At 42.4% G+C, this 72,089-nt stretch overlaps 1 protein-coding gene and 2 long non-coding RNA genes across 4 annotated transcripts; 1 reads left to right on the top strand and 2 right to left on the bottom strand.

The window, feature by feature from the left end:
* Positions 1-12,426: 12,426 nt before the first annotated feature.
* On the bottom strand, positions 12,427-28,907 carry LOC308399944. Its single transcript, XR_013972275.1, has 6 exons — positions 28,622-28,907; positions 17,557-17,617; positions 17,395-17,443; positions 15,662-15,817; positions 15,366-15,458; positions 12,427-12,865 (listed from the first exon to the last, which is right to left on the bottom strand). It is a non-coding gene; the product is annotated as an uncharacterized lncRNA (long non-coding RNA).
* Positions 28,908-45,932: 17,025 nt separating this feature from the next.
* LOC308409305 (polyunsaturated fatty acid lipoxygenase ALOX15B-like) lies at positions 45,933-54,213 on the top strand. The gene is made up of 13 exons (XM_080901942.1): positions 45,933-46,212; positions 46,358-46,436; positions 46,959-47,075; positions 47,165-47,268; positions 47,873-48,039; positions 48,212-48,352; positions 50,586-50,789; positions 50,986-51,072; positions 51,157-51,326; positions 51,793-51,914; positions 52,043-52,143; positions 53,510-53,680; positions 53,909-54,213. The coding sequence occupies exons 1-13, from the start codon at positions 45,957-45,959 to the stop codon at positions 54,128-54,130; spliced, it is 1,941 nt and encodes a 646-aa protein (XP_080758068.1). The 5' UTR covers positions 45,933-45,956; the 3' UTR covers positions 54,131-54,213.
* A 6,142-nt stretch (positions 54,214-60,355) lies between these two features.
* On the bottom strand, positions 60,356-66,199 carry LOC308392512. Of its 2 annotated transcripts, none has more exons than XR_013970825.1 (3): positions 64,816-66,199; positions 61,269-64,684; positions 60,356-61,041 (listed from the first exon to the last, which is right to left on the bottom strand). It is a non-coding gene; the product is annotated as an uncharacterized lncRNA (long non-coding RNA). The 2 variants fall into 2 exon arrangements; XR_013970826.1 differs by having other exon boundaries at positions 60,356-64,684; positions 64,816-64,933; positions 65,020-66,199.
* Between the last annotated feature and the right edge of the window lie 5,890 nt (positions 66,200-72,089).

Genomic DNA, 72,089 nt, shown 5'->3' with positions numbered 1-72,089 from the left:
AGGGCATGGAGCTACCTGCCAGAGAGCAGCAGGTAAGCGCATAGGCCCTCCTGCTAGCCCTCAATGTCTACGTGTATTTAAAATTGAGAGGTCGCTTCTTGCGACCCTGTTGACTATTTTGAATGAAACGCTTGATTGTTCGATGATCACGCTTCAGAAGCTTTGCAATTTTGAGACTGCTGCATCCCTCTGCAAGATATCTCACTATTTTTGACTTTTCTGAGCCTGTCAAGTCCTTCTTTTGACCCATTTTGCCAAAGGAAAGGACGTTGCCTAATAATTATGCACACCTGATGTAGGGTGTTGATGTCATTAGACCACACCCCTTCTCATTACAGAGATGAACATCACCTAATATGCTTAATTGGTAGTAGGCTTTCAAGCCTATACAGCTTGGAGTAAGACAACATGCATGAAGAGGATGATGTGGACAAAATACTCATTTGCCTAATAATTCTGCACTCCCTGTAAATACAGAGACAAATATAAATAAAATATACGAAGGGGATAAATAGAATAAATAGGAATAAAAATAAAAATACAGGTCTATTGCACCATTGACTATTAACAAAAGTATTGCACAAAAGGTATTGCACAGTGAGGTGAAGAGGCACTACAGCTTAGTTGTTCCCCCCTCCTTTGTCCTCCTGTTTCCCCTCCCTCTCCCCTCCAGAGAGGAGTTAAACAGTCTGATGGCATGTGGGACAAAGGAGTTTTTAAGTCTGTTAGTTCTTGTCTTGGGGAGAAGCAACCTGTCACTGAACAGACTCTTCTGGTTGTTAATGGTCGTGTGCAGAGGATGCCCAGCATTGTCCATAATGTCCAGCAGTTTTTTTAGTGTCCTTTTCTCTGCCACTGTCACCAGAGTGTCCAGCTTCATGCTGACCACAGAGCTAGCCTTCCTGATCAGTTTCTCCAGCCTGGATGAGTCCTTCTTTGCTGTGCTGCTCCCCCAGCACACCACAGCATAGAAAAGTACTCCAGCAACCACCGACTGGTAAAACATCCTCAGGAGCCTCCTGCAGATGTTAAAAGACCTCAGCCTCCTGAGGAAGTACAGTCGGCTTTGGGCTTTTTTATACAGGTGCTCTGTGTTGCATGACCAGTCCAGTTTATTGTCCACCCACAGCCCGAGGTACTTGTTGACCACCTCCACCTCCTCCCCCTCTATCTGAACCGGCAGTGGACCTTCTCTGGACCTCCCGAAGTCCACAACCAGTTCCTTAGTCTTTGAGGTGTTGAGTTGCAGGTGGTTTGTGTGACTCCATGTGACAAAGTTCCTCACCAGACTTCTGTACTCCTCTTCCTGATCATCCCAGATACACCCCATGATGGCTGTGTAATCTGCAAACTTCTGAATGTGGCATAATTCAGAGTTGTAGCAGAAGTCAGAGGTGTACAGGGTGAAGAGAAGAGGGGACAGCACAGTTCCCTGTGGTGCTCCTGTGCTGCTGACCACAGCGTTTTGACCTCTCATAATAGGACTAGGGTCTTATGGGGCTAGATTTCACAATGAGCTCACCTGAAACCTTGGCTGATGTTGACCTACACCTGTTTTTACACCTTAGCTATTGTGATTAGGTAGAGGATCATTAGGGGGTCCATGTCCCTTTTGGGGGGACACTCTTCTCGGTTGAGAGGTGAAATGTCTTCAAGCAACTTAACCCTTGGATGCACAACCTACCAATACCTACACTCTTCCACAAGTGGGGTCAAAAATGACCCCAAATAGAAACAATGCATTTTGCTATAAACTCGGTTGTTATTCTTCAAAATCTTTAAAACGAAGAGTTGTTATATTTTCATATTTGAGGTATTCCTCATAAAACATGTTTGTGACATGTGGCCCTTTGCATTTTTATTTATTTTTTCATTAATTTTAAGAAATTGCAGTTTTTGTATCACTTGTATCACTTTTGTATGCTTGCTCTGCATATACTGCAGAAGCTGGGTCTTCCCTCTGAAAGTCACAAGTTGTTCATCCACTGTAACACAATCACTAGGGATGAATTTCTGCCTGCAGTTGACCAGGAACAGGCCCCATATGTAGCAGAAAGCTGCTATGTGGTTTGTTTTCAGTCGGTAGGCTCTGGTCCTCTTGTCATCAAAGTGCAAGAAACAGCGAATATCTTTAAATCTTTGAATTGACATAGTGACCTTGTACAATGGGTTATGCAGAGGACTCCCAAAAAACACACCGACTGGTACATCCCAGTTCTTCTCACTTCCTGCAAGAGAGGTCAATCAAATGAAGGCCAGGAGCTAATGTTTGATTACATTTTTCCACTCTTTTCCCCTGTCTATGGCTACTCTTTGTGCCTCCATGTCAGCACCTCTTCTATTATATTATCAGACATGAACTGTTATGGAACGGCTGCGTGCAGACAGGAATAGGACCCAAGGTGCAGACACTCGGAGACAAAACTTGAACTCAAAACAGCTTTAATGTTAAACTCAAATATAACATAACTGGAAATATCAAAATAAACTTACACTGGAAGACTGACAGAACACACAGCTAGATAAACGGTAGATCGCGACAATGACAAACTGAAACACAGGGCTTAAATACATATCAGGGAATGGACAACAGGAGGGAAACACAGCTGGGGCAAATCAGAACTGACGAGACCAGGAAGCGTAAACTGAACACACTGAGATAAGACAGAGACCTTCAAAGTAAAACAGGAAACACATAACACAGACTGGACAAAGACACAGACTCACATGCAAGCACTACAACAGAGGGAACAGAGACGTGGGACCAGGGCAGACACAGACACTGACTGGACACGGGGATATAGCAGACAGGGGAGACAGCAACTAAGGATTACACAGAGACAAACCATAAGACATGACTCTAACAAAAACCCAAAGACTAGAAATTATAAATAATGTAATAAACTCAAAAACCCTGGGTCAACGACCCAGACATCCTAACACAGTGGTTCTTAACCTTGTTGGCGGTACCGAACCCCACCAGTTTCATATGCGCATTCACTGAACCCCTCTTTAGTGAAAAATAAAGTATGATTTTTTTTTTGAAATTCAAGACATAGATATGTTTTTTAATGGTGCACAAAAGGAGCCATGCATGTCACGGCGGAGGCTCTGCCGAACCCCTGAGACCGACTCACCGAACCCCTAGGGTTCGATCGAACCCAGAAACCACTGTCCTAACAGTATCCCCCTCTAAAGGGCTGGCTCCCAGACAGCCCAAACCAACACGCCAAAAAAACCCCAAAAAAAACCAAAACAACCCAACCAGGGTGGATGGTAGGGGAAACAGGACGGAGGGCTCGAAACAAACCAAACCAAACACAAGGAGCCAGAAACAAAAAAACAAAAAAAAAAAACAAAAACAAAGGTGCGAACACTGGAGCCCGGAAAGCAACAGAACAAAAACAGGCTCACGACAGGCGCAGGCGGGAGGAACCGGCAGCGACGTAGTTCAGGGGGCCGTCCATGACGGCAATGATGTCCAGTCATCGGCCTGGAAAGCGGCCGAACAGGACGAGCAGGACAGACAGGACGAGCAGGTCGGACAGGACGTGCAGGACGAGCCAAGGCAGAACCAGGTGAAGCTGAAGCCGTAGCTGGACCAGACGAGGAGGAAGGCGCAGCAGGCGACGGCGTGGGAGCCGCAGGTCGTGGCGCTGTAGACGACAAAGGCTGGACGGGCCCCTCGGACCCTCCAGCGGAGGCAGAAGGCTGGACGGGCCCCTCGGACCCTCCAGCAGAGAAAGACAAAGGCTGGTGCGGTTCTCCAGAACCCCCAGCTGGAACAGGGGACTGGACGGGCCCCTCGGACCCTCCAGCAGGAACAGGTGGCTGAGTAAATGACTGAGGAGGTAACTGAGCAGGTGACTGAGCCAATAGGTGAGCTAATGTTTGAGCTATGGAGAGAAGTTTAATATGTATTGACTGTTGTAACGATGGAAGTAATGGTGGATGAGGTGGTGGATGAGCAGACGGCTGAGCTAGGTTTTCCGAGCCTACCGAACCTGAGGAAAACTGCTGGACGGGCTCACCTGAGCCTCCAGCAAGGACAAAAACAGGTGCGGGGGCCTGCTGGGCAGTAGCCGCTCCCACCCGCGGAGTAGGTACGGGCGCAGAGACTAGCGGAGCCTCAGCTGGCTGGGCCCTGGCCCCCCTCACCCGAGGAACAGATACAGGTGTACGAGACGGCTGTACTACTGCTGCCCACGGAGGTTGCTCAGAAGTGTCCATATGACGGCGAAGTGAGCGCCGTTTCCTTTGGGCAGAGGTAGCTGGCGGCGTGAGCAACTGAGCCTCTGGTGCAGAGAACCGTGACGCTGAGGCTGGAATGTGAGCACCTGAAGGCACATGGAGGACTCCCAACTGAAGCGGCCGCATCTTGAGTGCCAGCGGAGCAACAGGTGGAGACTTCTGGCAGCTCCAGGGACCGCCGAGAGTCAGCCAAGTGCCATGGAAAATGCGCCCAACGTCAGGGGTGAGCCATGGCTTCCAGCGGAGTTCCTCCTCCAGCTGGGCAAAGGCTGCTCGGCGTCGCTCCTGAAGTTCAATGTCTGCTGGGTCCATAGTATGGTCGCAATCTTCTGTTATGGAACGGCTGCGTGCAGACAGGAATAGGACCCAAGGTGCAGACACTCGGAGGCAAAACTTGAACTCAAAACAGCTTTAATGTTAAACTCAAATATAACATACCTGGAAATATCAAAATAAACTTACACCGGAAGACTGACAGAACACACAGCTAGATAAACGGTAGATCTCAACAATGACAAACTGAAACACAGGGCTTAAATACATAGAGGGAGCAATCAGGAAATGGACAACAGGAGGAAAACACAGCTGGGGCAAATCAGAACTGACGAGACCAGGAAGCGTAAATTGAACACACTGAGATAAGACAGAGACCTTCAAAGTAAAACAGGAAACACATAACACAGACTGAACAAAGACACAGACTCACATGCAGGCACTACAACAGAAGGAACAGAGACGTGGGACCAGGGCAGACACAGACACTGACTGGACACGGGGATATAGCGGACAGGGGAGACAGCAACTAAGAATTACACAGAGACAAACCATAAGACATGAGTCTAACAAAAACCCAAAGACTAGAAATGATAAATAATATAATAAACTCAAAAACCCTGGGTCAACGACCCAGGCATCCTAACATGAACATCTTCCATGCATCTATTGGGGAGACAGTACTAGACCCAGGTGCGAGCCCTGGCTGAGTAATTCAGAATATTGTGGCTAGAGCAGTAAGAGGGGCTCATTCTGTTAGACTTAATATCCATTTCCTCTTCAGAGGGCTCATCCGAGGACTCCTCTGTATCTGACTGGCCTTGTTCAGTGGGGGGGGGGGGGGGGGATCCTAGCTGGCCTCATAGCAGCCATGTTACTTTAAATATTTAAAAAAAAAATCAGAAAGGACAATGTTTGAAATGCATAGCAAACTATAAACAGGGCTGCACATAAATAGTCCTCAGGTGCGCATTTGCTGTCAACATAAAAGATGCATACCAGATAAGAAGTTGGAATGCTTGTTTGCATACATTAGATGTTCTGGAAGAGGACAGATATTTGTTCAGAACTCTTAAAGATGTCGAAGAAGCAAGCTCCGTAAGCAATTACTTAGGTGTTCCTCCACCGCAAAAGAAGCGTGTATTCTCTAAATTTCCGGGAATACTTTTATTTTGACAGCGAATACACATTTGCGGACCACTTATGTGCAGCACTGACTATAAATCATGTATGTTACTGTGTAAAAAGTAATTCTTGATCCATCAGAAGTGTAAGTTAGGACAGTCAGAGTTGCTAAGAATTAACGCTTCATAGAAGATTCCATAGGAACTGCTTGGGGTCATATTTGCCAAGACTGGCAATAGGGACATGGAATGTCACCTCTCTGGTGGGGAAGGAGCCTGAGTTAGTGCGTGAGGTTGAGAGGTACCAGCTATATATAGTCGGGCTCACCTCTATGCACGGCTTGGGCTCTGGAACCAGTCTCCTGGAGAGGGGCTGGACTCAGTCTGGAGTTGCCCCTGGTGAGAGGCGGCGGGCTGGGGTGGATATTCTAATATCCCCTCGGCTTGCTGCCGGTACGTTGGGGTTTTTCCCGGTGGATGAGAGGGTTTGTTCCCTGCTCCTTAGGGTCGGGAAACGGGTCCTGACTGTCATCTGTGCAAATCACAGTTTGGCCATAACGAACACCTTGTTCGAACATAAGAGTGTCCATAAGTGCACGTGGCACCAGGACGCTCTAGGCCGTAGGTCGATGATCGATTTTGTAATCGTATCACCAGACCTGCGACCATATGTTCTGGACACTCGGGTAAAGAGAGGGGCTGAGCTGTTTAGGTGCACCTAAACGCGTAGTGAGGGTGTGCTGGGAACGTCTAGCAGAGGCCCCAGTCTGTGAGATCTTCAACGCACACCTCCGGCAGAGCTTCAACAGCATTCCGAGGGAGACTGGGGACATTGAGTCCGAATAGACCATGTTCAGCGTCTCCATTGCCGAAGCTGCTGCATTGAGCTGCGGCCGCAAGGTGGTTGGTGCCTTCCGCGGTGGTAATCCCCGAACCAAATGGTGGACACCAGAGGTGAAGGGAGCCACCAGGCTGAAGAAGGAGTCCTATCGGGCTTGGTTAGCCTGTGGGACTCCGGAGGCAGCCGACAGGTATCGACAGGCCAAGCGGAATGCGGCTCGGGCAGTGGCTGAAGCAAAAACTCGGGTGTGGGAGGAGTTCGGAGAGGCCATGGAAAAAGACTTTCGGACTGCCTCGAAGAGATTCTGGCAAACCGTCAGGCGTCTCAGGAGGGGAAAGCGGTGCTCTACCTGCACTGTGTATAGTGCTGGCAGAGCGCTACTGACGTCGACTGAGAAAATTGTCAGGCGGTGGAAGGAATACTTCGAGGACCTCCTTAATCCTACTGACACGTCTTCCGAGGAGGAAGCAGAGTCTGGGGATGAGGGGAATGACCCGCCAATTTCCGGGGGCGAGGTCACTGAGGCAGTTAAACAACTCCTTGGTGGCAGATCCCCTGGTGTTGATGAGGTCCGCCCCGAGTTCCTGAAGGCCCTGGACGTTGTAGGGCTGTCCTGGTTGACACGCCTCTGCAATGTTGCGTGGAGATCAGGGGCAGTACCTGTGGACTGGCAGACCGGGGTGGTGGTCCCTATCTTTAAGAAGGGGGACCGGAGGGTGTGTTCCAACTACAGGGGGATCACACTCCTCAGCCTCCCTGGGAAAGTCTATGCCAGGGTGCTGGAAAGGAGAGTTCGTCCGCTAGTCGAACCTCGGATACAGGAGGAACAATGCGGTTTTCGTCCTGGTCGCGGAACACTGGACCAGCTCTTTATCCTCTCCAGGATACTTGAGGGTGCATGGGAGTTTGCCCAACCAGTCTACATGTGTTTTGTGGACTTGGAGAAGGCATTCGACCATGTCCCTCGGGGTGTCCTGTGGGAGGTGTTGCGGGAGTATGGGGTGTCTGGCCCATTGCTACGGGCCATTCGATCCCTATACAACCATTGCAAGAGCTTGGTTAGCATTGCCGGCAATAAGTCGGACTCGTTCCCGGTGGGTGATGGTCTCCGCCAGGGCTGCCCTTTGTCACTGGTTCTGTTCATAATTTTTATGGACAGGATTTCTAGGCGCAGCCAAGTGGCGGAGGGCTTTTGCTTTGGTGGCCTCAGAATCTCATCTCTGCTTTTTGCGGATGATGTGGTTCTGTTGGCTTCATCGGGTGAGGGCCTCCAGCTCGCACTGGAACGGTTCGCAGCCGAGTGTGAAGCAGCGGGAATGAGGATCAGCACCTCCAAATCTGAGGCCATGGTTCTCAGCCGGAAAAGGGTGAAGTGACCACTCTGGGTCGGGGATGAGTTCCTGCCCCAAGTGGAGGAGTTCAAGTATCTCGGGGTCTTGTTCGCGAGTGATGGGAGAAGGGAGCCGGAGATCGACAGACGGATTGGAGCTTCAGTTGCAGTAATGCGGACGCTGCACCGATCCGTCGTGGTGAAGAGGAAGCTGAGTGTAAAAGCGAAGCTCTCTCACCGGTCGATCTACGTCCCTACCCTCACCTATGGCCACGAGCTGTGGGTAGTGACCGAAAGAACGAGATCGCGGATACAAGCGGCAGAAATGAGCTTCCTCCGAAGGGTGGCTGGCCTCTCCCTTAGAGATAGGGTGAGAGGTTCGGCCATCCGGGAGGGGCTCAGAGTAGAGCAGCTGCTGCTCCACATCGAAAGGAGCCAGCTGAGGTGGTTCGGGCATCTGACAAGGATGCCCCCTGGGCGCCTCCTGGGTGAGGTGTTCCAGGCGTGTCCCACCGGGAGGAGGCCACGGGGCAGACCCAGGACACGCTGGAGAGATTATATCTCTCGGCTGGCCTGGGAACGCCTTGGTGTTCCCCCGGATAAGCTGGAGGAGGTGGCTGGGGAGAGGGAGGTCTGGGCCTCTTTGCTTAGGCTGCTGCCCCCGCGACCCGGCCCAGGATAAAGCGGAAGAAGATGGATGGATGGATTTGTTATTGCTACAGAAGAATATTTATTTTATTATTTTACATATACATTTTTTTTCCTGGGGACCCTGTGACACCCCATTGAAGAGGCTGGATCTCTTAAGATCTCACTGCTGGGTTTGTAAGGCCATGTTACTCCTAAATTTCTATCTTGTTCAAAGAGAAGATATAAAACACAGTTCTAAGCTAATCGACTTTAGTGTTCTCCTTTTTTAAAAAAAAAGAATCGATAAGAGAATCGATAAGGAATCGAATCGTTAAACAGAATCGAAAATGGAATCGGAATCGTTAAAATCTTATCAATACCCATCCCTAAAAGCAAGTGTGTAAATTCATCTCTGAATGTTTGTAGAGCATTCCCACGTTAAGCTTAACAACCGATATATGGAGCGACTGCCTCTTCTTCCTGCTACTTTAATCGTGAAGCTGCTTAATGATCAGCTGATCGGCTTTTCTGTCGCAAGTCTGTTTCTCTTCTTTGTTTTTGGCCCACTTTGCATCAGAAAGAGGAAACCAGCGGCTAAACAACAGCAGCACGTTTAACCTTGATAAGCTGTTGTTAGAATTTATTTAATATTACTTTCTACACCAGGATCCTTTTCTACGTAGCTGACGGCTGGTAACTGTGCAGGGGCGGATCTAGCAAAGTTTAGCCAGGGGGGCCGATAGGGCATGAACAGGGAAAAGGGGGGCACAAAGACATACTTTTCTTTCTTATTCTCATTTAAAATGTCGAGCTTTTAACAAATAATTATCTGAATCTTACACCCAAAGTTTAATCTGATGTAAAATGTATAGAAGTCATTCCTGTATATAGTAACTGTTAAGTCTAATACTCCCTAGTAAGCTATACTACTTTTTCCTTTGGGAAAGTACCATTTGTGAATTCTGCAATTCTGTTGAAGAAAGATGTTGAATCTATTTAATTTTCACCCTGCATCAAATTAAAGTTGATTACATCGATTAAGCATAATGAGGTGGAGGGTGGGTGGTTGCCTTTTTTTTTTTGCTGGGAGTTTACAACACTATTAGTTAGGTTGCTTAATATTTCTGCTAAGTACTCTTTAAAATACCAGAATAGGGAGGATGGAGTAGGTTTAAGTTTATTAGATTGATCAGTGTTGCTGAACTATGAAATATTTTGGGTGTAGTGTATTTTTTACGTACAGGTATAACAGAATAGCTTTAGTGTTGTTGTTTATTTAAACTTGAGTATGAACTTATAGAAAATGCAGCAAGATATTAAAAAACAGTTTTATTGATTAAAAAACACACTATATCGGATTCATATCGGTATCGGCCGATATCCAAATTTATGATATCGGTATCGGACATAAAAAAGTGGTATCGTGCCATCTCTAATTGATATATTGATATATTGATAGAATTATCAATATACTGGTTGCAGATCAAACAATAAATCAACCACTGTTAGAGCGGTTTCTGCTCTGCAGGGAGCTGCTCTCCTTTGCTTTGAGTTTGTTCCATCATATCCTGCTGAAATCTCTGTAGCCTGTCACTGAGAAGATGGTGACAGGTTAACCTGATGATGTTAGACTCACAGAGTCCTCCAAAGGAAAACAGGCTGTGAACACATTCATGTTCAGACATGCACAGACACCAAGTCCCAGAGAAGCTCCTCCCAGAGGGAGGTGACCTTCACTCATGTTGTTTCCTGTGAAATTAACACCTGAACCTGTGGTTTTTACCAAAGAAACAAACACAAACATGAAGCTGTCACTCATTAACCTGGAAACTCCCACTCACAGAGAACACAGTGAGCTCTGTCAGTGTGAACACTGAGCTCCACCATGGAGGACCACAGCTGACCGCACCTGCTCCACTAAAGCTTTAGACCTTCCTCACACCTAATTCCAAGAGAAACTTCAAATTATCCACTTAAACAATGTGATCATTGACAGAAAACATCCTGCTAACACTGACAGCTTTTCTAAAGTTTTTATTCGCTGGACATTTACTATAATTTTATTTTGATCTTTCTCGCATATTTTCTTAACAAGGAGCTTTGTGAGTTTGTTTTAAAGGGGTGGATGTAAATCATTTTCACACCATTTCTTATTTTTTTTAATCTCCCATATTTTATTATCAGAGGTTGAATGAGAGGTTTATTGAGCTTCTATCTGACCATTATCAGTTTTTATCTTATAAATCAGCAATAATCACATGTGGAACATTGTTTTCAATGACAGCCATATGAATAGTTTTTAACAGGGAGAGGGGGGCACAAAGAAATACTTTTCTTTCTTATTCTCATTTAAAATGTCTAGCTTTTAAAAAATAATTATCTGAATCTTACAACAAACGATTGATAGATTGATGCATATATACCATCAAAACAGTGTACATCACTGTCACAACAGTGTTTATTTTCATTCAAAGGGTTTATGATTTTTCCTATAATGGTGGGCCGGTCTCTAGTCAAAATGCCCGGGACGATTTTCTGTATACCGAACCGAACCGAACCGAACCGTGAATTTTGTGTATCGTTGCACCCCTAATATATATATATATGTGTATATATATATATATGTGTATATATATATATATATATATATATATATATGGATTCTTCGATACCCAACATCCACAATGACGGCTCAGAGAAGAGCTCGAGAGGATGTGGAGGGTGAAGGTAATGGTGGTCCCCGTGGTAATCGGAGCACTAGGTGCGGTGACTCCCAAGCTAGGCGAGTGGCTCCAGCAGATCCCGGGAATAACATCGGAGATCTCTGTCCAGAAGAGCGCAGTCCTGGGAAAAGCTAAGATACTGCGCAGGACCCTCAAGCTCCCACACTCAAAAAAATCTGTTGTTGGATGAACACAATTTAATCATGGCACCCTTTTTGCACACAATTTAACCAAGTACAATAAACCCTTTTCGATCATGTCAAACCAACACATTTAGCATTTGGTGGTTTAATGTAATCAGATTACGTTGGATCAACATACTATACTTACATTGATTTGAAGTGATTTATTTAAGTATGTAGAGTGAAATTTGTTTTAATTCATTCTACACAATTTAAAAAGTTTAGGAAAACAGAATTAAATCTTGTTGTTTCAACAACTACTTCGTTAATCAAGGCAATGATTTCACTCATTTCAACCAAATTATTTCAATTAGATTTGTTTACATTTGTTACACATTTAGAAACCCACTACTTTACAAAAAAAGTCACAATCAGATTATGATAACATTATCTTTATTAACTGGATTTAGTGGACAATATAAAAGCTTACCATTTTTGTACACCTGCAAGCATTATGCCACTTCAAAAGGTAAACGTTAGAATACTTATTTACATAGGTAATATGTTGGAACCAAAGCTTCGACAACTAAAAACAGATGCAAAATTTGCTCAATATATCGACTGCATTTTAAAAAAATTAAACTAAAAGATAAAAATACATCTCCCACTTGGCAAGTTAAAACATGTGACAAAATAGAATTACTATTGTGTGAATTTGGAAAAATAAAATAATTAGAAATAATTTGGGGGCAATACAACAACAAAAAAATCCATAGGTGATGAAAATCTATATTTGTTTGGTGTATCTCATTGAAATAATTATTAGTTTGACCAATTTTTATATTTCTGTATTTATTTTTTTAATTTTGGTTGCAGGGTTGCAGTCCTCCACAGCTAACAATATAGTTTTTGCTGTGTTTTAAAACATGCTAGCAAGCAAAATGGACACAATAATACAGTGAACTTAACAGGTGGCAGTGGTCTTAAATTTTACAGGCCCTTGACACATAAACACAACATAGTACTTCTGTCAGTACTTCTGATCCATTTTGAGCCATCTATATAAGGACAAACAAAAATCATCGGCAGTGCTGTATAAAAGGTGAATTGCCCAACAGAGAGAATCCAAAAACTTAAAAAAATATTTTTTAAATGAAAGAAAAAAATATAAACAACTCAAATATTAACATTATATACTGGAAATCACCATTGCACCAATGAACCATTCAAGACCTATCAGTCATTTTCAAGTGCTCTCACCCCATAAGCTTGTTTTTCAGAAACTGTACCTTTGAAGACAGCTTTTGTCCATCAAGATTTAAAAGTATCTTCTGGAGGACTTCAAAGGTGCATTTAAGTTCTGGTGGGTAGCTCAGGTTCAAACAGTATATGAGTCCAAACAACAGAGCACATGCTTGTGCAATGTTACCCAAATCAGTGTTAGCCTCCACACCCTCAATCAGGACACCAACGTCCTCTGGGTCATCTTCAGGTTCAGCACCCTCCTTCTGGATGACGTACACCCCCATCACAGTTTGCTCCATGCAGCTTTTTGCCTCGCTGTCCGTATCCTACATGAAAAAATATAAGACAACAAAGTAAAATTTAAGAGATTGTTTAAACAACTGTTTCTATGCTGTTCATAAAATCCAAGTAGTCAAAGTAATAAACAGAAAATTACACCACTAAAGTAGTTGTTAGTAATTACTCCAATACATAAATTATAAAATACACCTCTCATGTCAAAAGAGGTGGCATAATTGACCTCTCACCGGCCCCTCCCCCGAAAGGGCCATTGTCCAATTACACATTATAGCAACCGTTACTGTGTCTGACAAACATTAACCTCAAGCAAGATGGAGAAGCGGTGTGCCCACCGATACGCCGAGAGATTGTGTCTGGAGGAGTTGTGTTCTTTCCATTCACAAAGTCAAAAACAACGTGAATGGATTAAACAGTGTGTATGGCCCCACTCCCAGGTAAATGTACCGAACATTATGAAGCATGTCTGCTCGCACATTCGGGTACCCATTGGTGCGCAGAGGAAACCATTTGTTTGTCGGACGTAGCAAGAGTAACTTAGGGGGACAGGACTCGAGAAAAGGCTAACTCAGCTGCTAAAATAAAACAGGTATAGAAGTGTTAGTACTAAACAGCTCAAAGTTCATAGACATTTCTATTTACAAATACTGATGACCATAGCAATGAAAAAACAACAGGGGCCCGTTCTTCGTACGTCGCTTACTACATCCAAGATCAAATGACGCATCCAAGACCAAATCATCGCGCTAACCGTGAGCTCGCTAATCCGGTTCTCCGAACACACCTGCTGTTGACGATCAGTACAGCTGGATGAAGTAATGTGAGATCACTGGGTGTCGTAAAAGGGGCTACGCATCGATAGTAGAAACATTGATCGGCAACCCTCTGATTGGTCGGCGAAAATGTCGAAGGAGCGCGCTCGGTATTTTTCGGCAGCAGAGCAAGAACTCTTGAGTGAGGGATTTCAGGAGTTTCAGAGTTTAATTAAAACGCAAGGGAACACTGCAAAGGCTGCAAAAGCAAGGAGAGAGGGCTGGCAGAAAGTTGCTGACAAATTAAACTCGTAAGTAATTTAATAATAACAATAATAATGGAGTGGATTTATATAGCGCTTTTCAAGGCACCCAAAGCGCATGACAATGCCACTATTCATTCACTCTCACATTCACACACTGGTGGAGGCAGCTACGGTTGTAGCCACAGCTGCCCTGGGGCAGACTGACAGAAGCCAGGCTGCCATATCGCGCCATCGGCCCCTCTGGCCAACACCAGTAGGCGGTAGGGTAAATTTATTATATTACACTATATTATCCAATATTATATTACATTATATTATATTATGTTATATTATATCCCCTTTCACATTAGAGCCACAACAGGACCCACTAGAACATGGGAACAAGTAAAAGTGAAATATAAGAATATTCTACAGAATGGTAATATTTATCACTTATATTGCTTTTAGTCTCTTGGAATGAGACCCTGGAATAATCTGTTTGTTTGTTCATAACAGCAACCAAGAAAAGGGCAGAGCAAAAAAAGAAAGGTGGTGGTCCTGCACCCCCTCGTCAACAAGTTGGTTAAGTGAATAATACCCTCACGGGAATATCGATATCTCTCAATGAGCACACTGTCGCGCTGAGCTAAAGGATCCTGTCTATCCCGCAATATACGCTGAATTCTGAGGACTCTCCTTATCAATCTTGCACCTTCCGCAATGGGTTGGTCGCGTATACGGACAGGACACGGCTGCGACAGACTTCCCAAATCCACCTTCGCTGTTATAGCCGTGGTCATCTTGATTGCACAAAGTAATTTGCAATTACTACTCTGAAATATGAATTACATCTGTAATAATCACATACATGTAATAGAATGTTAATAGTACATTTCCCTTTTTTAGGAAATGACCTGTATGTATCTGTGTGAAATCAATAAATGGATCAAGTGCTGCATTATCTTTAGTTACATTGATGTTATTTATTTATGGTGAAACAGTGGTGGAATATCGCTGTTGCTTTCGTATAAATGAAGCGGACATACCTGCGTGGCCGCGATCTAATCCTGTTTACATAAAGTGAACCTGCTCCCGAGCAGGTTTACGCTTACGGCTCTGTTGCTATGGCAGCAAGTCCCGGATGAGCTTCGGGGAACCGAACGATCCAGGATCACACGAAATCGTCAACAATCAAATCCAGCTAACTTACTTAGCGAGGTACGAAGAACGGGCCCCAGGACTTGTTTTAATCCAAGTACAGATTCAAAAGCAATATTGTCTTGATGCATGTTAAATGCATTGTATGTTTGTGTATCAAGTTTAAGTATGCATAAATTTCTTTCCTTCCAATACCAAATTCCAGAAATTCTTTATTGCAACGCTTAATACTGTTTGGTATTCAAGACATGCTTTCCCCAATACCAGGTGTCTTGTTGCTAATCTCAAAATTTTAATTTTAACGATTTGCATTTGAGGCAACGTTACAATTTGTATGAGAATGTTACGGTCAACATGCTGTCACAGTGACTCACCAAGTACTCCTTTATTAACTTCTCATAGTCTTCGTTTAGGTAGATGCACAAAGACTTCAAGATGCATGCTCGTCTGGTATGGATGTTGTCATGCTGGAGAGGAGGAGGAGATAATATGAGCCAAAACCAGTCTGTTTTTCTTAAAGCTAGGGTAATCAGTTAACTTGCATAATTATTCTTTAGGTTAGAACCTGGCATGTACCATTTGTTAAGCCGAAACAAAATTGACAACTTCATCTCCAAATAAAAGTTATTTTTGCTGCCTATGACAAAGTCTACTCAATCCTAATACAAACCTTGGAGATGGCAAGCATGAGACCTCTTATTTTCTTTCCACGTGTCCCTCCTTTGGTCAGAAAGATTTCCATTAAGCGTGGCGCGTATTGGTCAAGCTCGGCAAAGAAAGTAGATAGCAGAGGCTTTGTGGTGATTCGCAGAAACTCCTTGTCAATCTGCAATAGAGAACAAATACATTGATTAAAAACTCAACTGTATATTTCACTCACTTCACATCTAAGCTGACTAAAGCTGCTTTTAGAAGACCATGCAGACATCAGTGCTGTCTGTGTAGAACATGAATCAGTCTGTGTCAGATCCTGAATTTGAAATTTCCACTAAAGTCACAAGTAAGAGGCAAGTGGAACCAAGATCTAGGCCATTTGCTTTTTGAAGTTTGCAAAGACTGCTAAATTGCACCAGTGGTAGTTCACTCTTTGCAACATAGTACGGTGTTCTAAACTGATTTTCAGGTTTATTTTTAGTATGTTATTTGCAATTGGTGTTTGTTCTGGGAAAGATATTGCAGACTGAGCAATAATCCATTTCTAATGGGGGCCTTTCTTAAAATTACTGGTCCCAGTAACAAAGGCGCTTGTCGACTCAGAAATCGAGGGAAAATCAACAACACACCCGGCAGAACATTATGTTATTTACACGGGTACACATAAGTGGTCCGCATGTGCGCATTCGCTGTCAAAATAAAAGACACGCAACAGATAAGAAGTTGCAACGCGCGTTTGCGTCCATATAAAAGGCTGTTTTTGTCCGCTAGAGTGGGATTTTCACGACACATTCTGCACCACATCTGTGCGTTCATCATTTGTTTGAAGCCAGCTCACCTTCTGCAACCACTTTTCCGAGAATACGCGCTTATTTTGTGGTTTGGACTCCTTCTGACATTTCTTTGGAGGTGGAGGAAAACCAAAGTAATTGCTTAAAGGAGCTTCTTCGACATATTTAAGAGTTCTAAACAAATGTCTGTCCTCCTCCAGAAAATCTTATGTATGCAAACACGCGTTGCAACTTCTTATCTTGTGCGCGTTTTTTATTTTGACAGCAAATACGCACCTGCGGACCACTTATGTGCAGCCCTGGTTATTTAGCTCGTCATATTGCAGCCACAGAAATTATTTTGTCTATGAAACCATAAAGCTGCACTTTCTTTTTGCCTTAGTCTGATTTGTCATAACTTTTCCGTTTTGTGGTAAGCTTTTCTTTGGCTGTCACTTCTTCACCCTGACCTGTCTTAGTTGGCTCAGCAGAACTGAAATATATATCCTGCTGCTTTTACACACGCACTCACATAAGCTCAGCGATTCTCTGCGCGATCAACCTCTCACATGTTTAAGCTGCGGGAGATTTCACTTGTCATGTTTGCATAGTAAGCTAACGATTGATAAGACGATGTCAGAGGAATTGGTGCGCAAATTATCATCACTCACCAATCAGTACTATCACTCTCTATACACAGTTCGCGCGCGATTGCAAAGTGAAAGCAAAAAACAAGCGCGAATTCAAACGCGATTTCAATATGTCACATATTGACAGTGGCTCACCGATGCCAATGACATAATTACCCAGCTACATTTCCGAAAGAATGCAGAAGCATTGACATATATTTTTCCTTCCTATGACAGCCCGACGGGCAGGGCAGAGATAGATTTTGGTAGCCCGACTGGAAAAATCGCTAGCCCCGGGACGTCGGGCTAGCGATTTGGCGAGCCCTGTACAGTGTTTCAATAATTTGTACCTACTACTCTCCCTGATGGAACAACGCTTGCACTGCCACATACAAGTCACTGAAAGAAAAAAAGAAAAGCAGTTTTAAGGATGGTTTTATTGGCACCTTTTTTTTCCACTTTGATTAAATCATAAAACTATCATAATAAATATATGATGGTAAAAGGCTTACCATGTATTAAAGAGGAGGCACAAACAATCAGAAAAAGGGGTCAGCTTTCTTTGTGGTGTTACTATGGTAAAGAAAACAGACAAAATTATTTTATAAAAATTCCACAGTGGATTTTTTTTTACTTTGTTGCAAATGTATAAAAAAAAATATACAAATACATATAAATACCTCTTGCAATATAAAATTCACAGATAAATATCCAATCTGTTGCCAAATGTAATAGCAGTGTTTCACACTATGCAATAAAGATGCTGGTAGTTGCGGTAAAGGTCCGACAGGCAATTTTCATAACTATCCGCCATTGCCTTTTCCTCTGACCTCGTGTTTATGCTCTTTTTCCCATGCACTAGCGTTCAAGTCAATTTGAAACTGCGGTAAAGTGAGCCGTCATTTGTGAGCCGCGGTCAAGCCAGCCGCCTCCTATCCGCCGCATGAATTCCCTTGCGCTTTTACACCAGTCTTTACGGTAGCGTCTTTTCGCTTTATATCCTGATTGAAAGCCTAGACTCGCGCGCACACGCACGCGCGTGAACAGTCACACGCACGCGCGTGAACAGTCACACGCGCGCGCGCACACAAATTACAATGGAACAGCTCAATACAGCCATCGTGACAGTCTGGTTGCATATTCAAAAATTCATTAAAAATCATTCTTAAAAGTTGATGCCAAGCTTTCAACACAATCCTCTTCTCGGACACCTACTTTACCTCTGGGCCAGTTTTTACCCAGATTTACTGTAATATTACTCAGAAATCACAGTAAACTCATATTCAGTGCAATACAGTCAATGCACTACAATTATGTTTATTTCAAAAATTCATTAAAAGTCATCCTGAATAGTTGAGGTCCAACGTTCAACACATCCCTCCTCTGGGACACCTACTGTACCTGTGTGCCAATTTTCATCCAGATTTACTGTAGAATTCCTCAGAAATTAAAGGGTACTTGTATTCAATGCAATACAGTCAATACAATAGAATTATGTCAATTTTCAAAAATTCATTAAAAATCATCCTGAGTAGTTGATGTACAACTTTCAACACATCCCTCCTCTGGGACACCTACTGTACCTGTGTGCCAAGTTTCATCCAGATTTACTGTAGAATTCCTCAGAAATTAAAGGGTACTTGTATTCAATGCAATACAGTCAATACAATAGAATTATGTCAATTTTCAAAAATTCATTAAAAATCATCCTGAGTAGTTGATGTACAACTTTCAACACATCCCCCCTCTGGGACACCTACTGTACCTGTGTGCCAAGTTTCATCCAGATTTACTGTAGAATTCCTCAGAAATTAATGGAAACATTTATTCAATCTAATACAGTCAGTACAATAGAATTATGTCAATTTTCAGAAATTCATTAAAAATCATCCTGAGTAGTTGATGTACAACTTTCAACAGATTCCTTCTCTGGGACACCTACTGTACCTGTGTGCCAAGTTTCATCCAGATTTACTGTAGAATTCCTCAGAAATTAAAGGGTACTTGTATTCAATGCAATACAGCCAATACACTATAATTATGTCAATTTTCAAAAATTCATTAAAAATCATCCTGAGTAGTTGATGTCCAACTTTCAACACATCCCTCCTCTAGGACACCTACTGTACCTGTGTGCCAAGTTTCATCCAGATTTACTGTAGAATTCCTCAGAAATTAAAGGGTACTTGTATTCAATGCAATACAGCCAATACACTATAATTATGTCAATTTTCAAAAATTCATTAAAAATCATCCTGAGTAGTTGATGTACAACTTTCAACACATCCCCCCTCTGGGACACCTACTGTACCTGTGTGCCAAGTTTCAGCCAGATTTACTGTAGAATTCCTCAGAAATTAAAGGAAACTTATATTCAATTCAATACAGTCAATACAATAGAATTATGTCAATTTTCAAAAATTCATTAAAAATCATCCTGAGTAGTTGATGTACAACTTTCAACACATCCCTCCTCTAGGACACCTACTGTACCTGTGTGCCAGGTTTCAGCCAGATTTACTGTAAAATTCCTCAGAAATTGAAGGGTACTTCTATCCAATGCAGTCGGCCAATACAGTAGAATTATGTCAATTTTCAAAAATTCATTAAAAATCATCCTGAGTAGTTGATGTACAACTTTCAACACATCCCCCCTCTGGGACACCTACTGTACCTGTGTGCCAATTTTCATCCAGATTTACTGTAAAATTCCTCATAAATTAAAGGACATTTATATGCAATTCAATACAGCCAATACACTACAATTATGGAAATTTCAAAAATTCATTAAAAATCATCCATAATAGTTGAGGTCCAACTTTCAACACTTTCTTACTCTGGGCGTCCTACCGTACCTCTGGGCCAAGTTACATCTCAATTCACTGTAATCTTTATCAAAAATTGAAAGAACAATTATATGTCAATGCTGGATGTGTGTCCTTTCAAAGTGACACTAAATAACAGAACTCAGGCACATCAGGGAATAATCCAAAAGGCGGATTTATTAAACAAAAACAACATACAAAATATCTCTAACCCATACTACATAACCTAAAAAGAAACAAAGGGACACTTAGAAGCACAAGAAAACAATACTGAAAGGGCAAGAGACACAGTCCAAACATAATCCACAACTAAAATGCCAAAAGAACAAGTCATCCCACATAGCAGACGGGTCTTGCCTGGATCTGGTGTCAAGCCGGCACTGCTGGCTGACTTCTGGCATGGTAAGATGGCACTGTTTATGTGATGGCATGCCACATTTGGCCTGATTGGGTGAATGTGACATGTTGTATAGAGCACTTTGAGTAATATGGGTGAGTAAAAAAGTGCTGTATAAGAATCAGTCCATTCACTGTCTGAACAGAGTTTCGTCATGTTACTTTTGCACTATTATGTTCCAGCACATGTTGTTATTACATGGCTTACATGGCTAAGGTGCACATTAGGCTGACATCTGGGGCCAGAGCTGAAACTGTTCTGGGCCAGCACAGGGCCAGCAGTGTGTCTGCAACTGGCCTTGTGCTGGCTCATGTGTGGGCCACCTCTGGTAAACCAGATCTGAGCCACCATAGGGCCGTCATTCTTTGCGGTACGCAGGCCATGTGTAAGCACATTGTGTGGGACAGATCCAGGCCATACCAATTTTGCTATGTGGGAGGAATTATGTAAAAATAGAAACATCATAAAAATGAAAATGAACATAAAGTAAAATGTACTGAAAAGAACATCAGTATGGCCATCATTATTTGCTTGGAAAGTCTAAAGTTCCATGGCTTTGAACAGCCAGAGAACGCAATGCCCAGCTTAGAGCGACTAAAAGTAACTTCTTTTAACATTCTGTCATTCTGCTTCTATATCAAAAATCCACTAAAAATAGTCATTTGAAAAAAAATATTCGCCACTTTTCATCAGTTTGGGTTCCTCTGTTTATAGCAATTTTTAGAAAAGAACCCAATACCTTTGTCACTATACAGTTGTACAGTGAGATACAGAGCATATCCTACTCATTGCAAACATGCTGGGAGGGTGGCTCTATCCGCCTTAGTGCAGCTGCTGTACCATACTGTGATGCAGTAAGTTAGTAGGCTCTCAATGGGCGAGTGGTGGAAGGGTGAGCTGTAGTCCACAAAGAGCATTCTGGCGTAGCTCTGCCGCTGTTCTAGGTGACTCAGCACCGAGTGGAGGGTGATGGCATCTTCTGTGAATCTGTTTGCACGGTATGCAAACTGGTGGGGGTCGAATTCTGGGGGGAGGTAATCCTTGGTGTGCTGAAGGACTAGTCTCTCAAAGCATTTCATGATTACCGGTGTGAGGGCCACAGGGCAATAATAGTTCAGGCTGGTGATGGGAGACTTCTTTGGTACTGGGATGATTGTGGCTGATTTTAGACAGGATGGGATGGCTGCTTCATCCAGTGAGAGGTTGAAGATTCTGGTGGAGATGAGGGTGAGCTGGTGGGCACATGGTCTTAGCACTTTACCACGTATTCCGTCTGGACCGGCTGCCTTCCTGGGGTTCACTGCTAGGAACACGCATCTGACATCGTGCTCCGTTACAGTGAATGGAGCGGTGCAGGAACCAGGTGAGGATGAGGATGGGAGCAGGGCTGAGGCAGATGAATGCTGCTGTTGTGGTGTTTCAAAGCGGGCAAAGAAGCTGTTTATGTCCTCTGCTAGCTGCACACTCAGGTTTTCTGTTTTCACAGTTCTGCCTCTGTGGTTTATGATGTCTATTATTCCATGCCATGTGTTGTTGCTGGACAGGTGGGACCCCTTTTCAGGTCAGCTCGAGCAGACCTGTACAGAGCTCTGTCAACAGACCTACAGGGAGTACAGAATTATTAGGCAAGTTGTATTTTTGAGGAATAATTTTATTATTGAACAACAACCATGTTCTCAATGAACCCAAAAAACTCATTAATATCAAAGCTGAATGTTTTTGGAAGTAGTTTTTAGTTTGTTTTTAGTTTTAGTTATTTTAGGGGGGTATCTGTGTGTGCAGGTGACTATTACTGTGCATAATTATTAGGCAACTTAACAAAAAACAAATATATACCCATTTCAATTATTTATTTTTTACCAGTGAAACCAATATAACATCTCCACATTCACAAATATACATCTCAGAATCAGAATCAGAATCGTGTTTATTGGCCAAGTATATGTGCAGACACATACAGGGAATTTGGTTCCGGTAGATGGTGGCTCTCAAGCACAGCAATGTAAATCTCACACACACACACACACACACACACACACACACACACACACACACACACACACACACACAAGTGTCTATATATACACATTACACATACATACACAAAGCTGTGTAAACCAACTATAAATAACGAATCTAAACTTATATACATAAAATACAGAAATGAATGAGGTGGAATGAATACTACAAAATGTACATAAGGTGCAGCTGCAGTCTGGCAGTGGGAGCAGTGTGACAGGTCAACTGTTAAGAAGGGAGATGGCGAGGGGAAAGAAACTGTTCCTGTGTCGGGTGGTCCTGGTCTGCAGGCTTCTGTACCGTCTGCCAGAGGGCAGCAGATCAAAAAGTCTGTGTGCAGGGTGTGAGGGGTCTGCGATGATTTTCCCTGCCCGTTTCCTGGTTCTTGAGAGGTACAGATCCTGGATGGAGGGCAGGGGGGCGCTGATGATCCTTTCTGCTGCCCGTACAGTCCGCTGCAGTCTGCTCCTGTCCTGTTTAGTGGCTGCTCCATACCAGACTGTGATGGAGGAGCACAGGACAGACTCAATGACCGCAGTGTAGAACTGGATCAGCAGCTCCTGTGGGAGACTGTACTTCCCCAGTTGTCTCAGGAAGTACATCCTCTGCTGGGTCTTTTTGAGGATGGAGTTGATGTTGGTCTCCCACTTCAGGTCCTGGGAGATGGTTGTACCCAGGAACTTGAAGATCTTCACAGTCGACACAGGGCTGTCTGATATGGTGAGGGGGAGCAGAGTTGAGGGATGTCTCCTGAAGTCCACTGTCATCTCTACAGTCTTAAGAGTGTTCAGCTCCAGATTGTGCTGACTGCACCAGAGTACCAGCCGCTCAACTTCCTGCCGGTATGCAGACTCATCACCATCTTGAATGAGGCCAATGACAGTGGTGTCATCTGCAAACTTTAGGAGTTTGACAGCCGAGTTCTTGGAGGTGCAGTCGTTAGTGTAGAGGGAGAACAGTAGTGGTGAGAGGACACATCCTTGAGGGGCACCAATACTGAGGGACCGAGTTTCAGAGGTGATCTCCCCCAGCCTCACTTGTTGCTTTCTGTCTGTCAGGAAGCTGGTGATCCACTGACAGGTAGCTGGTGACACACTGAGCTGGGAGAGTTTGGAGGAGAGAAGTTCAGGCACAATGGTGTTAAAAGCCGAACTAAAGTCCACAAACAGGACCCTGGCATAAGTTCCCGGGCGGTCAAGGTGTTGCAGGATGTAATGCAGCCCCATGTTCACTGCATCATCCACCAAACTGTTTGCCCGGTAGGCAAACTGCAGAGGGTCCAGCTGGTGGCCTGTAATGTCTTTCAGATGGGCTAACACCAGTCGTTCGAAGGATTTCATGACCACAGACGTCAAGGCGACAGGTCTGTAGTCATCCAGTCCTGTGATGGTGGGTTTCTTGGGAACAGGGACGATGGTGGAGCGTTTGAAGCAGGAGGGAACTTCACACAGCTCCAGGGATCTGTTGAAGATGCGAGTAAAGATGGGAGCCAGCTGTTCAGCACAGGTTTTGAGGCAGGAGGGTGAGACGCCATCTGGTCCGGGGGCTTTCCTGGGCTTCTGTTTCTGGAATAGTCGGCTCACATCCTGAGTGTGTATTCTTAGTTTCAGGGAGGAGGAAAGGGGGGTGAGAGGTGTGGTGGAGGTCGTTGAGTCTGGGTTGGAGAGGGTGGTGGTGGTCGTTGAGTCTGGATTGGGGAGGGTGGGGGTGGTCGTTGAGTCTTGATTGGGGAGGGGCAGGGTGAAGGGGGGAGAGGTGGAAGGTGTGTTGGGGGTCAATGTCTGAAGCAATGTCCCTGGGGAGGGGAGGGTGGGGCGTGGGAGTCTGTCCGTCTCAAACCTGCAGTAGAAAGTGTTTAACTCGTTGGCCAGGTCTTTGTTTGCTTCAATAGTGGGTGGGGGGCGTCTGTAGCTGGTGATTTCCTGCAGGCCCCTCCACACTGACGCAGGGTCGTTGGCTGAGAGCCGTTCTTCCAGCTTCTAGGAGTAGATCCTTTTAGCTGCTTTGATCTCCTTGGTCAGTGTGTTCCTGGCTTGCTTGTACAGGACCCTGTCACCACTTCTGTAGGCGTCCTCCTTGGCCTTACGAAGATGTTGGAGTTTAGGAGTGAACCATGGTTTATTGTTGTTGTATGTGCAAAAGGTCTTTGTTGGCACACACACGTCTTCACAGAAACTGATGTATGATGTCACAGTGTCCGTGAGCTCATCTAGGTTCTTAGATGCAGCTTCAAAAACAGTCCAATCAGTGGAGTCAAAACAGTCCTGCAGTTCCTGCTTTGCTGCGTTAGTCCACTTCTTCACAGTTTTGACTACAGGCTTCGCACGTTTGAGTTTTTGCCTATAAACTGGAATAAGATGGACCATGCAGTGATCAGAATGTCCCAAAGCTGCCCGGGGCACAGAGCGATAGGCATCTTTTAGAGTGGTGTAGCAGTGATCCAGTATGATGTTGTCCCTGGTGGGGCAGTCTATATGCTGTCTGTATTTAGGGAGTTCGTAGTTTAGGTTTACTCTGTTAAAATCCCCAAGAATAATTGTAAAGGAATCCGGGAATTTCCTCTCCAGGGTAGTAATCTGGTCAGCCAGCTCGCACAGTGCGTTGTTCGCGTTGGCCTGTGGAGGGATGTAAACTCTGACCAGCATGAAGGAAGAAAACTCCCGCGGTGAATAAAAAGGTTTACAGTTGATGAGAAAACTTTCCAAGTGTGGGCTGCAGTGTTTCTGTAACACTGTGACATCAGTACACCAACCTTCATTAATGTAGAAGCAGACTCCACCACCCTTTGTTTTCCCTGAGAGCTCTGTTTCGCGGTCCGCCCGGTGAAGCTGGAAGCCCGGCAGATTTAAGACAGCGTCTGGGACTCGCTCACTGAGCCAGGTTTCAGTGAAGCAGAGGGCAGCAGAGCGTGCAAAGTCCTTGTTAGTCCGGTTTAAGAGCAGTAATTCGTCGACTTTGTTTGGAAGAGAGCGGAGATTCGCGAGGTGAATGGAGGGGAGTGCCGTGCGGAATCCTCGCCGACATTCAAAAACAAAACAACAACAAATCAGTGACCAATATAGCCACCTTTCTTTGCAAGGACACTCAAAAGCCTGCCATCCATGGATTCTGTCAGTGTTTTGATCTGTTCACCATCAACATTGCGTGCAGCAGCAACCACAGCCTCCCAGACACTGTTCAGAGAGGTGTACTGTTTTCCCTCCTTGTAAATCTCATATTTGATGATGGACCACAGGTTCTCAATGGGGTTCAGATCAGGTGAACAAGGAGGCCATGTCATTAGTTTTTCTTCTTTTATACCCTTTCTTGCCAGCCACGCTGTGGAGTACTTGGACGCGTGTGATGGAGCATTGTCCTGCATGAAAATCATGTTTTTCTTGAAGGATGCAGACTTCTTCCTGTACCACTGCTTGAAGAAGGTGTCTTCCAGAAACTGGCAGTAGGACTGGGAGTTGAGCTTGACTCCATCCTCAACCCGAAAAGGCCCCACAAGCTCATCTTTAATGATACCAGCCCAAACCAGTACTCCACCTCCACCTTGCTGGCGTCTGAGTCAGACTGGAGCTATCTGCCCTTTACCAATCCAGCCACGGGCCCATCCATCTGGCCCATCAAGACTCACTCTCATTTCATCAGTCCATAAAACCTTAGAAAAACCAGTCTTGAGATATTTCTTGGCCCAGTCTTGACGTTTCAGCTTGTGTGTCTTGTTCAGTGGTGGTCGTCTTTCAGCCTTTCTTGCACTGAACATAAGTTCCCTGCAATTTCTGAAGAATATTACAGTAAATCTGGCTGAAACTTGGCCCAGACGTACAGCAGGTTTCCCGGAGGAGGGATGTGTTGAAAGTTGGACCTCAACTACTCAGGATGATTTTTAATGAATTTCTGAAATTTCCATAATTGTAGTGTATTGGCTGTATTGAATTGCATATAAATGTCCATTAATTTCTGAGTAATTTTACAGTGAATCTGGCTGAAACTTGGCACACAGGTACAGTAGGTGTCCCAGAGGAGGGATGTGTTGAAAGTTGGACATCAACTACTCAGGAGGATTTTTCATGAATTTTTGAAAATTGACATAATTATATTGTATTGGCTGACTGCATTGGATACAAGTACCCTTTAATTTCTGAGGAATTCTACAGTAAATCTTGGTGAAACCTGGCACACAGGTACAGTAGGTTTCCCGGAGGAGGGATGTGTTGAAAGTTGGACATCAACTACTCAGGATGATTTTTAATGAATTTTTGAAAATTGACATAATTATAGTGTATTGGCTGTATTGCATTGAATACAAGTACCCTTTAATTTCTGAGGAATTCTACAGTAAATCTGGATGAAACTTGGCACACAGGTACAGTAGGTGTCCCAGAGGGGGGATGTGTTGAAAGTTGGACATCAACTACTCAGGATGATTTTTAATGAATTTTTGAAAATTGACATAATTCTACTGTATTGGCCGACTGCATTGGATACAAGTACCCTTTAATTTCTGAGGAATTCTACAGTAAATCTGGCTTAAACTTGGCACACAGGTACAGTAGGTGTCCCAGAGGAGGGATGTGTTGAAAGTTGTACATCAACTACTCAGGATGATTTTTAATGAATTTCTGAAAATTGACATAATTCTATTGTATTGATTGTATTGAATTGAATATAAGTTTCCTTTAATTTCTGAGGAATTCTACAGTAAATCTGGATGAAAATTGGCACACAGGTACAGTAGGTGTCCCAGAGAAGGGATGTGTTGAAAGTTGTACATCAACTACTCAGGATGATTTTTAATGAATTTTTGAAAATTGACATAATTCTACTGTATTGGCCGACTGCATTGGATACAAGTACCCTTTAATTTCTGAGGAATTCTACAGTAAATCTGGCTGAAACCTGGCACACAGGTACAGTAGGTGTCCTAGAGGAGGGATGTGTTGAAAGTTGGACATCAACTACTCAGGATGATTTTTAATGAATTTTTGAAAATTGACATAATTCTACTGTATTGGCCGACTGCATTGGATACAAGTACCCTTTAATTTCTGAGGAATTCTACAGTAAATCTGGATGAAAATTGGCACACAGGTACAGTAGGTGTCCTAGAGGGGGGATGTGTTGAAAGTTGTACATCAACTACTCAGGATGATTTTTAATGAATTTTTGAAAATTGACACAATTGTAGTGCACTGGCTGTATTAGATTGAATAAATGTTTCCATTAATTTCTGAGGAATTCTACAGTAAATCTGGATGAAACTTGGCACACAGGTACAGTAGGTGTCCCAGAGGGGGAATGTGTTGAAAGTTGTACATCAACTACTCAGGATGATTTTTTAATGAATTTCTGAAAATTGACATAATTCTATTGTATTGACTGTATTGCATTGAATACAAGTACCCTTTAATTTCTGAGGAATTCTACAGTAAATCTTGGTGAAACCTGGCACACAGGTACAGTAGGTGTCCCAGAGGAGGGATGTGTTGAAAGTTGGACCTCAACTATTCAGGATGATTTTTAATGAATTTTTGACATTTCCATAATTGTATTGACTGTATCGGGCTGTTACATTGTAATTTGTGCGCGCACGAACAGCACGTGTGCGCGGGTATAGGCTTTCAATCGGCACATAAAGCAAAAAGGCGCTACCGTAAAGACTGGTGTAAAAGCGCAAGGAAATTTATGCGGCGGATAGGAGGCGGCTGGCTTGACCGCGGCTCACAAATGACGGCTCACTTTACCGCGGTAATTTGAAGAATGCAGCCCGTGAATTTGGACACAGCTAATATTTAGCAACTCGCGCATGCTAGTTTAACTTGCATTACTGCGAGAGGCCGAATGCTTAAAATAAAAGGAGAGAGAAAGAAAGAAAGAAAAAATGCAAATGATAATAAAAAAAGTGAACAAAGACCATGTCTTGCAATAACCGTCATTTAAAACCAAAGTGAATGCTAACAGAGCTAGGTAAAAGTTCAATGAGACAACCATACTAGCTTTAGCTAACTTCATTTACTTTGAAAGTGAATTACAAACGTGTTAAATATTGAATTAAACATATCAATAACCGCTAAAAACACTATAAGACTAACTGCAAAAACGGGTAAAAAAAAAAAGAAAAACAATGAAGTGGAAATGCTAATAATAGTATAAATATACCCAGAGCGGATTAGAAATCAGGTATTAGACGGTACCGATTGGCACCGTCTAATACCAGATTTTCACTGTATTTGCTCCACTCCACTGTCTAATGACAACTTACACATTTGGAATTAAAAACATTGTTAAACAATTAACCGACGGAACAACTTCGTTTGGCTAAGATATTTTGAGTTATTTATTACTTACCTGTATTGTGGAAGATTCCGCAGAGGGAAATGGCAGTCCACTGAACACATATAACTTTCTCCGCGTTCCCGCCTCTTCACTTCTGGGAAGTTTGAGCATGCGCACTAGGCATCGGTTTTAGAGTTGTTGATTTAAAATAATTACATTTAATTGAACTGAAGAATGCAAATCTAGTTCATTAAACTTTTTGTTATTTTATGTTAAACCAACAACTGATAATGATTTAAAAACCTAAACTCAATATGTTCATGTTAAATAGACAAATGTCTATTGAATTAATCAAACAACTGCCTTAGTTGACTTTTTTGAGTGCAGGCCTCTGGTAGAGGACCCGAGCTTGAAGGATAAACCGCCCGCAGGGGCGTGCTGGGTGTTTTATATATATATATATATATATATATATATATATATATATATATATATATATATATATATATATATGTTCTTCCTCTACCCCCCCCCCCCCCCCCCCCATTTTTTCACATGTCGAGGAGCGTGTCAGGTTACATTTCACTGTGTGTTATACTTGTATAACTATGCATGTGACAAGTAAAGAACCTTGAACTGCAACCATGAGGTAGAAATACAGCACACATTTCAGTTGATTAGTTGAGCTGATTTGATTCTTTAAATACTGGTGAAACATCCACGAGTGCTTCCCTCATGACTCCTAATAGCAGACTGAACACTGGAGAATCCTTTATGAAGGGAGACAGTAAGAAAACTTCACATCATTCCTTCTCCTCGTGATGTTTTCCTTCAAATTAGAGTAAACATAAACCAAAGATAGAGGAGGAAGTTTATCATACTGTAAGTTTGAAACTTTATTCCTGTTAGAACAGGGAAGTAAAAGCTTCTGTAATCAATACAGGGGGAAATCTGCTGTTGCTGTTAAAGGAAACTGAGTCATATCAGCGCTATAACAGCAGCTATTCACAGACATAAACCGGACACCAGAGCAGACTCAGCGCACAGATGTCTTTTTAGAGCAGGCCCTGCGCTGTGGCTGATTTGAATGTCAAATGTGCAAAGTTTCTGTTCTCACGTTATCGCTGTACTCTGTCCTCAGTGTGATGGCTCTGTGAAGTCTGAGCAAAAATCAAACAAACAAATGAGTTAAAGTGAAGTTGTTTGGGAGTCAGGGAATTTCACTGGTTATTATCAGTTATTCTGAAGTATTAAAAAATAAAATTCCAAAAGAGGGAAAAAGAAAGTTACGCACTGAGCTTCGTTTTAGAAGAAATTAAAGTGAGAGAGAAGGCCACACCCACTAGCATTTTGTTTATCAGTGGAAAGTTTCCAACATTTATTCTGTGATTTTACTCGTTTTAGACATTTTAATGATATAAGGAACATTGTGCATGACTCAGATGGATGAACAGAAGCTTCGGTGCAGGTTTTTTACAGTGCAGAAAAAAAACTCTCATATACACTTACTCCACACTCAACCAACGTGGAGACAAACATAAAGAGACGCTGTACACACGATCACACTCCCCAGGTGTACTCTACGAACCGGGTCTAGGTACCCCTGGAGGGGGGAACTGCACCCAGACCCAGGTGGTGTTACCCTTTTCCCTGCGGTGGGGAGAGGCAGACCGCCCCGACTCCGCAGCAGCAGGGAGGCCCCACACTCCAGACCGCAGTCGGACGGCCAACTCCTCCTCCTAGCCCCCCCGCTCCAGCAGGCCGCAGAGAACGGGGGTGAGAGAAGACTCCAAACCTCCCTCCACCCGCTCATTGTAGTGTTGATGCATGTGTGTTCTAAGGTGCATTTAAAACCCAGGAGGGCATGGAGCTACCTGCCAGAGAGCAGCAGGTAAGCGCATAGGCCCTCCTGCTAGCCCTCAATGTCTACGTGTATTTAAAATTGAGAGGTCGCTTCTTGCGACCCTGTTGACTATTTTGAATGAAACGCTTGATTGTTCGATGATCACGCTTCAGAAGCTTTGCAATTTTGAGACTGCTGCATCCCTCTGCAAGATATCTCACTATTTTTGACTTTTCTGAGCCTGTCAAGTCCTTCTTTTGACCCATTTTGCCAAAGGAAAGGACGTTGCCTAATAATTATGCACACCTGATGTAGGGTGTTGATGTCATTAGACCACACCCCTTCTCATTACAGAGATGAACATCACCTAATATGCTTAATTGGTAGTAGGCTTTCAAGCCTATACAGCTTGGAGTAAGACAACATGCATGAAGAGGATGATGTGGACAAAATACTCATTTGCCTAATAATTCTGCACTCCCTGTAAATACAGAGACAAATATAAATAAAATATACGAAGGGGATAAATAGAATAAATAGGAATAAAAATAAAAATACAGGTCTATTGCACCATTGACTATTAACAAAAGTATTGCACAAAAGGTATTGCACAGTGAGGTGAAGAGGCACTACAGCTTAGTTGTTCCCCCCTCCTTTGTCCTCCTGTTTCCCCTCCCTCTCCCCTCCAGAGAGGAGTTAAACAGTCTGATGGCATGTGGGACAAAGGAGTTTTTAAGTCTGTTAGTTCTTGTCTTGGGGAGAAGCAACCTGTCACTGAACAGACTCTTCTGGTTGTTAATGGTCGTGTGCAGAGGATGCCCAGCATTGTCCATAATGCCCAGCAGTTTTTTTAGTGTCCTTTTCTCTGCCACTGTCACCAGAGTGTCCAGCTTCATGCTGACCACAGAGCTAGCCTTCCTGATCAGTTTCTCCAGCCTGGATGAGTCCTTCTTTGCTGTGCTGCTCCCCCAGCACACCACAGCATAGAAAAGTACTCCAGCAACCACCGACTGGTAAAACATCCTCAGGAGCCTCCTGCAGATGTTAAAAGACCTCAGCCTCCTGAGGAAGTACAGTCGGCTTTGGGCTTTTTTATACAGGTGCTCTGTGTTGCATGACCAGTCCAGTTTATTGTCCACCCACAGCCCGAGGTACTTGTTGACCACCTCCACCTCCTCCCCCTCTATCTGAACCGGCAGTGGACCTTCTCTGGACCTCCCGAAGTCCACAACCAGTTCCTTAGTCTTTGAGGTGTTGAGTTGCAGGTGGTTTGTGTGACTCCATGTGACAAAGTTCCTCACCAGACTTCTGTACTCCTCTTCCTGATCATCCCAGATACACCCCATGATGGCTGTGTAATCTGCAAACTTCTGAATGTGGCATAATTCAGAGTTGTAGCAGAAGTCAGAGGTGTACAGGGTGAAGAGAAGAGGGGACAGCACAGTTCCCTGTGGTGCTCCTGTGCTGCTGACCACAGCGTTTTGACCTCTCATAATAGGACTAGGGTCTTATGGGGCTAGATTTCACAATGAGCTCACCTGAAACCTTGGCTGATGTTGACCTACACCTGTTTTTACACCTTAGCTATTGTGATTAGGTAGAGGATCATTAGGGGGTCCATGTCCCTTTTGGGGGGACACTCTTCTCGGTTGAGAGGTGAAATGTCTTCAAGCAACTTAACCCTTGGATGCACAACCTACCAATACCTACACTCTTCCACAAGTGGGGTCAAAAATGACCCCAAATAGAAACAATGCATTTTGCTATAAACTCGGTTGTTATTCTTCAAAATCTTTAAAACGAAGAGTTGTTATATTTTCATATTTGAGGTATTCCTCATAAAACATGTTTGTGACATGTGGCCCTTTGCATTTTTATTTATTTTTTCATTAATTTTAAGAAATTGCAGTTTTTGTATCACTTGTATCACTTTTGTATGCTTGCTCTGCATATACTGCAGAAGCTGGGTCTTCCCTCTGAAAGTCACAAGTTGTTCATCCACTGTAACACAATCACTAGGGATGAATTTCTGCCTGCAGTTGACCAGGAACAGGCCCCATATGTAGCAGAAAGCTGCTATGTGGTTTGTTTTCAGTCGGTAGGCTCTGGTCCTCTTGTCATCAAAGTGCAAGAAACAGCGAATATCTTTAAATCTTTGAATTGACATAGTGACCTTGTACAATGGGTTATGCAGAGGACTCCCAAAAAACACACCGACTGGTACATCCCAGTTCTTCTCACTTCCTGCAAGAGAGGTCAATCAAATGAAGGCCAGGAGCTAATGTTTGATTACATTTTTCCACTCTTTTCCCCTGTCTATGGCTACTCTTTGTGCCTCCATGTCAGCACCTCTTCTATTATATTATCAGACATGAACTGTTATGGAACGGCTGCGTGCAGACAGGAATAGGACCCAAGGTGCAGACACTCGGAGACAAAACTTGAACTCAAAACAGCTTTAATGTTAAACTCAAATATAACATAACTGGAAATATCAAAATAAACTTACACTGGAAGACTGACAGAACACACAGCTAGATAAACGGTAGATCGCGACAATGACAAACTGAAACACAGGGCTTAAATACATATCAGGGAATGGACAACAGGAGGGAAACACAGCTGGGGCAAATCAGAACTGACGAGACCAGGAAGCGTAAACTGAACACACTGAGATAAGACAGAGACCTTCAAAGTAAAACAGGAAACACATAACACAGACTGGACAAAGACACAGACTCACATGCAAGCACTACAACAGAGGGAACAGAGACGTGGGACCAGGGCAGACACAGACACTGACTGGACACGGGGATATAGCAGACAGGGGAGACAGCAACTAAGGATTACACAGAGACAAACCATAAGACATGACTCTAACAAAAACCCAAAGACTAGAAATTATAAATAATGTAATAAACTCAAAAACCCTGGGTCAACGACCCAGACATCCTAACACAGTGGTTCTTAACCTTGTTGGCGGTACCGAACCCCACCAGTTTCATATGCGCATTCACTGAACCCCTCTTTAGTGAAAAATAAAGTATGATTTTTTTTTTGAAATTCAAGACATAGATATGTTTTTTAATGGTGCACAAAAGGAGCCATGCATGTCACGGCGGAGGCTCTGCCGAACCCCTGAGACCGACTCACCGAACCCCTAGGGTTCGATCGAACCCAGAAACCACTGTCCTAACAGTATCCCCCTCTAAAGGGCTGGCTCCCAGACAGCCCAAACCAACACGCCAAAAAAACCCCAAAAAAAACCAAAACAACCCAACCAGGGTGGATGGTAGGGGAAACAGGACGGAGGGCTCGAAACAAACCAAACCAAACACAAGGAGCCAGAAACAAAAAAACAAAAAAAAAAAACAAAAACAAAGGTGCGAACACTGGAGCCCGGAAAGCAACAGAACAAAAACAGGCTCACGACAGGCGCAGGCGGGAGGAACCGGCAGCGACGTAGTTCAGGGGGCCGTCCATGACGGCAATGATGTCCAGTCATCGGCCTGGAAAGCGGCCGAACAGGACGAGCAGGACAGACAGGACGAGCAGGTCGGACAGGACGTGCAGGACGAGCCAAGGCAGAACCAGGTGAAGCTGAAGCCGTAGCTGGACCAGACGAGGAGGAAGGCGCAGCAGGCGACGGCGTGGGAGCCGCAGGTCGTGGCGCTGTAGACGACAAAGGCTGGACGGGCCCCTCGGACCCTCCAGCGGAGGCAGAAGGCTGGACGGGCCCCTCGGACCCTCCAGCAGAGAAAGACAAAGGCTGGTGCGGTTCTCCAGAACCCCCAGCTGGAACAGGGGACTGGACGGGCCCCTCGGACCCTCCAGCAGGAACAGGTGGCTGAGTAAATGACTGAGGAGGTAACTGAGCAGGTGACTGAGCCAATAGGTGAGCTAATGTTTGAGCTATGGAGAGAAGTTTAATATGTATTGACTGTTGTAACGATGGAAGTAATGGTGGATGAGGTGGTGGATGAGCAGACGGCTGAGCTAGGTTTTCCGAGCCTACCGAACCTGAGGAAAACTGCTGGACGGGCTCACCTGAGCCTCCAGCAAGGACAAAAACAGGTGCGGGGGCCTGCTGGGCAGTAGCCGCTCCCACCCGCGGAGTAGGTACGGGCGCAGAGACTAGCGGAGCCTCAGCTGGCTGGGCCCTGGCCCCCCTCACCCGAGGAACAGATACAGGTGTACGAGACGGCTGTACTACTGCTGCCCACGGAGGTTGCTCAGAAGTGTCCATATGACGGCGAAGTGAGCGCCGTTTCCTTTGGGCAGAGGTAGCTGGCGGCGTGAGCAACTGAGCCTCTGGTGCAGAGAACCGTGACGCTGAGGCTGGAACGTGAGCACCTGAAGGCACATGGAGGACTCCCAACTGAAGCGGCCGCATCTTGAGTGCCAGCGGAGCAACAGGTGGAGACTTCTGGCAGCTCCAGGGACCGCCGAGAGTCAGCCAAGTGCCATGGAAAATGCGCCCAACGTCAGGGGTGAGCCATGGCTTCCAGCGGAGTTCCTCCTCCAGCTGGGCAAAGGCTGCTCGGCGTCGCTCCTGAAGTTCAATGTCTGCTGGGTCCATAGTATGGTCGCAATCTTCTGTTATGGAACGGCTGCGTGCAGACAGGAATAGGACCCAAGGTGCAGACACTCGGAGGCAAAACTTGAACTCAAAACAGCTTTAATGTTAAACTCAAATATAACATACCTGGAAATATCAAAATAAACTTACACCAGAAGACTGACAGAACACACAGCTAGATAAACGGTAGATCTCAACAATGACAAACTGAAACACAGGGCTTAAATACATAGAGGGAGCAATCAGGAAATGGACAACAGGAGGAAAACACAGCTGGGGCAAATCAGAACTGACGAGACCAGGAAGCGTAAATTGAACACACTGAGATAAGACAGAGACCTTCAAAGTAAAACAGGAAACACATAACACAGACTGAACAAAGACACAGACTCACATGCAGGCACTACAACAGAAGGAACAGAGACGTGGGACCAGGGCAGACACAGACACTGACTGGACACGGGGATATAGCGGACAGGGGAGACAGCAACTAAGAATTACACAGAGACAAACCATAAGACATGAGTCTAACAAAAACCCAAAGACTAGAAATGATAAATAATATAATAAACTCAAAAACCCTGGGTCAACGACCCAGGCATCCTAACATGAACATCTTCCATGCATCTATTGGGGAGACAGTACTAGACCCAGGTGCGAGCCCTGGCTGAGTAATTCAGAATATTGTGGCTAGAGCAGTAAGAGGGGCTCATTCTGTTAGACTTAATATCCATTTCCTCTTCAGAGGGCTCATCCGAGGACTCCTCTGTATCTGACTGGCCTTGTTCAGTGGGGGGGGGGGGGGATCCTAGCTGGCCTCATAGCAGCCATGTTACTTTAAATATTTAAAAAAAAAATCAGAAAGGACAATGTTTGAAATGCATAGCAAACTATAAACAGGGCTGCACATAAATAGTCCTCAGGTGCGCATTTGCTGTCAACATAAAAGATGCATACCAGATAAGAAGTTGGAACGCTTGTTTGCATACATTAGATGTTCTGGAAGAGGACAGATATTTGTTCAGAACTCTTAAAGATGTCGAAGAAGCAAGCTCCGTAAGCAATTACTTAGGTGTTCCTCCACCGCAAAAGAAGCGTGTATTCTCTAAATTTCCGGGAATACTTTTATTTTGACAGCGAATACACATTTGCGGACCACTTATGTGCAGCACTGACTATAAATCATGTATGTTACTGTGTAAAAAGTAATTCTTGATCCATCAGAAGTGTAAGTTAGGACAGTCAGAGTTGCTAAGAATTAACGCTTCATAGAAGATTCCATAGGAACTGCTTGGGGTCATATTTGCCAAGACTGGCAATAGGGACATGGAATGTCACCTCTCTGGTGGGGAAGGAGCCTGAGTTAGTGCGTGAGGTTGAGAGGTACCAGCTATATATAGTCGGGCTCACCTCTATGCACGGCTTGGGCTCTGGAACCAGTCTCCTGGAGAGGGGCTGGACTCAGTCTGGAGTTGCCCCTGGTGAGAGGCGGCGGGCTGGGGTGGATATTCTAATATCCCCTCGGCTTGCTGCCGGTACGTTGGGGTTTTTCCCGGTGGATGAGAGGGTTTGTTCCCTGCTCCTTAGGGTCGGGAAACGGGTCCTGACTGTCATCTGTGCAAATCACAGTTTGGCCATAACGAACACCTTGTTCGAACATAAGAGTGTCCATAAGTGCACGTGGCACCAGGACGCTCTAGGCCGTAGGTCGATGATCGATTTTGTAATCGTATCACCAGACCTGCGACCATATGTTCTGGACACTCGGGTAAAGAGAGGGGCTGAGCTGTTTAGGTGCACCTAAACGCGTAGTGAGGGTGTGCTGGGAACGTCTAGCAGAGGCCCCAGTCCGTGAGATCTTCAACGCACACCTCCGGCAGAGCTTCAACAGCATTCCGAGGGAGACTGGGGACATTGAGTCCGAATAGACCATGTTCAGCGTCTCCATTGCCGAAGCTGCTGCATTGAGCTGCGGCCGCAAGGTGGTTGGTGCCTTCCGCGGTGGTAATCCCCGAACCAAATGGTGGACACCAGAGGTGAAGGGAGCCACCAGGCTGAAGAAGGAGTCCTATCGGGCTTGGTTAGCCTGTGGGACTCCGGAGGCAGCCGACAGGTATCGACAGGCCAAGCGGAATGCGGCTCGGGCAGTGGCTGAAGCAAAAACTCGGGTGTGGGAGGAGTTCGGAGAGGCCATGGAAAAAGACTTTCGGACTGCCTCGAAGAGATTCTGGCAAACCGTCAGGCGTCTCAGGAGGGGAAAGCGGTGCTCTACCTGCACTGTGTATAGTGCTGGCAGAGCGCTACTGACGTCGACTGAGAAAATTGTCAGGCGGTGGAAGGAATACTTCGAGGACCTCCTTAATCCTACTGACACGTCTTCCGAGGAGGAAGCAGAGTCTGGGGATGAGGGGAATGACCCGCCAATTTCCGGGGGCGAGGTCACTGAGGCAGTTAAACAACTCCTTGGTGGCAGATCCCCTGGTGTTGATGAGGTCCGCCCCGAGTTCCTGAAGGCCCTGGACGTTGTAGGGCTGTCCTGGTTGACACGCCTCTGCAATGTTGCGTGGAGATCAGGGGCAGTACCTGTGGACTGGCAGACCGGGGTGGTGGTCCCTATCTTTAAGAAGGGGGACCGGAGGGTGTGTTCCAACTACAGGGGGATCACACTCCTCAGCCTCCCTGGGAAAGTCTATGCCAGGGTGCTGGAAAGGAGAGTTCGTCCGCTAGTCGAACCTCGGATACAGGAGGAACAATGCGGTTTTCGTCCTGGTCGCGGAACACTGGACCAGCTCTTTATCCTCTCCAGGATACTTGAGGGTGCATGGGAGTTTGCCCAACCAGTCTACATGTGTTTTGTGGACTTGGAGAAGGCATTCGACCATGTCCCTCGGGGTGTCCTGTGGGAGGTGTTGCGGGAGTATGGGGTGTCTGGCCCATTGCTACGGGCCATTCGATCCCTATACAACCATTGCAAGAGCTTGGTTAGCATTGCCGGCAATAAGTCGGACTCGTTCCCGGTGGGTGATGGTCTCCGCCAGGGCTGCCCTTTGTCACTGGTTCTGTTCATAATTTTTATGGACAGGATTTCTAGGCGCAGCCAAGTGGCGGAGGGCTTTTGCTTTGGTGGCCTCAGAATCTCATCTCTGCTTTTTGCGGATGATGTGGTTCTGTTGGCTTCATCGGGTGAGGGCCTCCAGCTCGCACTGGAACGGTTCGCAGCCGAGTGTGAAGCAGCGGGAATGAGGATCAGCACCTCCAAATCTGAGGCCATGGTTCTCAGCCGGAAAAGGGTGAAGTGACCACTCTGGGTCGGGGATGAGTTCCTGCCCCAAGTGGAGGAGTTCAAGTATCTCGGGGTCTTGTTCGCGAGTGATGGGAGAAGGGAGCCGGAGATCGACAGACGGATTGGAGCTTCAGTTGCAGTAATGCGGACGCTGCACCGATCCGTCGTGGTGAAGAGGAAGCTGAGTGTAAAAGCGAAGCTCTCTCACCGGTCGATCTACGTCCCTACCCTCACCTATGGCCACGAGCTGTGGGTAGTGACCGAAAGAACGAGATCGCGGATACAAGCGGCAGAAATGAGCTTCCTCCGAAGGGTGGCTGGCCTCTCCCTTAGAGATAGGGTGAGAGGTTCGGCCATCCGGGAGGGGCTCAGAGTAGAGCAGCTGCTGCTCCACATCGAAAGGAGCCAGCTGAGGTGGTTCGGGCATCTGACAAGGATGCCCCCTGGGCGCCTCCTGGGTGAGGTGTTCCAGGCGTGTCCCACCGGGAGGAGGCCACGGGGCAGACCCAGGACACGCTGGAGAGATTATATCTCTCGGCTGGCCTGGGAACGCCTTGGTGTTCCCCCGGATAAGCTGGAGGAGGTGGCTGGGGAGAGGGAGGTCTGGGCCTCTTTGCTTAGGCTGCTGCCCCCGCGACCCGGCCCAGGATAAAGCGGAAGAAGATGGATGGATGGATTTGTTATTGCTACAGAAGAATATTTATTTTATTATTTTACATATACATTTTTTTTCCTGGGGACCCTGTGACACCCCATTGAAGAGGCTGGATCTCTTAAGATCTCACTGCTGGGTTTGTAAGGCCATGTTACTCCTAAATTTCTATCTTGTTCAAAGAGAAGATATAAAACACAGTTCTAAGCTAATCGACTTTAGTGTTCTCCTTTTTTAAAAAAAAAGAATCGATAAGAGAATCGATAAGGAATCGAATCGTTAAACAGAATCGAAAATGGAATCGGAATCGTTAAAATCTTATCAATACCCATCCCTAAAAGCAAGTGTGTAAATTCATCTCTGAATGTTTGTAGAGCATTCCCACGTTAAGCTTAACAACCGATATATGGAGCGACTGCCTCTTCTTCCTGCTACTTTAATCGTGAAGCTGCTTAATGATCAGCTGATCGGCTTTTCTGTCGCAAGTCTGTTTCTCTTCTTTGTTTTTGGCCCACTTTGCATCAGAAAGAGGAAACCAGCGGCTAAACAACAGCAGCACGTTTAACCTTGATAAGCTGTTGTTAGAATTTATTTAATATTACTTTCTACACCAGGATCCTTTTCTACGTAGCTGACGGCTGGTAACTGTGCAGGGGCGGATCTAGCAAAGTTTAGCCAGGGGGGCCGATAGGGCATGAACAGGGAAAAGGGGGGCACAAAGACATACTTTTCTTTCTTATTCTCATTTAAAATGTCGAGCTTTTAACAAATAATTATCTGAATCTTACACCCAAAGTTTAATCTGATGTAAAATGTATAGAAGTCATTCCTGTATATAGTAACTGTTAAGTCTAATACTCCCTAGTAAGCTATACTACTTTTTCCTTTGGGAAAGTACCATTTGTGAATTCTGCAATTCTGTTGAAGAAAGATGTTGAATCTATTTAATTTTCACCCTGCATCAAATTAAAGTTGATTACATCGATTAAGCATAATGAGGTGGAGGGTGGGTGGTTGCCTTTTTTTTTTTGCTGGGAGTTTACAACACTATTAGTTAGGTTGCTTAATATTTCTGCTAAGTACTCTTTAAAATACCAGAATAGGGAGGATGGAGTAGGTTTAAGTTTATTAGATTGATCAGTGTTGCTGAACTATGAAATATTTTGGGTGTAGTGTATTTTTTACGTACAGGTATAACAGAATAGCTTTAGTGTTGTTGTTTATTTAAACTTGAGTATGAACTTATAGAAAATGCAGCAAGATATTAAAAAACAGTTTTATTGATTAAAAAACACACTATATCGGATTCATATCGGTATCGGCCGATATCCAAATTTATGATATCGGTATCGGACATAAAAAAGTGGTATCGTGCCATCTCTAATTGATATATTGATATATTGATAGAATTATCAATATACTGGTTGCAGATCAAACAATAAATCAACCACTGTTAGAGCGGTTTCTGCTCTGCAGGGAGCTGCTCTCCTTTGCTTTGAGTTTGTTCCATCATATCCTGCTGAAATCTCTGTAGCCTGTCACTGAGAAGATGGTGACAGGTTAACCTGATGATGTTAGACTCACAGAGTCCTCCAAAGGAAAACAGGCTGTGAACACATTCATGTTCAGACATGCACAGACACCAAGTCCCAGAGAAGCTCCTCCCAGAGGGAGGTGACCTTCACTCATGTTGTTTCCTGTGAAATTAACACCTGAACCTGTGGTTTTTACCAAAGAAACAAACACAAACATGAAGCTGTCACTCATTAACCTGGAAACTCCCACTCACAGAGAACACAGTGAGCTCTGTCAGTGTGAACACTGAGCTCCACCATGGAGGACCACAGCTGACCGCACCTGCTCCACTAAAGCTTTAGACCTTCCTCACACCTAATTCCAAGAGAAACTTCAAATTATCCACTTAAACAATGTGATCATTGACAGAAAACATCCTGCTAACACTGACAGCTTTTCTAAAGTTTTTATTCGCTGGACATTTACTATAATTTTATTTTGATCTTTCTCGCATATTTTCTTAACAAGGAGCTTTGTGAGTTTGTTTTAAAGGGGTGGATGTAAATCATTTTCACACCATTTCTTATTTTTTTTAATCTCCCATATTTTATTATCAGAGGTTGAATGAGAGGTTTATTGAGCTTCTATCTGACCATTATCAGTTTTTATCTTATAAATCAGCAATAATCACATGTGGAACATTGTTTTCAATGACAGCCATATGAATAGTTTTTAACAGGGAGAGGGGGGCACAAAGAAATACTTTTCTTTCTTATTCTCATTTAAAATGTCTAGCTTTTAAAAAATAATTATCTGAATCTTACAACAAACGATTGATAGATTGATGCATATATACCATCAAAACAGTGTACATCACTGTCACAACAGTGTTTATTTTCATTCAAAGGGTTTATGATTTTTCCTATAATGGTGGGCCGGTCTCTAGTCAAAATGCCCGGGACGATTTTCTGTCCCAGTCCAGCCATGTATGCAGCTCATCTGCAGTCTGGTGTTACCTACATCTTCCTATTCAGAAGGCAGAATTTCCGAGTTCTGAGTACAATCGAAAGCACCACGACTGCAGTTTTTGTGTTGGATGTAAAAGGCGCACATGACGCTGTGACGTAGGCTAGAATCATGGCAGCAGTCAGTGACGGTTCAGGCGTGGGATTTCTCTCGTGGAAATGTGCACATTATCTTTTCCTTTCTATTGGTAGGTGGCACAGTGCACTTGTGGCAAGTAAGCAAGCTAGAAGACTGGCAAAGTTATGGAAGCAACACATTAACAAGAGAATTCTGAGTAAAACCAAAGTTACTTTCCCTAGTAACTAGTTACTTTGAAAGTAACGAGTAACTTGAAGTAACTGAGTTACTTTTGAGAGAAGTAACTAGTAATGTAACTAAGTTACTATTTTAAAGTAACTTACCCAACACTGGTCAAGGATAGAGGAGCATATGGTTAACAAGGTGTTGGCAAAGTCCTCAACCATATGAGAGGTAAAACAATCAAATGTAGTGGATGCAGAATTCAAAAAAGAAGCAGAAAAATTTGACACAGTTTCAGCATTAACTGTACGCATAGGGCGAAGGAGGGCCTCAAAGTGCAATTCAGTATTACCTAAGTCAAAGATGACCGGGCATTGTTTAGATCCTTGATGCAAATGTCCAAGCCATATGAAAAGACCAGGTCAAGGGTATGGCCTTTAGCATGGGTTGGTTCATTAACCCAGTTAATGCAAGAAAATCTTTAGCCAATGGGTCGTTCTTACAGCAGACATGTATATTAAAATTGCCAGTAATAAGAACACAGCCATATTTAAAAGAACAGATCCTAAAAAGTCAGCGAATTCAGAGATGAAAGTCTTGTTGTATTTAGGCGGACGATAGACCACAACACACAGAGTAGTCAAAGAGCCAGTCATCTCCAATAGCTGTGCTTCAAAGCTAGGGTAGGTTGGGGAGGGTAGCAGCCGAACTTTGTTTGTTTTTAAAAACCGAAGCTAAGCCACCACCTCTGCCAGTGAGCCTCGGCGAGCTAAAAAAGACACAGTCTGGAGGGAGAAGCTCAGAGAAGGGGATGAACTCACCGGGAGAAGTCCACGTCTCCGTCAGGAGTAAAACGTCCAGTCCCGCGGCGAGGAAAAAGTCATTTAAAAGAAAAGCCTTGTTCGTCAGCGACCTGACATTAAATAAAGCCATCCGTGTCCGAGGAGCTAGGTCACCAGCGGTGGCACGTCGCAGGACGCTGAGGTTGTTGTGATGGACGCCACGACCGGAGGACGTTATCCAGGACCGAACAGGGAGGCAAGCCACTGGAAGGGCAGGGTAGGTTTGAAAACCAGCGGGGCAGATCCACCGATGACTCAGGAGTTTAGCATCAGGGCGGCCTCTGAAGGAGTGGATGAAGCGTAGAATATCTCGGCTTGCAAATGGATAATCCGTAACCTTGGCTTTGAGGTAAGCCTTAAAACGGACGCGAAAACCACTCCTTTTACCCCGTTTCCTGTAACGTTTCCTGTGCAAGTTGGAGAGAGGCAGGCAGGACATACTGGTGAAGGAGTCTGGCCATAGAGGGGTGGCGTCATGCAGGGTCCAACATGGATCCGGACGGTGGGAGTAAGAGAATCGGAGATTCAAAAGCATATGTCTGTCATAGGTTATTAGTGCACAGCCACCTAGTGAGCATAAAACCAAAAACAATAAGAGTACTACGCCAAGGCGCAGACGAGGACCAGGACGGCCTGCCATACACACCGGCGCCATCTTTCCTCGGAAACCTGACGCATTTAGAGCTATCCTGTAAATGCGTAAGAAGCAGGATCTTGAAATTAACACAGAGGTGAACTGGAAGCCAATGGAGCTGTTTAAGAACAGGTGTTATATGTTCAGTGGATCTAATTCTTGATATAATACGAGCAGCTGTATTTTGAACTAATTGCAATTTATGGAGAGATTTATGAGGTAGACCATAGAGAAGAGATTTACAGTAATTTAAACGAGATGCCATCCAGAGTAAGCATCTGGGTAGTTAGCATAGTACTAACCTTACGATATCTGACCATGGTTACATACCACACCTTAATTTACCGTGTTATACTTACTAATGTGGGAAAGCTGCATTAAATTGAAGAGTTTGCGAGTTTTTTTGAGGTACAGATGTTTGTCAGACAGAGTAGAACCCGATACGAGACTCTGAGACAAGGGATGAACTAAAGGAGGCAGCTTTATTGCTGATGCTTAGAAACTCACTTATACAAAACACAAAAACTCAGACAAGGAAGGAACTAGGAAACTTGGAAACGACAAACATTACTGGGGAAACACAGAGGTCAATAAACATGGAGGCAAAACTGACTTCCACAGGAGATGCTGACACAAGACACAAAGACAAAACGAGACAAAAGGGAAGTGACATCATTATCTATTTTCTAAAACTTACGAAGACTGAGGTGCCGCTGACAGGTAAAATGCATGCACATTCGTTTCAGTGCTATTAAAACGATCAGTGTGGCCATTTTCCCAGGTATTATAATACAGATTAGCATCAACGTGTATGATATCCATCTAAGATTATTTGTGAGGTTTCATTGAATTAAAAGTTACTAGCAAGTTGTTAAGTTTGTTCCTATCTAAAGATGATATAACATGTTGTGACTGAAAGTTTTATAAAAATAAGTGAAAAAAAAATGTAAACTGGAAAAGTTGGCAGAGACAAATGCCATGGCAGGAAGATGACACTGAAAATGGACCAAACATTTGCTAAAAGAGCATCTCAGATGATCTATCTATGACAAGAGGTCATATGTTTCTTTGGTGTGGTTTGAAATGCTCAGTGTAAAAAAGTTTGGACCCTAAGCCTCATGTCCTCTTTAAAATCTACATTTTAATAGAAGCTATAAGAGGTCCTGGATTTGAATCCAATTTCTATATTTTTTTTAACCTAAAATGTTACATGTTAAACTGAAAAACTGTAACTACCCAACTTTGTGGCTTAATGCCTTCACATCTGGAACTGGTGCATCCTAACGTGCATGACCTGAAATCATCTTACGTGAGAAAAAAAACACCACATAACTGACAGTTTGTTTATCAGTTTTGGGACTGGTACAACAAATACTAAGTCAGTTCCTGAGAACTCACAGTTTTTTTGTGCCAGATATTCTCATCCATTTTAGAGCTCCTGGATTAAAGTATAGTGTTTCTTTAGAATTATGTGAAGTTTCGGTAACGCTCGAATGTCTCTTTCACTTTGTTTTCCTGGCTGTGTTCCAATGCTCTTTCAAACATGCACACACACACGACACGGACATGACACCCCCCACAAAAACTGTATATAAAGAGATACATCAAGTGTTGATTTTTCATACCCACGGAGCAGAGCTTCAAAGCACCATCTTGGTCTCACTAGCAAAGGTAAGATCTTATTTCGAAAAAGGAGCTTAGAAGGTAAGGGTTAATTTTCAATCATTCAAAACAAGTGCAATTAATAATTTAATAATTATTTCTTACAGTATATTTTCTGCCATTATCATTTTTATTTAATCAGTACTGTGAATAGTTATTAAAATTCTCTTCTCATCAGGAATTGTGTACTTTCAAGAGTGAAAATGGGCGATTACGAAGTGGTCTTGTTCACTGGAGATCTAGCAGGTGCTGGTACTCACAATAAAGTCTTGATTAGGCTTGTCGGCACAGCAGGGAAGAGTGAATTCGTAAACTTCAAATCAAACTTCCAGAGAGGACAAGTAAGCCTGAAATATCTTTTTCCATGTTTAACCCCCAAATAACAAAGTTATTTTTGTGACTAATATGAGCTAGTGACCCCATTATATTTTATATGGCATTTTTGAATGGTTGTATTTGTGTTTTTTTACACGTGTACTGTTTAATTGATGACATGAATTCAGAATTTTATGACAGACATTATGACATTTTATAATTTCAATACTTACAGTTTTACCATTCTCATGCAAAGAAAGAGTTTAAAAAGACAAACTGTATAAACAAAATGCTATCAGGAGCAAGCATTTTTAAGTAATGTTTTTCAGTAGCAAGTATAATTTGTATCTGCCATAAGTATTTGGTGTAGAAAAAGCAAAAAGGTCCCATGAATGGAAAATTTTGAAAGACATGGCAACCATTGTATTTTAAAACAAACTATGATCATTAATATATATTTTAATATAATCAAAAAAATAATAATAACAATAATAATAATAATAATAATAATAATAATAATAATATATGAAAACTCATGCGTCAAACTTGGGTCTCTGGCATGAAAAACCAATTTTTTTTTAATTTTGAAGGGCTGCTTTTCTTGCTTTTTATAAATAGACATGAATCAATACTCATGAGAGCTAGCTGATTTAAAGTCTTGGTCATAGACATGCAAAAAATACAATAAACACAAATAAAATGTATGCTCAGCAACACAAATCAATAGATTAAAGTAAATTGTGACTTTTTCACAAACTGCCAGGAGACTGGATTGGAGGATGCAGCCTAGGATTGTTTTGTTTTGTTTAGTTTTTTATGATGATCTTGATCTCCTGTAGATTTTTCAGAGACATTCTATCATTAATATTCCAGAAAACATGGTTAACTGTGTCCTGCCCAACCCTCCTTGGAGATCTGGTGCTCATAGAGCTAAAGAAAAAGGATTTGTTTGTCCAACTCTCATGGTATCCTGCCAAGGTGGAAGTCATTTCCCCTATGGATAAGACCTACAGCTTTCCAATTTATCACTGGATCACTGACAGCAAGGTGCACTACTTTAGAGAGGGGACAGGTTTGTAGACATGTTTGTCTGACATCATGTATGTATTTCAAGATATAAAATAATAATACAAAACTATAATTAGGATGGAGCAAATTCCAACCAATACAGTATTTGAAATGAGTTTGAAAATGCCATTTTTCTTTCATCTTTTAAGCAAAAATCGATGATGGTAACCCTCTTCCTGGTGGGTACAGTCGGCAGCAGGACCTGGAGTGGGAACAGAGTGTGTATCGGTAAGAAGTTCAAGGTTTTGTTATAACATTTCTTTACTCAAAGAATAAGGAAACCCAAAATACTCTCCCACAAATGCCAGGATTTAGTAACCTGTTAAATATGCGCTATGCAATTTTTTGGACCGTTATTTTATTATTAGCTTCTGAACAGGTTGTACTTCAACTTGAAAAGAGAACCCTTTCCCTATTCTCTCACAGCCTGTGGAGTGATTTCTAAATACTTGAGATGAATTTTCACAAATATCAAAATGATGTGACATTTATTCTTCAAGAACCTTGGTGTCTTTGTTTTCAGATTCAAAAAGATATACTCTATTTATCACTATTTTAACAAACCTTTGCTTGCTTTCTACCTCCAAGCAAATATGCAGATCACCTGAGAGTCATGGGAATTTTCTGAATGTTGATCTGAGCACCTCTATAATTTTAATTATATTTATGTTTCTATTCTCTACTCAGGTTGCAGATGCATTAGTAATCTATACTCACTAAGTCCCTTACCCCTGTTATTTTCTGTCTTAGCTGGGATATATATAAAGAGGAAATTCCCCATTGCATTAGGACAGACACTTCACTGCCCTATGATGTCTGCTTCTCTATAACCAAGAAAACAGAGTTGGCCTACAATTACACGACAGGGTAAAGATATTTTTCATTCATCTGTGTACACATTTATTGACAAGATTAAGCATGCATCTGAAAAAAGTTACTGTGCCTGTGTTTTCTAGACCAGTAGAGCTGGAACTTGCAGAACTACTTGAGTGTAAGAAAAGATTTACTTCTATGGGTGATATGCGTCGTCTTTTTTACGCCCATCACACTAAGACATCAGGTAAAGAACTCTCATTGTTGTAAGTTCAGAATTCTTTTTTAGTGCATGTCCAAAAGCTTTCAAATCCCGATATGACATTGCCTTCAACTTTCCAGTCTATCAGTAGATCACAGAATTTACTACAAATTTTTTCCAAGATTTTACTTAGTGTTGAATTGTTTATTGGTCAGCGGTAACTTTATTGTCCCCAATGGGAAAATGATTTGCAGTATGTCCATACACAGAAACAAAACAAACAAACAAACAAACAAACAAAAAAAACCCCAGAGAGAACAGCCCAAACTTTATCATCAACAAAGTGCAATGTGCAGTACTGATGGCAGCCATCATAATAGCAGCAGGTACAAAAGAAAATCTATGTCTCTTGGGCTTCACTGCAGGCACTTTATACCAACGACCAGAGGGAAGCAGCTGAAAATCACTAAAGAGTGGTTTCCGACTTATATGGAAAGTTTCCATTATTTCACCTAAAGAAACAAAAAAGAAATGAAATAAATAATCATAAGTAGATTTTCTGCAAATGTAAAAAATGTGTACCAGTTTTCAGTACGCATATTTTCCTTTTTGTGTGGCCCCACAGTAAAATAATATGTTATTTTTACAGATTATGTCATTCAACACTGGGCGGAAGATCTTTTCTTTGGCTACCAATTTCTGAATGGCATTAACCCCATGATGATCCAACGTTGTGTAGAACTGCCCAAGAACTTTCCTGTTACTGATGAAATGGTCTTCCCTGATGGTCAGAATAAATTGACAGATGAAATGGAGGTAACTGTGTGATTCTCCTGAAATAAAGCAGACTAAGTGTATCATGTATCTGGTTTGTCTTACCTGCATGGATGGCCATGTGATTGTATTAACATGTTAATGTTAAAATTTTCACATAAAGTATGCATGTGTGAGGCCAAACAATTTATTTTGTTTATAAAATTTCAAACAGAAGGGCAACATCTTCCTGTGTGACTACAAACTTTTGGATGGAATCCAAACAAACACCATCAACGAGAAAAAACAGTACTTGATGGCCCCCCTCGTCCTACTCTGGGAAACTGATGGTAAATTGAAACCAATTGCTATTCAGGTGAGTTTAGCTACAAGTTGATCTACAGAACTTTCCTTCACATTAAGATACAAAACATCTCCCTTCTGAATATAAGCACAATGATGCTTGTGGTACTTTAATTGCTTGTGTTTACACCTAGCTTGAGTTTTCTATTCGAAGCAAAATTAACCACAGGCTGCCCTCCTCCATAATGTTGTTCTGTTGTATGTTCTCTGTGTCATGTATGTTTATCAGCTAAAAATGCAGGGCATGTACTGCATATCCTAGTACCAGTGAAATGAACACAAGCTTCACTTAGTCGTGATGAAGTTGTCATTGTCATGAACCGTGTTGTTCAAGTTACTTGGAAAAAGTAATTAGTTACTTATTACTGATTACGTCTCCAAAAAAGTAATCCTGTTACATTACTGATTACTTATTTTCAAAAGTAATTAGTTACTTATTACTTTGTTGCTTTTAAACATGATGCACAACCTGAATACGTAATAAAGCAATAGACCTCTCAGCCCAATTCTATTTCTCCTGCAAAATCCATCATATAAAATGCACTCAAATGGAAAAGTTTAATTTAATTTAAACCTATTTCCAGCATAAAAAATAAAATAATGTTTTGAGTTTACACTCACTCTTTCAAATAGATGCAAGTAAAACACAGCAATAAATAAATAAAATCAAAGCTTCAGCGGCACTAACTCCTGTCACTCTTAAATCTGTTTTCACCTGTTTAGCAGGAGTGGGGCGGGTGGAGGTTTGCCCGGTGCCACAGCGGTTATGTCAGTGGGGGGATCCGGGGGTTTGTCTGTGAATTTCACATTCCCGTGGCAGCGTGCTCGCTGCTCGCTCAGATTTGAAGTTAAATTTTTCGCTGTAGAAAGAAGTTTTCTTCCCACACAGAGTGTACAGCAGATGCTAATGTTTGTGTCACTTTTTACGGAATGAAACTTGAAGTGAGCACTTCCATGCTTTAAACGCTGCATGGTCGTACTCTCTCCTGCACTCCATATTATCCATTGTTGATTTGCACATGTCCATTGCTGCCACGGACGTCACACGCTTATACGTCATTGTCGCGAGACACTCTCACAAACAATATCATGGTTTAGTAATGCAGTAATGCAGTAACGCAGCATGCTTACGGGAAAGTAACAGTAATCAAATTACTTTTTTGCAATTCTAATCCCTTACATTACGCGTTACTTGAAAAAAGTAATTGGATTACAGTTTTTCCCCATCTCTGGTCAGGAACATGCTGTGTTACTAATGTTAGTTATACATATTTGCATTGTCCCATTATATAATTTACTGATGGATTAGAAACCACTACCATTTCACAGTATACACAAGTTAGCTGGGGAAGAAATTTGGCAATCTAACAACAAATGAGAATTTCACCCATATATGACCTGATAAAAATAATGTTACTGTGCAAGGAAAGTATGATTAGGCAGTTAGAGTTGTAAAGTTAGGTCTGTGGCACACATTTCGCCATGGTTAGTTCTTGATATTTGGAAACAGCCAGATAACTTACCGGGTCTGTCAAGAAAACTGGGTGGAGTGGACTCAAAGTCAGGATTCAGAGCGTTCAAGTTTAGTGCCTTTATTTACAGCATAAACACTAGAGTGGTATATGCACTTAGTGATAGGTAGCATGTATTGACTCTCAGCCACCACCTTAAGTAGTGACTTCCTGATGAGATCATCTGTGACAGGGGGTTGATTTCTACAGGTGCGTGAAGCCAGAGGGAGGAGCTCTCGTTGAGTTCCACCCACAAACAGACACACAAGCACGGAGAAAGGAGAGAGAGAGACAGAGATAAAACAAAGCCTGTAACAAGCAGCTCAGGGGACTGAGGAACTGTGACACGGTCCTCTGTTCCCACTATAAAAGGACATTCCACTTGCTTCCTCAAAGAAAGAAAATGCACTGTAGGCATGTTTTTCTTTTCTTTCTTCCAGACAACATTTTACTCACCATGCTAGCACTCATGTCATGCACTTCAACACTACTTATTAACCGGCTTATTCTCTTTTGGCGACTTTCCCCTGTTCATATCAGATACAGCTTTGGATGTAAAGGTGTAATGTCTCATTATTTGTCACTGTTGTTGATACTCTCATGACAAGAGACAAACATGCATCAGTTACAAGCCTACAATAAATAAGCACTATTTACAAAGGAGGCTTGATGGTTATTGATCAATACTGGTACTAAATCAAATGCATGAATACACATTTGTTTCTTCTCCTGCAGCTGAAGCAGAAACCAGCAGACGACAACCCCATCTTTCGTCGTACTGATTCTCAGTACGACTGGTTGTTGGCTAAGATCTTTGTGAGAAGTGCAGATTTTAACCTGTATGAACTTAATGTTCACCTGCTCCGCACTCACCTGCTGGCTGAGGTTTTTACACTCTCCCTACTGCGCAACCTGCCCATGGTGCATCCTCTCTACAAGGTAAATCTTTATGTTTCAGACATATGTCAATTTCCTTTGGGGTAAGAAAGTAGAAAGTATCCTTACTTGTGACCTTGACATCATCGTTTTAACTTATTTCTCTTTAAAGAATGTTTGCACAAAATCAGAACATGTGAATATAAAACATGAGGGAAGAAAAAAAGGTTTTACTCGTGACTTTCCCTCTTTTTGTCAGCTTCTCAAGCCTCACACTCGTTACACTCTTCACATCAACTCCTTAGCTCGGACACATCTTATAAATAAGGATGGAATTTTCACTAAGGTATGATAAAACAAACAAACTTAAACATGTTTTTCAGTGCGACATAAAGTATTTATTTCTCACTGAGATTTGACTGTTGTGTAGTTTGCAGCTTCAGGTGGAGAGGGTGCCTTCACAATCCTGCAGAGATCGCTGGCCTCACTGACCTACAGCTCACTCTGCATCCCAGATGATATTTCCATGCGTGGCCTGAAAAATGTGGCAAACTTCTACTACAGGGATGATGGACTCAGGCTTTGGAGAATCATACATAGGTTCTATTACCACTCTGTCTGAAAAAACATATGAAAAACTGTAAAATGACTTTAATCCTGCACCATGCTACACACACACACACACACACACTGATAAATAAGTCTTTGCAATTTTGGTCAACTCTAGAAAACCCATCACATTATTTGCTGAATTTGATTCTCTTATGTCACTCCAAAGTTAATTTTATGCTGTTGCTACAGGTAATAGTGGAAAAAAAACAATTTTACAATGGGTTATTGATTATCCAGTAGATCTGAGGTGCCCCTGTTGTTTGATTGTTTACACACAAACTGTAAACCTCAATAATGAGAGAATAATTTTTGTTAAATCTTACCTTTTCCTGTTTTCCACTATGTCTGTCAAGTATAGAAAAAGTCATTAAAAAAAGAACTACAAAATAAAGAACTAATCATAACTAGAATGCAGCCATGAGCGTGACTGACTGCATGTTATCATTTATCAAAGGTTTGTCTTGGGAGTGCTGGGCCACTACTACAAGTCTGATGCTGAGGTCCAGAAAGACTCTGAAGTGAATAAATGGGTTCATGATATTTATGAACATGGATTCCTTTCCAAAGAAGAGACAGGTGACCTTCCAATAAAGTATCACACTTCATAATGATAATATAGATGCTGCATCTTATCAGAATGCAACTGAAATGTATTCCCCTGGGTGTACGTTGATGTAATAGAGTTTTTTCACTATGATCAACAGGAATTCCACATAAATTCAACACTGTGGAAGAGATGGTCAAGTTTGTCACCATGGTGATCTTCACTTGCTCAGCCCAGCACTCAGCTGTCAACACTGGACAGGTGAAGTCTTCTAATTTACTATGATTATCAGTGGTGGTGTTTGATCACATTCTACAATTCCCTGGCTGAATCCTGGACAGATAAATTCCACTAAACTTTGATGCTTGTCAGGTAGTTTATACAAGCCCATTAGCAGCTAACAAATGATTGTTATGTTGTTATGTTGAATGTCTATGACCATGATCTCACTATTCAGGATTTTTTTTAATGAATTCCTTTTGTCTGACAATGATTTATGTTTTGCTCCATGATTTCCTCTTGTATGTTTTTATAGCTTTAGTCTCTCCCTTGTCAAAGTGTCTGTCTGTCTTTCTGATCAAATGAAGGTCAGTTTTTATATTAGCCTATTTTTCCAAAGTCCTTCCATTCAAGTTTTATTCCTGCTCATCCTTTACATAAAGATAGTATCACTCTGATTCCTTTGGCAAAAATCCAGTGTGGTTTTTGTCTTTGGATTACTGCACAACATAACATATATTTGGAAAATGACATTTTATTACATTTGAGTATTTTGTTAAACATCTCTCTGTTTAAGAGTGGACTTATAAACTAACATGAAAAGAAATAAAATGGAAATAAACATTAACAAACTAAAGAACTTCAGATACGTTAGATATGTGTATACTCTGAGATGTGCAAAAGCTTTGACATTGTTATTGTTTATGTTAAGCACATCAAGTTTATGGGTAATTTGACATGGATGGGTGTGTGTGTGTGTGTAGTCTGGGGCTTGCTGAAGCTTGGTCTCTGTAGGACAGGGTCATAGAAGGTAGGAGGTAGCTCCTCCTTTGCCTCCTGGGTATTGTACTTGGTGGTTCTGGGGCACATGGCCAGATCTTCTGGCGTGGTTGTGGCTCCCTTGGGTTTGTGATCCGGTGTGGCTTGGGGCTCTGCAGGAGGCTTTTGTGCTTTATTTGTGCTTCATCTTTTTATGTTTTCTAAAATTCCCCCCTTACAAACTATACATATTTTGTTTAAAAAAATAACATAGTATATGTGTTTGCATTCAGGTTGTCAAAGCTGCTGGTCAAGACAGGTTCAAAACTATAAAAATGTGCTGGTAATGTGCTGGTAACATGCTGTTTCAATAAAGCTGATACTGACATTGAAATGGTAACATAAAATGAGAAGTCAGTGGATTATGAAGTTAGTTCATTAAGCGCAGAGGCGCTGTATAATGTCTGTATGTTTTATAGCATAGTATTTGAAATGTTTCTCTCTAAACGAAAGACTGACTGATTTTATCATCCCTAGATCAAAAACACAGAAAAATGTGCTGTGTTAAAATCAAGGTTACTAAACTCATACTGTAATACTCCTCATATTAATGTCTGTGAATGACCTATCCAATATTTTGTCAATGCAGTTTGACTTTGGTGCCTGGATGCCCAACTATCCTACCACCATGCAGGGTCCCCCACCAACCACAAGGGGGAACGCCAACAGGAACACAATGCTGGACGCATTCCCTGATGTTAACACGACAGTTCATGGCATGGGTACGATGTGGCTACTGAGCAAGTCATCAGCTGACTGCGTAAGTGCTCTGATAAGACTTCAAAACTGAGAACATACAATATAAGCTATGTCCATTTTGTGAAACATAGATTAGACAGTACAGCATAAATTATCTCCTATAATGATCACCCTGTGGTCAAATTATGCTATTTTATGTTAAAAGTCTATGTTTGATCACTATTAACAGCTATGTAGAGCACTGTTTGTCCAAGACAAATTTCCTACGTAGTAAATTAGTTTATTATAGTCTATTAAAATAACTAAATGTTTCTCTTATCAATCTCATCAGGTCTTTCTTGGCAACTACCCTGAAGATCACTTCACTGAGGAGGTTCCTCTCAAGAAGATAAAACAATTTCAAGATGACCTGGTAAAACTGAGTGCAGACATTGAACACCGAAACAAGAGACTGGACCTGCCGTACACATACCTGGATCCAAAGTTCATTGAAAACAGCGTGTCCATCTGAATATTAGAGGGCGTCTTACCCTCCTTCAGCTTCATATTAATAAAAAAGAAAAGTAGGGTACAGTGAAAGAAAAAGAAAAACTATTTCTTAGCTTATCAATGAACAGGGAAATTAAAAATAGATGTGACTAAGATGTTTTTTATGAACAGGGTCTTTGCAGTCATGTTTTCTTTTCTTTTGTTTTGACACATGAATTAATTCTTTTTAAAAAAAAATACTATTGCTGTGGGTGTGTTTAATATTTAGGAAATGGGCCAGAGGGATAAGTGTGTAACTGATTCTATATGTCTTGATGCATGCTCAATCATCCAGATAAGGAAAACCCAAAAAGTTCATTCTGTTTATCTGGATGTATTGTTTTCAGTGGGAGAAACTGATTCTATATATTTAGCTTTTGTTTTATGTAATATTTAACTTCAGATTAACTAACAGGGAAACTATACAAATTGTTATGAAGCTTCCACATTATTGGGATAAAAAGGGGGTGTTTTTCTGCTATTTTAGTATTGGATCTTCTGGATTTCTAATTTTTATTTGTATTTTTTTTCTTTCCACTAGAATTATTTTCCACTTTTTTGGCATTGTGCTGCATGTTTAGTTTACACTGATAAATGAATTCATCTACCTTGATGCGGAATGAATCCATACCAAATATTGACATACTTTTAAACAAGATTCACAAAACGAAATGGAGACAATAGCATACCCCTCAAATATATTGTTTCATTTAATAATCTCTGAAATTATGTGATGAGGACAAAATACTATGTAACTGCCACATTATGATCACATGATTTTAACATTAAACTCAAAGGTTAAAGCACTGTTTTCATTCTGTGTGACTTCATAAATCACTTTCTGACAGTTCTTCTTTTTTTCTAATAGTTGATTATTGAGCAATAAAAGGTGCTAGTTTCATCTCTGTCTGTGTCCCCCCCGGTCTGGCAGGTTTCACCTCTCAGGGAGAGGTACGATCCTAAATCCAGCATCTGTGTAATAAAATTAAGAGGCACATATCATGAGCTTTTTTCCAGCTTTGATTGCAGGATTTATCCTCCTTCCTCAACAAAGAAACAAACTCATCAGTCTCTCCCCATCATAACCAGCATCTCATTGTCAGAAAGTGCATAAATGACCTTAGTGAGTATCGTTACATGACAACTGAAGCACAATAAGACTGAATCTCATGTCCATTAATTTTGTTCCTCAGTTGTACTACAACTACACAGTGACCATTGTAACAATATCTGAACATTGGCAAACATTGGCCATGGTATCTTGACGCATGCTCAATCATACAGGTAAGTAAATTCCCAAAAGTTGATTCTGTTCTTCTCATTTTCAGTGGGAGAAATGTTTCGTCACTAATCCAGGTGACTTCTTCAGTCTCAGCTGACTGCAGGTTTCCTCAACCTTATAAACAGTACATTTGCATAATGACTGAATTGAATTGAATTGAATATTGTTCAGGAATTTCACAAATTTGTTTAAGTCTAATGTGTTGGCTTACAGGTGAACTTTTTTCTAGAGGTGGATAGGATGAAAACTTCCAGCATGACACAATGTTTTCCAATCAGCAGCTTTGTAGTAAAGAGAAGATTTGCCTTTTTTGGTTACTTCTATGTCAAGAAAGTTAACTTCTTTAGTACTGTGATCAGGGATAACACGTAAACCCGCAAAGTGTCCATGTAAAAAGTTCTACAAACTCCAGAAGAGTGGCAACTGAGGTGGCAAAAGTGCAGGCATGTTTTACTTAAGTAGAAGTATAGCTGCTAGTGTCAAAAATACTTGAGTAAAAGTTTGATAAAGTATGGGCTCAGACATGTGCTCAAAGTAAGAAAGTCAAAGTAGTAACCTAACTGAACCTTGTGCTATAATAAAATAATATTAGTAGATAGGACTACAAACTTAGTCTGGTGGTAAAAACACAAGGGACTCACATTTGACAGCTTGCGGGATGGAGGTTGGGGCTAACAACACGGTCTGGTAAAAGAGTCTAACATACATGTTTTGCATGGTGTTGCTGCAGATAAAGAGCCATGAACTACTCCCCTTGTTTATGGGGATTGCCAGTTTGTTGGGTTTTTTTTAGAGACACAGAGAGTGAGAGAGATCATGTTCTACATTACTTTAAAAAAGGGATTTTAGGAGCTGATAATATATGAAGCAGTGTTCTTAGAAACTTGGAATATCCTGGCTTTTGGCATTGAGTGTTAAATTGTGACAGTTTCAATAAAGCCTGCAAATTCTTGCATTTGTACTGGAGAGCAAAGAAAAATTAGACGCTACTTGTACTATTGAAATTCAGTTTCATTAAAACCACGTAAACAGACATGAAGAAGAATGTATTTGTAAAACAAATGGTAATGTGTGAGAACTATAAGACAGACTGTTTCTGCTAGTGAAACAGTTTGTGTTGTTAATCCTGAATGATTCATGGTCACAACATTTACATAAGAAAAGGATCATTTTACTCCACGCACATTTGGAAAATCGCAGTTTGACAATAAATATCCCAGAATAATTAGGATTTGAGATTGCTGCAGCAACATCAGAAAAGAAAAATTCACTTTGCTTTCATTTTAAATATATAAATTTGAAGGTTTTTTATGTAAAACATAAAAACATAAAAACAACAATACTTAAGACGTTAAAGAAGGCCTGATGAAATTTGTGAATATCTAGATCATTGGTGTTGCCATCTGAGAGTCTACAGGGCCAAAGCTGAGTTTTAGAAATAGAAGATGGTAACATGAGACATGTTAACTTTGACAACACTAACATCTAGTTTAAGGTGTACGAAGTATATGCATCACAGAAGCTAAAAAGGAGTTGCTTCTCCCTAGATTTGTTCAAATAAATTACAACTGCTCTGCATAAGTTCTATGCATAATACAAGAAAAGGTCCATTAATAGTTCACATGATCTAAGTACGACTCGATCGGAGTCTCAAATGTTAAAGTACACTTACTGATTGTACTTGAGAATATGAGCTAGTGTAGATGCTCTGAAAGCACCCTGACTGAAAAAAGAAGTACACATTTACAGCTGTGCTGTAACTTCACATATTGTGAAGTTTTCTGTCTTTTCTTTGAGAAAAGAACAACAGAGGAGTCATAAAATCCATGGCATACTGATATTATGTAAGTAATGCACACAGACATCATATGTTTAAAAAAAAAAGGTGAGCACAACAGTTAAGGTATGGTTCCCCATACAGTCCATGCATGCTTTGTCATAGATGTAAGAGGAGGATAGAAGTGGAGAGAGAGGAATGGGAAGGTTTGCTCTGAGTGTGATCGATCCTCCTTTGAGGATATTCTGGGTGATTTAGTAATTCATAGAAACATTTGTGAGAGTGTGCGCAGCTACCCTGAAAAACATTTTCTACCTAAAAGGTTGACTCATTTAATTACATGTAAATTTTCCATGTAACTCTAATGCCACATGGATAAACCTGGAGCCAAAGGATTTCTCCACTTTAGTTCCTCCTGGAGCAACACAGCCATTCAAAGGAGAAAGAGAATCCATCAGATTACAGCACTGACACACATGGAGACATTAACACCGACAGCTCATACGTACTCGTTTTTCATTGCAAACATCAGTTTCCATGGCGATATATCCTGGTCCTGAACATTTGGGATGTTTTTAGTATTTCTAATTTGCACAGAGGGCCTGCAATACATTTAAAATGCACTCTATAAAAAGCTTTGACATGTTCACACTGAAGTTTGCTGCCAGCACCTGTATTCAGCACAATGATGAAAATCCTCTCTTGCACTATAATGTCTCCCACAGGGTAACAACTTGTACTCTGGAAAAAGGATATGGGCTGGATCGTCAACAGTTGTATAAGCCTGATGGATTTTGACTTTAGTGTAAGGAAGCCAAACCAGGCTCCCAACACAAATCTAATCAAACTTTCAAGCAGCGCATTATAAAAAGAATACTTAAACTTAGACCTCACTCCAAACAAACTGAGCCTATAACGAAAATTAAGCCTTTGAGCCTAAAAAACACAACATGCTCTTGCTATTTAAATAATTTGTTGATATAGATACCAGAGCTGCTCTATTGTGCATCCATCAGTTACCACTGAGTCATGAGAACATATATGGAGGACCACAAGAGCCACGTGCATCGAAATAAAGAATTATGTGCTTAAATATCGCATTGTAGAATAAATTCTGCATTTGTATATTCATTTTTGAATTCCACATTAACAGTGTTGGGACTAACGCGTTATTAAGTAACGCGTTACAGTAACTACGTTATTATTGTGGTAACGAGCACGGTAACTAGTTATTATGCCAAAACCAGGAACACGTTACTCGTTACTGGGATTTAGATAGGCTCGTTATTCGTTACTTCGTGTGGTGGCTATCGCGGAGCTTCCACAGATTCAGTAACATTAGCAAGTGGTGGAAGCCAGCAGGTGGATGAAGGAAAAGGGAGGCAAGAGGAGAGACCCGAAGCGGCCGCCGGTCCGAGTATCAGGTGAACTGAACTTCAGGTAAGAAGTTATGACCTGCAGTCCATCTGGGTCAGATATAAACCAAGTTTAGGTGGAGTTTATTTTCGTTATGCTGACTTTTTCGTACTGCGTGCTAGCTAGCATGACGGGGTTTCTATACAGCTGGGTGGTGCTATGTTACTGATGTTGAACTTTATTTTGTTCATAGGTTAATTATTAGAGTTGCCAATCGTCCCGTAAAAAAACGGAATCCTCTCGTATTCAGAGAAAATATTATGGGTTTCTTATTGAGGTGAAAAGGAACAGTTTGTCCCGGACTTCAGCTACAATGAAAAAGACACAAAGCTGAAGTTATTCTGTGTTTACGCTGCACAGCTGCCTCTCATTCTCTCCCCCTCCCTCTCCTGTTTCTACTTCAATCATGAAACTGATCAATGATCAGCTGATCGGCTTTTCTCTCTTGTTTATTTATCGCCCACTTTGCGCCAGAAAGTAAACCAGCGGATGTCGCGCTAAACAACAGCAGCACGTTTAAGCTTGATCAGCTGTTGTTAGAATTTATCTAATATTACTTTCTACTATCAGCTGATGTTTGCTGGAGCCACAGCTGTAAAGCTGCTGGTCATGATATGGTTTGGTTATCTGGTGAGAGGGAAACATGAAGATGAAACCAGGAGATGTCCTTACTGGATCATCAGAGCTGTGATGGAGAAACAGGTTTACCTTTTAGGTGACATGAATGAGTTGAAGGGAAGTTATGAACTGTTTCTGAGAGACAAATAACACCAGGATCCTTTTCTAGGTAGCTGACAGCTGGTAACTGTGCAGGGGCGGGTCTAGCAAAGTGTTGCCAGGGGGCCAGGTAGGGCATTAACAGGGAGAGGGGGCACAAGGAAATACTTTTCTTTCTTATTCTCATTTAAAATGTCTCGCTTTTAAAAAAATAATTATCTGAATATCACAACAAACGATTGACAGATTAATGCATATATACCATCAAAACAGTGTACATCACTGTTACAACAGTGTTTATTTTCATTCAAAGGCTTTATGATTTTTTCCTATAATGGTGGGCCGGTCTCTAGTCAAATTCCCCGGGACGATTTTTTTTTGTCCCAGTCCAGCTCTGTATGCAGCTCATCTGCAGTCTGGTGTTACCTACATCTTCCTATTCAGAAGGCAGAATTTCCGAGTTCTGAGTACAATCGAAAGCACCATGACTGCAGTTTTTGTGTTGGATGTAAAAAGCAGGCTAGAATCATGCGGCAGTCAACGACGGTCCAGGCGTGGGATTTCTCTCGTGGAAATGTGCACATTATTTTTTCCTTTCTCTTGGTAGGTGGCACAGTGCACTTGTGGCAAGTAAGCAAGCTAGAAGACTGGCAATCTGGCTGGTATCCAGTTACGGAAGCAACACGTTAACAAGAGAATTATGAGTAAAACCAAAGTTACTTTCCCTAGTAACTAGCTACTGTGAAAGTAACGAGTAACTTGAAGTAACTGAGTTACTTTTGATAGAAGTAACTAGTAATGTAACTAAGTTACTAATTTAAAGTAACTTACCCAACACTGCACATTAATAAACTGATTTTTAAAATGCTTTTTAAAATGGTGATCCCACTCTTCATTTCAAAATCCATTTCCCTTTCCTGTTCGCTCAGGGATTAACATTTGGATTAGCAGCTGATTAGCAGCTTCATTTTAAAAATCCTGCTGCAATGCAAATTAGCCACACAGGCTGTCTGCCTAGATTTTTCTCTGCTTCCTTTTGTGCTCATAGCTTGCATGTGTGCTCGTACAAAGGCCGTTCAGCCTCATGATTCACACTCAGCTCGACCCGGATATGTGATGAATGAAGGAACCCTGCAGTTAAACGGAGAGCTGAACCTCTGACTGTGTGCCTGTTTACTTAGTCTGACTACCTTTTGAAGGTAACGTGCTAGCATGGCTAAGGCTAGCATCACCGCACGTAGCCCCGTTATTTTAAGGTCATCTTAGCTTATGAAAATGTTACATCGCAGCTGTAAAAGCTAGCTACGTGTTTTGTAAGCTGCTGTGCTCTTCACAAATAAAGCTTGAAGCAGCTAAGACTATTAGAACCAGCACTGAGCCCTGTGTTAACCATTCCTCGCCGTCTTTCCCCTGACCGTGGTCGGGAGACGCAAGGGGAGATGTTTCCTCCAGGGCCGAAGTTTTGTCCTCCTTCGGGGTTAACTCCTTTCACTTTTGTGGAGTAGTGAGGCAGGCAGAAATCAGCCAAGACACCCAGGAATACTGAAGAGATGAGGCTTTACTAATGGTACTGCACATTTCAGTACACAATGTGTAGCAACCCTTGGCATCAAGAACGACAGAAGAGTCTCTAACGGGTGCAGCCATTTATTTCCTCACCAAACATGGCTCATTCTCTGGACATCGTTGACCACCGTGAAAACTATAAAATAAGAAAAAATTGATACCCATACAGTCCTTTTGAACCATAACAATAAGCAATAACAAAAAAATAAGCTTAAATTAAATCAGGTAAATTCAAAACAAGTAAATTCTGAGATTTACAGTCACTGATTAAATAAAACAAAAAAGGGTTGCTTTAAATGGCATCAAAGTGTTTCACAGTTCAGTTGAATAAAATATAACAACAGATCACATCGCATCACATACCTCAGTCTGCTTGACTAGGGTGCAAACTCATGTGAACACTTAAACGTTCGGCCTGTTTCTCATGGGGGGCTGCTTGCTTGAGTGACACTCGTCGCTGAAAAATAGCACATGGATGTATGCAACGTAATTACAGAACAAGAAAGTTTTCAGATAGCTCACAATCCAAACGCAGTAACATACCTTACATTAGGAACAAACTTAACACATATTATCAAAGTATTATTGCAACTTACATGGACTTTATACAGCGTATTCCTGTGCACGACAGCCTGCTCTATACAGGTTACGGGGCACGCCTCTGAGCGCATCTGTCATTAACAGTGTTGGGTAAGTTACTTTAAAATAGTAACTTAGTTACATTACTAGTTACTTCTCTCAAAAGTAACTCAGTTACTTCAAGTTACTCGTTACTTTCAAAGTAACTAGTTACTAGGGAAAGTAACTTTGGTTTTACTCATAATTCTCTTGTTAATGTATTGCTTCCATAACTTTGCCAGTCTTCTAGCTTGCTTACTTGCCACAAGTGCACTGTGCCACCTACCAATAGAAAGGAAAAGATAATGTGCATATTTCCACTAGAGAAATCCCACGCCTGGACCGTCATTGACTGCTGCCATGATTCTAGCCTACGTCACAGTGTCATGTGCGCCTTTTACATCAACACAAAAACTGCAGTCGTGGTGCTTTGATTGTACTCAGAACTCGGAAATTCTGCCTTCTGAATAGGAAGATGTAGGTAACACCAGACTGCAGATGAGCTGCATACAGGGCTGGACTGGGACAGAAAATTGTCCCGGGCATTTTGACTAGAGACCGGCCCACCATTATAGGAAAAATCATAAAGCCTTTGAATGAAAATAAACACTGTTGTGACAGTGATGTACACTGTTTTGATGGTATATATGCATCAATCTATCAATCGTTTGTTGTAAGATTCAGATTATTATTTTTTAAAAGATAGACATTTTAAATGAGAATAAGAAAGAAAAGTATTTCTTTGTGCCCCCCTCTCCCTGTTAATGCCCTACCTGGCCCCCTGGCAACACTTTGCTAGACCCGCCCCTGCACAGTTACCAGCTGTCAGCTACGTAGAAAAGGATCCTGGTGTTATTTGTCTCTCAGAAACAGTTCATAACATCAACTCATTCATGTCACCTAAAAGGTAAACCTGTTTCTCCATCACCTGTTCAGCTCTGATGATTCAGTAAGGACATCTCCTGGTTTCATCTTCATGTTTCCCTCTCACCAGATAACCAAACCAAATCATGACCAGCATCTTTTTTGCAGCTGTGGCTCCAGCAAACATCAGCTGATATTAGAAATTAATATTAAATAAATTCTAACAACAGCTGATCAAGCTTAAAAGTGCTGCTGTTGTTTAGCGCGACATCCGCTGGTTTCCTCTTTCGGCGCAAAGTGAGCGATAAACAAACAAGAGAGCCGATCAGCTGATCACTGATCAGTTTTCATGATTGAAGTAGAAACGGGAGAGGGAGGGGGGAGAATGAAAGAAGAAGAGGCAGCTGTGCAGCAAAGACACAGAATAAATCCAGCTTTGTGCCTTTTCCATTGTAGCTGAATTACGGGACAAACTGTTCCTTTTCACCTCAATAAGAAACGCGTAATATTTTCTCTGAATACCAGACGGGATGGTTGGCAACTCTAATAACTTATGAACAAAATAAAGTTCAACATCATTAACTTCATAGCACCATCCAGCTGTATAGAAACTCCGTCATGCTAGCTAGCACGCAGTACGGAAAAAGTCAGCACAACGAAAATAAACTCCACCTAAACTCGGTTTATATCTGACCCAGAGAGACTGCAGGTCATAACTTCTTACCTGAAGTTCAGTTCACACTTGGACCGGCGGCCGCCTCGGGTCTCTTTTCCTTCTGCGTCCCTTTTCCTTCATCCACCTGCTGCCTCCACCACTTGCTAATGTTACTGAATCTGTGGAAGCTCCGCGATAGCCACCACATGAAGTAACGAGTAACGAGCCAATCTAAATCCCAGTAACGAGTAACGCGTTCCTGATTTTGGCATAATAACTAGTTACCGTGCTCGTTACCACAATAATAACGTAATTACTGTAACGCGTTACTTAATAACGCGTTAGTCCCAACACTGGTCATTAATGCTACTGCGCACAAAGCTCCAACAACCCCCATAACGATAATTTATGGGACAGAGCAGCGGTTCGTTACACACTGCATCGGCTGTAGCCCGTTAGAACACTGCCCCCAGTCGCCGTCTCTACCTTCAACATTTTTCGCTCACAGCGTCTCTTTACGCGCATGCTCACACACACCACATATACTCCTCACATGGCACCCTGTCAACTCCCGCAACACTACCCCACCCTGGATGGCAATTAAGCAATAGTTTCACTCCAGCATTGCAATGCATAGAACTGGTACACAATCCCTATACAGCTTAGCGTCCACAAGAGATAAATGTGTCAGCCATTACTGCAGATAAGGTGAGGCATAGTATCCACTAATGCACATCAGTGACAAAAAAAAGTTGGCTGAATTAAGGTGTGCATACTTGTGCAAAATGAAACATTTCAAGTGTTTTCAAGTAGAAAAGAAATTACATTCAGGTGTCAAGCCTCCACCTATTGGCCAGTTTGAAGTTTATTGGCATGTGTCTATTGGCTGGTCTGGGCCCAGTTGGCCAATCACACGCCGAGGATTACTACAAATGAGCAGCTCCCTGGCCAGCTGGTGGCTACTGGCTTCTGCTTTGACAAACATTTTTGAACAGACTTATTTATATTGTGTGTGGTGGCAGGCTGGACAGGTAAGCTGGGGTACCCTCTACACTGGTTGTAGGTAGTGATGGGCAGATGAAGCTTCATGAAGCACTGAAGCTTTTCATCCAATTGGTTCATCCCAGCGCAAAGCTTCTTGAAGCTTCATTTGCTCTAGTAGGACACCTGCTGGACGTAAAAATATTAGTTGTCATGAATTTGAAGAGTGTGGCCTTTTGCACACAGCCTGTAAATGTCAACAACAAAAGGAGTGTGTAAAACATGTATATTGTAGTGGTGGCAGTATACTGTGTATATTTATACTGGCAGTATGGAAAATGATCATTTGGAAATACTTAAAATGGAAACGATCATTTACTGTGAGGTGAGGTGTGGCTGGGGTGTGGACAGTGGTTGTGCTTTTGTAACGTTGAGGTATGGACAGCTACACACTGAGGCTTTGAGCCTCAGTCCTGCCTGTTCACATTTTATTCTGTAAAAACTAAATTTTCACTGCTTTTATGACCTTTTTAGTGGGGAGAACATAGCTGGGATTTAATGATTTAACAAATCTTAAATCCTTTGTCCTCCACAATGCTAAATGGCTGGGAGTCCTCAATCACCATGCTAACCAGGTCTTCATCTATTTGAGATTGTTCTCCTGAGGAAAGACAATAAAGACAAAGCACAAATATAAATATCACACACGTAACTTATTACAGTTGTATAATATTGTTATATCATTTAATAACATTACTGCATGCTATATTATCACTGCATTTGATGGCTCACCTGGTCTTGCTCCACATTCGGTGTTCCCCCTATTCTCATGCAAAGCTCTGTAGTGCCTAAGCATGGATGAGGTGTTGTTGTTATATCCCAGCTCCCTGGCACATAGCAAACACTTCACCTTGTACAAAAGTACAGACAGCTTAACATGAATTGTATTGCACCATCAGTATTATGAAAATACATCTTCTGTTGAAATTTACATACCTTGTTGGGAGGAATAAGATCAAAATGTTCCCACACAGGGGAGGACATCCTCCTCTTCTTAGCTGGCTCCATTCTCTCCTGACTTTCTCTCCTCACTCTCATAAACCTCCAAACTGTCTCCAAACTCTCACTAACAGCAACTCTCCATCAAACACCCACATTTTGAATGAAGTCTGAGGGGTTTATATCGCTGTCATATCTCGCGGCAAAGTTCAAACCACTTCATGAACCAGTCACGTGGTACAGCCGGGCAGCGAGGCTTCTGACGTCATCATTTTCAGCTCCTCCCATAAATGAAGCAAGCCTCGATACGCGCATCGCGGAAACGCCCCCTCCATTACTCGACACACGCTTCGAAGCCTCGATACAGAACGTCACATCACTAGTTGTAGGTTTTACTGTTAGTCACACTAGGTTATGCGGTTGATGCCACTCTTGTATGTTTTCACTGACCTTTTGTCGAGTAGCTAGGTAGGCCTTTTGTTTTGCATGTTTTCTTTCAGTTAGGCCCTGGAAGCTATCGACCTCTTTTTGTTTTATTAATTTCTTTGATTTGGATCAACTGCTCAGTCCTCCTCCCCCACCTCTTTTCTGTTAAGTTTGACTATCCAGGCAAGCAACCAATAAATCCTGCCTGATACTTAACTGTTCTGTGGTCTTCCTCCTTCATTGATTGTGGTTGTCCAGTGTTGCTGTCTCCTACCTACCTTTGCCTCTACCATGGTGGGGGGGACATAACACAAGTGGGGGCTCGTCTGGGATCGTTTTATGCTGTGGACAACCTATATTAATGAAAGTGTGCCGTGATTTTTTTTTTTTTTTTTTTTTTTAGGGTGTCTACGTTTCATGGTTGCTGTCGAATATGAGTTTTGACCTGCTTGATTTTGTTACTCAACCTAGCGTTGAAAAAATTGACTTGTGTCGCAAAGACGACTTGTTAAGTATTGCTGCCCAGTATAAACTTTCCGTACCAAAATATGGAGTGAAGGAGGATATTAAGCAGGCTTTGTTGGAGGGGTTAATCGAGTTGGGTATTTTAATTAGCCCTGTTACAACTGAGGTACCTTCTCAGGACCCTTTAGCTTCCCCTGGAGCCTCTGCTAATCCAGCTTCTCCAGAGAGAACTGAAGAGCAAGCTCTGCTTGCTACACCTCTGGGTGCCCAAGTTAACTTGGATGTGGCTCCCCAAACTCTACCTCGCTTTAAGCTTTTCACTCCAGAATCCCAAATATCTAGCAGTGATGCAAAGCTTAAGGTTCGCTTACTACGTTTACAGTTGGAGGCACAAGAGAAGGATAAGGTGCGTAAAGCAGGTTATGATCTCCGGCTGGAGGTCCGTAGGCTTGAGATGGAAGCTGAAAAGGAAATCAGGTTAAAGCAGCTTGAAGTAGAAGCACTGAAGCTGTCATCAGGGCAGAAAACAGATGCCACCAAAGAAACCCCAAAAGTCTCCCCAAAAATTTTGATGTTAGCAAAAATATTGCTCTAGTACCTACCTTTCGTGAGACTGAGGTAGATTCATATTTCAACGCTTTTGAAAAAGTAGCTACTGCTCTGAACTGGCCAAGAGATATGTCGCCCATTTTACTTCAGTGTAAATTAGTGGGCAAAGCTCAGGAGGTAGTAGCTTCACTTCTGTTAGAGCAGAGCATGAAATATGAAGTATTGAAGGAAACAATTGTACGTGCCTATGAACTGGTACCTGAGGCCTACAGGCAGAAATTTAGGAACCACAAGAAGTCCAGCAGTCAAACGTATGTGGAGTTTGCACATGAAAAAGGGGCTCTTTTTGATAAGTGGTATGCTGCTAACGGAGTTGTGGATGATTATGAGTCTCTGCGCGAGTTAATGCTACTGGAGGATTTTAAAAATTCATTACCTGAGAGAGTCATAATGTTCTTAAATGAACAGAAGGTGACGTCAATGTCAAAAGCAGCTGTGTTGGCTGATGAGTTTGTGTTGACACATAAGAATGTTTTTACTCCTATTTCCCATCCAGATAGGCCCACAGCCTTGCGCTCAGCACGGCTTGAGTATAGTTGCTCTGCTGCGAGGCCAGTGAGGTTACCTTCACCTCCCCATGGTGAGCGTGAATGCTTTTATTGCCATAAAAAGGGTCATCTTATTGCAGATTGTCAGGCATTAAAGTGTAAACAGCAACTATCCTCGCAACCAAAAGAGGTGGGACTGATTAAAGCTACAGAGAACGGGAGGGCACTTCAACCGAACAATAACCACCCTGATCCCTGTTTCAAACCATTCATTCTAGAGGGAGTGGTTTCACTGACTGGGAATGCAAAAGATCATCAACCAGTAAAAATACTGAGAGATACAGGGGCCTCTCAGTCCATCATTAGAGGAAAATGTCTTACCGTTTTCAGAGGAGTCATTTTGCCAGTCTAGTGTCATTGTCCAGGGAGTAGAACTCGGATTTGTGTCTGCCCCTTTGCACACTATTCACATTCAGTCTTCCTTAGTCAGTGGGATAGTTAAAGTGGCTATTCGTTCTGCATTGCCTATCCCGGGGATTGACTTCATCCTAGGTAATGACCTTGCTGGAGGCAAGGTCATCCCCGTTCCTGAAGTGTTAGACCAACCCGAGCTGAGCCTGGACTCTGACTCAGCCCAAGACCAGCCTGCCATTTTTCCAGCTTGTGTAGTTACGAGGGCCCTGACAAAAAAGTTTGGTCCTGACTTGGCCGATTCCTTTATGAGGTCAGATCCCTTTGGTGATGTGATCAAATTTACCTCTGGATCTAAGTTTCAGGCCACAGTTCCACCTGCTGACAAAACACAACCAATCCTGGATTTGCCAGTCTCCCGTGAGGAGTTCATTACTGCACAGAAAAATGATGTAACCCTGTCCAAGTGTCATTCTTCTACCCTCAATCAACAGGATGCCAAGAAGAAAAAGCTGGCTTACTTCCCAGATGAAGGTCTTCTGATGCGCAGATGGACAAGTGAGGTCTCGGAAGACGCAGATTGGTCTGCAGTTTATCAGGTGGTTGTACCTACTGCCTATCGTACCCAGGTATTGTCCTTAGCACATGACCATCCATGGTCAGGACATTTGGGGGTTAACAAGACATACAGCAGAATTCTGAAACATTTCTTCTGGCCAGGACTGAAATCTGATGTTGTTCAATACTGCCGTACTTGCCATGTGTGCCAAATGACTGGCAAGCCAAACCAAATAATCCCACCAGCTCCTCTCTGTCCTATCCCAGTAGTAGAGGAGCCATTTCAAAAAGTGATTGTTGACTGTGTGGGTCCTCTACCTAAATCTAAAACTGGAAACCAGTTTCTGTTGACGGTCATGTGTGTTTTCAACTAAGTGCTGTTGAGATTCTTTTCAACCTTTGGTCTGCCTAAGGTTGTGCAAACAGACCAAGGCACTAACTTTAAGTCTAGAGTATTTGCCCAAGCCCTGAAAACATTAGGCATTGAACACATAACCTCGAGTTCTTACCATCCTACACCAACTTTATACTTCAAACACACTAAATGTCACAAATCTCGCACATCTCAAAATGTTCTCTCTCTCTTTTGCTCTCTCGCTGCAATCACTGTTAAAACTTCCCCCCTCTTCCTAAACAACAAAATGTGGTGTGCCATGTCATTTTTTGATTGGTTGACATGAGACATTTTTCCACCCTTTGTTTTTTTTTTTTTTTTTTTTTTTTTTACTCACAGGCAGAGACATGCTACATAGGGAAATCGTGACAAAGTCAGAAAACACAGACAAATTTAAAAATACGTTGAGTGCATTATGGGTATCTATGATGGTAAGAGTGCGTTTTTTGACTGGTGGCTCGCAGTTTTTGGGGGTAGTGTCTTCAGGAAGTCAGTGATGGTCAACTTGCATGAAGTCTTTCAGCCATGACAGCACATCAGTGGTTAAAGCAGAGAGATGTAATCAGTCAAACAGCATTTGTTCCAGCTCACTTCCTCTCAGCTGAACTGCGGTCAGCTACAGGAAGATGCAAGTTATTTCCACAAATCTGCAACACAATCAACACAACCAATGTTTTTAGATAAACATGTCTAAGATAAAATTAAATAAATCACTATTGATCATTGCTGAGATAAGAATAGTTTGCTCTGTAATGACAAAGACATAATCATGTCAGTGAAGGCACCATGCGGGCGATCTATAAATATAATTTCTTTTTTGTTATTTACATGTTTCTTTGAGTGTGTGTGTGTGGTTTCCTGACTGACTTCAGCCACTCACAATGTTTGTTTGTTTTAAGTCAGTGAAGGATCTGTTCCTTGAGTATCCTTAATTATTTATCAAACTCAATTGCTTTCGCCTCAAAAATATCTGACCTCATTTTACGGGAAATGACCCCACCGTCATCTTAGCAACAGCAGCCAATGCTGAGCAGTTAATGTCTGAGGACTATGGTGATATTGTGGCGGTGACCTCTCAGCATCAGTTCTGAGCTTATGCTCCATCAAATTGTGGTTATTAGGTCAATGTGACTGAATTTTATGTGACATCACAATGCGAGGCTTTGTTTGTCTGAACTTTATGAATAAATTTTGATTGTTCTGTCAGCTTTTTTTTACATGTCAGTATGACAGAGAGAGCTTGTTGACATCTAATGTTGCTGCGTCACATTTTTATATTATAGGTTTTTATGTTAGCATCAGGCAGGCTTGATCAACAACAACACAAGCAGCAGTTAAGCAGTTGTCAGTATGACGCCCGTATCTTTATACTGTGAAAGTAAATGCACACAACCTGTGTTGTTTTCCACAGACTCATGTACATCACAGCCTGCAGACTCTCGTTTGACACTTCTCTGTGTAACTGAAACTTTGAATGTGTCTCTATTTTAGCCATTTGTAGTGTGTTTGCTCTCAGCTTTTTCTGTAGCACCACCACTTCCACCTAACCTCCTCTTGACCTGAAGCACCTTCCAAAGCTGTGACCTAGACTCCCCTGGGACCCTAAAACATTTATATTTTAGTAAATCAAAATACAAAGCAGAAGTAGAAAACAGTGTTCTGTGGGAGAAAATGCCTTATTGATGTCATAGGTCTGACGTGAGTGATCAGATTGCTTTGAGGACTGTAAGTCAAGGTAAGAACTATTACTGAAGACCACTTAAACAAATCTACTAGAACATCTGGCTGCTTGGAAAAAATTTGAAAGACACAAACATGAGCTTTAGACTTTTGCATCCTGATGTTCTCTTCAGGAAAATAGAGCAAATGATGGCAAACTGAATTCCAGGAATGAGTTGTCCCCCACACTGACTTATCTCTGAGACTTATCTCTGAGTGACTGAATGCTGCCACTCAGGTCTTGACAAAGTGTACAAGCTTGGCATGACATAGTTCGTGTTGCACTTTGTTTTGGTACATAGCACTGAAGTCAAATGTTTCACCCAGGAAGAATGTACAGCAAAGAAATGCACAGTAGTGTTCAGTGTTCTTGATCCGCCCCTCACTTGTCACTTCTTCATCTTTTCCTACCAAGAAGCCAGACATTCTTCTCTATGTTTTCAAGTAGTGTTGATAAGTAGTTCCACCGGGTTTCTGGAGGTCTTTCAAAGTGTTTCTTTGGATATCGGCAGATTTATTTTATTAATTTTCCGTATCATCCTTCTACTTGATCATATTCTTAATTTCTTTTTTTTCCTTTTCTGTTAAAGATTATATTATATATCCTCCTGAGAACCAGCCTACACTTGTATTTATTAAATTTGTTTATCAAGCCTGACACTTCTTTTCTCCTCCACTGGTCAATTTTTCTCAAAGTTCTTAAGGAAATCCTGCACACTATGCTGTGATAGTCTTCAGCTCTTTGGGAATCAACTTGTGCACCTTCCTGCCAAACTGTATGAAACACTCTTCTGAAAATAGCTGGATACATGAATGTGACTGGAACAAAGTGAAAAATCTGCTAATGTCCAAAGAAAAAACTGAAAAACCTTTAGAAAGCCTAGAAATATCACTCAAGAACACTTTAAAAATTACAAAAATGCTGTTTTACCATTTTAACCCATGATCACACCCACATCAAGTGCAACATTAGAGTTTGGGGGGGGGGGGTTGGCTTTACATACTGCAGTTCTCAGTAAATCAAAATAGTGTGCGTCACTTAACTACGTTTAACTTTAGTTGCAATAGTGAAACCAAAGCTGTAGGACTCATGAACCTCATAAAGAGGCAAAAACTGGCATTCGTGGCACAGTGTCTGTTGTGCCACAGCCAGGCTGACAGATGGTTTGTTCCATATTCTTTGCTTTAAGTTCAATAAATACCACACATATATATTACACATACAGCACGTGAAAAGCAGGGTTTGTGCACACAGCGCTACTGCTCACTTTAGCACGAGTAAAAGGAATGCACCCATGCTCCAGGAATCGTCGCTGACTTATCACTGAAGCATCTTCAGAGTGACAGAATGCTGCCACTCAGGTCGTCACAGTGCTTGGCAGGTTAAAGTTTTCATAATACGGGTAAGGGTTGGAAATCTGCCAAATCCCACTTTAACTGTGATGACACCGACATCAGACGTAACATATAAAGCAGATTTTTATTTTTTTTATTTTGACTTTACATATTACAAAATCTTAATGGCTTTAGTGACACTTAAGTCACATTCTTACAATTACCTAAAAGTAATTTTAAAGGCCTCTCATGTCCCAAAGCCTGCCCGCCCGCCCATATTATTACCTTTTTAAGTTTTTCAGGATCTGTTGATTGCTATGAAGTCTGGCGATGTGCGATGTGTAATTAATGTCACACATAAACCAGTCACAGCCATCAACTCAGAGGAGTTTTTCTACAGCCATCAGTTGTATATGCTCCAGTCAGTTACCAGCTGATCGGTAAAAATGGAAACAGAGGCACTAAAGCAGAAAAATGAAGGTGCAATATTTGCAGGAAACACTGGCAAGACTCACAGTACTGTGAGTTATAGAAGTTATCCAGCTAACTAACCATTTCAGGCAGAGGTGCAATTAATTATGCTCTCTGATTGGAGCAGTCAAGGCCTCGTTTTTACATAATGAATCATCAGTGGGAGGTTCCCATCAGGCAGCTCAACTGTG

Source organism: Rhamphochromis sp. 'chilingali', assembly GCF_963969265.1.
Source record: "Rhamphochromis sp. 'chilingali' genome assembly, chromosome: 1".
Classification (NCBI taxonomy): domain Eukaryota; kingdom Metazoa; phylum Chordata; class Actinopteri; order Cichliformes; family Cichlidae; genus Rhamphochromis; species Rhamphochromis sp. 'chilingali'.
This window is presented reverse-complemented; position numbering and strand designations above follow the sequence as displayed.

Excerpts from the sequence above, each read along its gene's own strand:
- LOC308409305 (XM_080901942.1), top strand. The coding sequence starts at position 45,957 with ATGATGATCTTGATCTCCTGTAGATTTTTCAGAGACATTCTATCATTA. Across the intron at positions 47,076-47,164 it reads GCCTACAATTACACGACAGG|ACCAGTAGAGCTGGAACTTG; the intron begins GTAAAGATATTT and ends TGTGTTTTCTAG. Across the intron at positions 47,269-47,872 it reads CCATCACACTAAGACATCAG|ATTATGTCATTCAACACTGG; the intron begins GTAAAGAACTCT and ends TTATTTTTACAG.